The 59,565-nt window shown below is 45.1% G+C and overlaps 1 protein-coding gene across 3 annotated transcripts; it reads left to right on the forward strand.

Moving 5' to 3' along the window:
* Nucleotides 1-247: 247 nt before the first annotated feature.
* Nucleotides 248-57,530, forward strand: rxrgb (retinoid X receptor, gamma b). 3 transcript variants are annotated; one of them, XM_055943822.1, is made up of 10 exons: nucleotides 248-345; nucleotides 1,105-1,259; nucleotides 27,674-27,900; nucleotides 35,741-35,876; nucleotides 39,621-39,806; nucleotides 47,062-47,222; nucleotides 47,997-48,126; nucleotides 54,493-54,717; nucleotides 55,850-55,955; nucleotides 57,005-57,530. In XM_055943822.1, exons 1-10 carry the CDS (start codon nucleotides 263-265, stop codon nucleotides 57,150-57,152), a joined length of 1,557 nt encoding a protein of 518 aa, XP_055799797.1. In that variant the 5' UTR covers nucleotides 248-262; the 3' UTR covers nucleotides 57,153-57,530. The 3 variants fall into 3 exon arrangements, with proteins under 3 accessions (XP_055799797.1, XP_055799800.1, XP_055799801.1); XM_055943825.1 differs by having other exon boundaries at nucleotides 39,621-39,800; XM_055943826.1 differs by lacking the exons at nucleotides 248-345; nucleotides 1,105-1,259 and adding an exon at nucleotides 1,990-2,096.
* The last annotated feature ends 2,035 nt before the right edge of the window (nucleotides 57,531-59,565 follow it).

Genomic DNA, 59,565 nt, shown 5'->3' on the forward strand with positions numbered 1-59,565 from the left:
AAAGCCTATGTGAGTCAGCTTCTTCTGTCAGTGCTTTTAGGGAAACACACACACACACACACACACACACACACACACACACACACACACACACACACACACACACACACACACACACACACACACACACACACACACACACACACACACATCATTATTACCCTAAAAGCTTTGTTTTGAATGAAAGGTTTCATTTGGCCAATGAGGAAACACATTAGTGAGGTGTACCACACATTAACCTCTCATTGTGCAACATGTCTTTATGAATGCTAATTATGTCTTTCAGGGCGATGTGTTTTATGTGGGCCATCGCTTATTATTCCAACTCCACGTGAATTTGAAGAGGTGTGTATTATTCGAGCTGTTCCCTGAAGACTTGTTGGGTGTAATAGACTGGTATGAAAGCTGCTCCGGTCTCTACTCTATAGGGAGCAGAGCCTCCAGGCATGCTAGCTTAACTTCACTGTCAGTCAGGTGCTATGGGCTGCTGAAGGAATTCATTCATTGTAGTTGATTTTCAGTGTGTGTTCCTTTAAATGTCTTGGTCTTGTGTCTTGTTTTGAGGGCACACATTTCGCTCTAGGTCCGTACTGTTTTCTGCACCGAGACACATACATAGGAATAGACAGTTCCAGGAATGCAAGGCTTGTTAGACGACACGCACATACACACTCGTGCATGCGCACACACACACACCCCATGCTGGACTCTTTTGGCTCTAAGGCACGGAGTGACAGGGACATACACACAGGCGACGTGCAGCGTGCCAACACTGCGCTAACAGGCATGTATGCTGCCCTAATTACAAAAAAAGGCATCCTGGGAATTTACGGACGTGCCTAAAGAAGAGAGGAGAGAGAAATGAGAGATCCTCCTTTCAGATATAGATATAGATATAGATATAGAGGGGAGGAATTCTGGAGTTAAACGAGTTGATCCACTACTGCAAACGGTTCCTCTGGGATTGATCAGAGAATAATCTGGTTAATCCCATAAACGACGTGGGTGGACTTTGCCTCTCTCCCTCCTTTTCCCTTCGTCCCTCCCTCTCTTTCCTCTATCCCTCCCTCTCTGTCCTCTCGTCTCTCTCTCCTGTCGGAGCAGGAGTCAGAGTACGTCCTCTCCAGCTGCTAGGGAGGTTCTGTTCTCTGGCAAGGTGGTTCGGCTGGCACCCCTCTCCACCCCCTCTGGAGCCATGTGGCACCCTAAGGCATCAGCCTCATCTGGAAGCCCCATAAGGGACCTGGGTTATATGCACTGTGAGTACTGCAGGACTGGGACAGAAGGGAGCTGGGTTATATGCACTGTGAGTACTGCAGGACTGGGACAGAAGGGAGCTGGGTTATATGCACTGTGAGTACTGCAGGACTGGGACAGAAGGGAGCTGGGTTATATGCACTGTGAGTACTGCAGGACTGGGACAGGAGGGAGCTGGGTTATATGCACTGTGAGTACTGCAGGACTGGGACAGAAGGGTGCTGGGTTAAATGTACTGTGAGTACTGCAGGACTGGGACAGAAGGGAGCTGGGTTATATGCACTGTGAGTACTGCAGGACTGGGACAGAAGGGAGCTGGGTTATATGCACTGTGAGTACTGCAGGACTGGGACAGAAGGGAGCTGGGTTATATGCACTGTGAGTACTGCAGGACTGGGACAGAAGGGAGCTGGGTTATATGCACTGTGAGTACTGCAGGACTGGGACAGAAGGGAGCTGGGTTATATGCACTGTGAGTACTGCAGGACTGGGACAGAAGGGAGCTGGGTTATATGTACTGCAGGACTGGGACAGAAGGGAGCTGGGTTATATGCACTGTGAGTACTGCAGGACTGTGACAGAAGGGAGCTGGGTTATATGCACTGTGAGTACTGCAGGACTGGGACAGAAGGGTGCTGGGTTATATGCACTGTGAGTACTGCAGGACTGTGACAGAAGGGAGCTGGGTTATATGCACTGTGAGTACTGCAGGACTGGGACAGAAGGGATCTGGGTTATATGCACTGTGAGTACTGCAGGACTGTGACAGAAGGGAGCTGGGTTATATGCACTGTGAGTACTGCAGGACTGTGACAGAAGGGAGCTGGGTTATATGCACTGTGATTACTGCAGGACTGGGACACTGACGGACATACTCCTAAGAGTAAAGATCATGGATCATGGAGGTGAATGTTAAAGATCATAGATCAAGGAGGTGAATAGTACAAATCATGGACCAGGGAGGTGAATAGTAAATGTCATGGATCAGGGAGGTGAATAGTAAAGATCATGGATCAGGGAGGTGAATAGTAAAGATCATGGATCAGGGAGGTGAATAGTAAAGATCATGGATCAGGGAGGTGAATAGTAAAGATCATGGATCAGGGAGGTGAATAGTAAAGATCATGGATCAGGGAGGTGAATAGTGAAGATCATGGATCAGGGAGGTGAATAGTAAAGATCATGGATCAGGGAGGTGAATAGTAAAGATCATGGATCAGGGAGGTGAATAGTAAAGATCATGGATCAGGGAGGTGAATAGTGAAGATCATGGATCAGGGAGGTGAATAGTAAAGATCATGGATCAGGGAGGTGAATAGTAAAGATCATGGATCAGGGAGGTGAATAGTAAAGATCATGGATCAGGGAGGTGAATAGTAAAGATCATGGATCAGGGAGGTGAATAGTAAAGATCATGGATCAGGGAGGTGAATAGTAAAGATCATGGATCAGGGAGGTGAATAGTAAAGATCATGGATCAGGGAGGTGAATAGTAAAGATCATGGATCAGGGAGGTGAATAGTAAAGATCATGGATCAGGGAGGTGAATAGTAAAGATCATGGATCAGGGAGGTGAATAGTAAAGATCATGGATCAGGGAGGTGAATAGTAAAGATCATGGATCAGGGAGGTGAATAGTAAAGATCATGGATCAGGGAGGTGAATAGTAAAGATCATGGATCAGGGAGGTGAATAGTAAATATCATGGATCAGGGAGGTAAATAGTAAAGATCATGGATCAGGGAGGTGAATAGTAAAGATCATGGATCAGTGAGGTGAATAGTAAATGTCATGGATCAGGGAGGTGAATAGTAAGGATCAGGGAGGTGAATAGTAAAGATCATGGATCAGGGAGGTGAATAGTAAAGATCATGGATCAGGGAGGTGAATAGTAAAGATCATGGATCAGGGAGGTGAATAGTAAAGATCATGGATCAGGGAGGTGAATAGTAAAGATCATGGATCAGGGAGGTGAATAGTAAAGATCATGGATCAGGGAGGTGAATAGTAAAGATCATGGATCAGGGAGGTGAATAGTAAAGATCATGGATCAGGGAGGTGAATAGTAAAGATCATGGATCAGGGAGGTGAATTTATTCAGGCATTCAGTGGCAGTGCAGAGGGGATCTATAGGAGTGTGTGGTTTATAGTGTGTGTGTGTGTGTGTTTGTGTGTGTGTGTGTGTGTGTGTGTGTGTGTGTGTGTGTGTGTGTGTGTGTGTGTGTGTGTGTGTGTGTGTGTGTGTGTGTGTGTTTGGTAACACGAATGCAACACTACAAAGTCCTGAAAATGTTGTTTTCAAAAGGGGTTAAAGACACTGTCTTTAAACTGTCTTTTTGTATTCAGTGTCGTTTTATGGGCTGTTGTTTTTTGGTTTATACTATGATCTTTTGCTACTTACCCAGAGTCCGATGAAGTCATGGATATGTCTCTGTCTATCCCTTTAAGCATCTGGATAGATGCGTTCCTCTGTTCTGAGCTTTGTTTTCATTTGATGAGTTCCTTTACTGCAGTATGTTGGGTGGTTATTTTGTAATATGTGCTTTATGGTATGTGAGGGCTGTTTATAGACTTGTGGTTTATGATACTGTTTGAATTGGCTGATAGCTGTTACTGTAAGTCAGAATGTGGGCTGTAAGTGTTACAAAGTAGAGCGGGTTTGGGGTGGGGGGGGGGGGGGGGGGGGGGGGGGGGGGGGGGGGTCAGGGGGCTCCTATAAGGGGGAACAGAATGGGGCTTTTCTGTGTCTTGGTTTAGATTAATGAAGTGTGTGTCTTGGTTTAGATTAATGAAGTATGTGTCTTGGTTTAGATTAATAAAGTATGTGTCTTGGTTTAGATTAATGAAGTATGTGTCTTGGTTTAGATTAATGAAGTATGTGTCTTGGTTTAGATTAATGAAGTATGTGTCTTGGTTTAGATTAATAAAGTATGTGTCTTGGTTTAGATTAATGAAGTATGTGTCTTGGTTTAGATTAATGAAGTATGTGTCTTGGTTTAGATTAATGAAGTATGTGTCTTGGTTTAGATTAGTAAAGTATGTGTCTTGGTTTAGATTAATGAAGTATGTGTCTTGGTTTAGATTAGTAAAGTATGTGTCTTGGTTTAGATTAATAAAGTATGTGTCTTGGTTTAGATTAATAAAGTATGTGTCTTGGTTTAGATTAATGAAGTCTGGTTTAAATGTGTTCTGTTACCTGTCTCTTATTTGGTGTTCTTCTTAGTTATATTAACTCACATCCATAACATGGTGTCACGGATGATTGCGCATAGTATAAGAAGAGGTCCGAAAATGATTTAATGTGTGAAACAGGCACACAGAGAGAGAGAGAGAGAGAGAGAGAGAGAGAGAGAGAGAGAGAGAGAGAGAGAGAGAGAGAGAGAGAGAGAGAGAGAAATAATATGATCTGAGTATGGAAGCCTAGCCCTCTCAGTTCAGGGTTCAAAGGTGGTCGTTGAGGTGATGTCGCCACCAAGCTATCACCATAACAACTCTCGCTCATTCTCTGCATCTGCACTCTGCCTAGTATCACCTTCAGCATATCTATCTATCTCTCAACACCTCTCTCTCCCTGTCTCTCTGTCTCTGTTGCCTGTCACTCTGATCTCTCCATCACCCCTCTTCCTCTCTGTTTTCCCCCTCCTCTGGTTAGCGAGGTGTTGGAGGTGATGATGTGATCCTTTTACACACAGACAGAAGAGAGACACAGACAGGGTCCTGTCGCTAGCCATTATCAGCCGAGAGGACCGACACAGTGTGTGTGTGTGTGTGTGTGTGTGTGTGTGTGTGTGTGTGTGTGTGTGTGTGTGTGTGTGTGTGTGTGTGTGTGTGTGTGTGTGTGTGTGTGTGTGTGTGTGTGTGTGTGTGTGTGTGTGTGTGTGTGTGGTTGGTTATATTTTTGTATTGAGCATATGTCTCCATACACCTTTGTTAACTGGTTGTGTGCCATAATTTTACCTTCCTTGTTTACAATGTCATTCGTGAACATTGAACATAGCCATATTATTTGCTCTAATGTTTGTTCTACCTCTTCTGGAGGATGAAATTGTAATTTTAACCAACTCTGTGTGGCTTCATTTAAAAAGGAGGGTACTTTAAATAGGGATCAATTGTCAATTCACCGGAAATGGTTGGTTTTATTCTGTATAACGGCAAAAAAAGACCAGTTTTTGTTTTTCATAGTAGCCTGCTGGAAAACCAGTTTGGATTTAGATATAATTTCGTTATGCTTTAAGATATTTTTTTCACCTTTATTTAACCAGGTCGGCTAGTTGAGAACAAGTTCTCATTTACAACTGCGACCTGGCAGTTAATGCCTTTCACCCTCAAAACTCATGTTCATTATATAAATATGCCCGTTTTAAACTTTATCTGGTTTGCCAATCCAAATGAAATGTGTCACATGATTTGACAAAGGATTCTCCTGGAGTTAGTAGAGCCATGAATAAATATGTTAACTGTGACATCACTAGTGACATCACTAGAGAATTAATCAGGGTCATTTTCCCAAAGATGGACAGATGTTTCCACGGTTTCAAGATCCTATAGATTTTTCTATCACTCAACTTTTTCGGGATATGTACACCAATCACATCAACACCATTTAATCGGGAGACCACATGACAGTTAAAAATGTGGTATCTTTTTAGATACCCAATCTCTAATATCGTTCTCTTATCATAGTTGGGTTTTAGACCAGATAGACTGGAAAACTTATCCAGGTTCTCAATTAAGGCCCTTCAAGGTTATTGATTGAGGACTCAAGAGAAAACCTGAATCGTCAGCATACATTGATACTTTTGTCTCTAATCCATACATTTTTTAGCTCCTTAATGTTATCATTAGACTTACAGTCCATTCGGAAAGTATTCAGACCACTTGAATTTTTCCAAATTTTGTTACGTTACAGCCTTATTCTAAAATGGATTAAATATTTTTTTCCCCCGCATCAATCTACACACAATGCCCCATAATGACAAAATAAATAAATCATGGAAATATCACATTTACATAAGTATCCAGACCCTTTACTCAGTACTTTGTTAAAGCACCTTTGGTAATGATTACAGCCTCGTATCTTCTTGGGTATGAAGCTACAAGCTTGGCACACCTGTATTTAGGGAGTTTCTCTCATTCTTCCCTACAGATCCTCTCAATCTCTGTCAAGTTGGATGGGGAGCGTTGCTGCACAGCTATTTTTAGGTTTCTCTAGAGATGTTTGATCGGGTTCAATTCCAGACTCTGGCTGGGCCTCTCAAGGACATTCAGAGACTTATCCCGAAGCCACTCCTACATTGTCTTGACTGTGTGATTAGGGTCGTTGTCTTGTTCGAAGGTGAACCTTCGCCCCAGTCTGAGGTCCTGAGCGCTCTGGAGCAGGTTTTCATCAAGGATCTCTTTGTACTTTGCTCCATTCATCTTTCCCTCGATCCTGACTAGTCTTCCAGTCCCTGCCGCTGAAAAACATCCACACAACATGATACTGGCACCACCATGCTTCACCATAGGAATGCTGCCAGGTTTCCTCCAGACGAGACGCTTGGTATTCAGGCCAAAGAGGTCAATATTGGTTTCATCAGACCAGATAATCTTGTTGAGAGTCTTGAGGTGCCTTTTGGCAAACTCAAAGCGGGCTGTCATGTGCGTTTTACTGAGGAGTAGCTTCCGTCTGGCCACTCTACCAAAAAGACCTGATTGGTGGAGTGCTGCAGAGATGGTTGTCCTTCTGGAAGGTTCTCCCATCTCCACAGAGGAACTCTAGCGCTCTGTCAGAGTGACCATTGGGTTCTTGGCCACCTCCCTGACCAAGCCCCTTCTCCCCCAATTGCTCAGTTTGGCCGGGTGGCCAGCTCTAGGAAGAGTCTTGAGCGTTCCAAACTTCTTCCATTTAAGATTGATGGAGGCCACTGTGTTCTTGGGGACCTTCATGCTGCAGACATTCTTTGGTACCCTTCCAAAGATCTGTGCCTCAACACAATCCTGTTTCGGAGCTCTACGGACAATTCCTTCCACCTCATGGCTTGGTTTTTGCTCTGACATGCACTGTCAACTGTAAGACCTCATATAGACAGGTGTGTGCATGTCCAAATCCTGTCCAAGATGACTGATGACAGATGAATCCAACTTATCGTGAGAGAGGACGAGATGACTGTGGTGACAGATGAATCCTACTTATCCTGAGAGAGGACGAGATGACTGTGATGACAGATGAATCCTACTTATCCTGAGAGAAGACGAGATGACTGTGATGACAGATGAATCCTACTTATCCTGAGAGAGGACGAGATGACTGTGATGACAGATGAATCCTACTTATCCTGAGAGAGGACGAGATGACCCTAGCCAGCAGCATACCACCCTGCATACCACTGCTGGCTTGCTTCTGAAGCTAAGCAGGGTTGGTCCTGGTCAGTCCCTGGATGGGAGACCAGATGCTGCTGGAAGTGGTGTTGGAGGGCCAGTAGGAGGCACTCTTTCCTCTGGTCTAAAAAATATCCCAATGCCCCAGGGCAGTGATCGGGGACACTGTCCTGTATAGGGTGCCGTCTTTCGGATGGGACGTTAAACGGGTGTCCTGACTCTCTGAGGTCATTAAAGATCCCATGGCACTTATCGTAAGAGTAGGGGTGTTAACCCCGGTGTCCTGGCTAAATTCCCAATCTGGCCCTCAAACCATCATGGTCACCTAAGAATCCCCAGTTTACAATTGGCTCATTCATCCCCCTCCTCTCCCCTGTAACTATTCCCCAGGTCGTTGCTGCAAATGAGAACGTGTTCTCAGTCAACTTACCTGGTAAAATAACGGTAAAATAAAAAAATGACTGTGATGACAGATGAATCCTACTTATCCTGAGAGAGGACGAGATGACTGTGATGACAGATGAATCCTACTTATCCTGAGAGAAGACGAGATGACTGTGATGACAGATGAATCCTACTTATCCTGAGAGAGGACGAGATGACTGTGATGACAGATGAATCCTACTTATCCTGAGAGAGGACGAGATGACTGTGATGACAGATGAATCCTACTTATCCTGAGAGATGACTGTGCTGACAGATGAATCCTACTTATGCTGAGAGATGACTGTGATGACAGATGATTCCTACTTATGCTGAGAGATGACTGATGACACATGAATCCTACTTATCCTGAGAGATGACTGTGATGACAGATGAATGTTACTTATCCTGAGAGAGGACAAAATGACTGTGATGACAGATGAATCTTACTTATCCTGAGAGAGGACAAGATGACTGTGATGACAGATGAATCCTACTTATCTTGAGAGAGGACAAGATGACTGTGATGACAGATGAATCCTACTGACTGCCGTTTTTAAGCCCAATGCTCTTAGGTGAATATGTCTAGTCTATGAGAAACAGAGAGATCTGACTAGTAAACACAAACAGTCAGTATGTCTGGGTGTTCTTCTCTCTCCTTATCTGTCTGCAGTGAGCTGATTGGGCCATGATACATGATGATCTTTCAAATTGTCTCTGTGCAGTACGCTGAGGCTGGGGCGCTCTGTTAGTGTGTCACAGTCTGGTCAGGGCAACCTACCCAGGTCAAGGGTCACTGGATGTGAGTGGGTTAGATGGGAATGAGCAGCGTACCAGTGGAGTCAGAGAGAACAGGGATGTTCCCTTGCCAGCAGCAGCACCAGCCTTATTTAGTTTACCTCTACGGCTTTTTCTCTCTTTCTGTTTTCTCCTCCCCTCCTCTCCTACTCCTCTCCCCTCCTCCTCTCTACTTCTCTCCTCTCCTCCTCCCCTCCCCCTCGCCTACTCCTCTCCCCTCCTCCTCTCTACTTCTCCCCTCTCCTCCTCCCCTCCCCCTCGCCTACTCCTCTCCCCTCCTCCTCTCTACTTCTCCCCTCTCCTCCTCCCCTCCTCCTCTCTACTTCTCTCCTCTCCTCCTCCCCTCCCCCTCGCCTACTCCTCTCCCCTCCTCCTCTCTACTCCTCTCCCCTCCTCCTCCCCTCCCCCTCTCCTACTCCTCTCCCCTCCTCCTCTCTACTTCTCTCCTCTCCTCCTCCCCTCCCCCTCTCCTACTCCTCTCCCCTCCTCCTCTCTACTTCTCTCCTCTCCTCCTCCCCTCCCCCTCTCCTACTCCTCTCCCCTCCTCCTCTCTACTCCTCTCCCCTCCTCCTCCCCTCCCCCTCGCCTACTCCTCTCCCCTCCTCCTCTCTACTTCTCTCCTCTCCTCCTCCCCTCCCCCTCGCCTACTCCTCTCCCCTCCCCCTCTCTACTCCTCTCCCCTCCTCCTCCCCTCCCCCTCGCCTACTCCTCTCCCCTCCTCCTCTCTACTTCTCTCCTCTCCTCCTCCCCTCCCCCTCGCCTACTCCTCTCCCCTCCCCCTCTCTACTCCTCTCCCCTCCTCCTCCCCTCCCCCTCTCCTACTCCTCTCCCTTCCTCCTCTCTACTCCTCTCCCCACCTCCTCCCCTCCCCCTCTCCTACTCCTCTCCCCTCCTCCTCTCTACTCCTCTCCCCTCCTCCTCCTCTTCTTCTCCCCCTCCTCCTCTCCTACTCCTCCCCTCCTCTTCTCCTCCTCTCCTACTCCTCTCTCCTCCTCTCCCCTCCTCCCCTCCACTCCAGCTCCTCTCCCTTCCTCCCTCCTCTCCTACTCCTCTCCCCTCCTACCCTCCTCCTCTCCTCCTACTCCCCTCCTACCCTCCTCCTCTCCTCCTACTCCCCTCCCCTCCTCATCTCTCCTCCTCTTCCCATCCCCCTCCTCCCCTTCTCCCATCCCCCTCCTCCCCTTCTCCCATCCCCCTCCTCCCCTTCTCCCATCCCCCTCCTCCCCTTCTCCCATCCCCTGGACTCAGTACTTTAGTAACCACATGAGAATGTTAGTTTGGAACGGGGACTGGTCAGCTGGTTACTTCTCCTGCTGTTGTTTGTTTGTTGTGTGGCAAAATCTGGTCAGTCTGTCCCCTTCACGCCTGATCGGGAATCGGTGGGTTAGGTCTGGCTGGCTCTGTCCTGTTATTGTTTGAGTTGAGCTTCTTTATCTCTCAACCAAAAAATCTGTTATCTCTTTCTGCCTGACTGTCTGTCTCTTTCTGTCTGACTGTCTGTCTCTTTCTGTCTGACTGTCTGTCTCTTTCTGCCTGACTGTCTGTCTCTTTCTGTCTGACTGTCTGTCTCTTTCTGCCTGACTGTCTGTCTCTTTCTGTCTGACTGTCTGTCTCTTTCTGTCTGACTGTCTGTCTCTTTCTGTCTGACTGTCTGTCTCTTTCTGTCTGACTGTCTGTCTCTTTCTGCCTGACTGTCTGTCTCTTTCTGTCTGACTGTCTGTCTCTTTCTGTCTGACTGTCTGTCTCTTTCTGTCTGACTGTCTGTCTCTTTCTGCCTGACTGTCTGTCTCTTTCTGTCTGACTGTCTGTCTCTTTCTGCCTGACTGTCTGTCTCTTTCTGTCTGACTGTCTGTCTCTTTCTGCCTGACTGTCTGTCTCTTTCTGTCTGACTGTCTGTCTCTTTCTGTCTGACTGTCTGTCTCTTTCTGCCTGACTGTCTGTCTCTTTCTGTCTGACTGTCTGTCTCTTTCTGCCTGACTGTCTGTCTCTTTCTGTCTGACTGTCTGTCTCTTTCTGTCTGACTGTCTGTCTCTTTCTGCCTGACTGTCTGTCTCTTTCTGCCTGACTGTCTGTCTCTTTCTGTCTGACTGTCTGTCTCTTTCTGTCTGTCTCAGCACTGGCCAAACCATTGATCCTCTTCCTCTTTGGAAATGTTCTGTGCCAATGTGTCAATGTCTCTATTTGGAACATGATGAAATGTACCCATTTGTTTTGTCATGCTTTTGGAAACTTCCCACTGGGCACACCACCTCCTTTCAACAGGAAAATGTAGGTCATATTTGGTTGAGACGTTGATCGATGAGATTTCAACATTTATTCACCCAACTCAAAAAGACAGACAGAAGTTTCATTCCCAATGTATTATCACCATACCTTCAACCATCTAAAAGCACAACCAAATTTCAATGGAAAAATAATGTCAGATTTTTGGTTTAGTTGTCATCAAAATGTGTTATCACTATGATTTCAACCATATACAGTTCCTTCAGAAAGTATTCATACCCCTGGACTTAATCTACATTTTATTGTGTTACAGGCTGAATTCAAAATGTATTAAATATATATATGTTCTCACCCATCTACACACTACCCCATAATGACAAAGTGAAAGCATGTTTTTGGAAATTATTTTTTTAATGACTCTATACCCCACACATACAATTATCTGTAAGGTCCCTGAGTCGAGCAGTGAATTTCAAACACAGATTCAACCACAAAGTCCAGGAAGGTTTTCCAGTGCCTTGCAAAGAAGGGCACCTATGGATAGGTGGGTGAAAATGTAAAAAGCAGACATTGAAGGCTCTATTTTCTGCTGACGTTAAGTTGGCGCTGGTGTCAAATGCACGTTAGTTTGCAACTTCGTCATGTTAAAACTGCCACACTGGCATTTTCCAGCCCTAGTGCCAGGTTCAGCAATTTACCTGTCTTAAATCAGCTCGCTTGCTGGGTGGATGAGGGGTGGAAAGATTTGAGGTGTGTCCTTAAAAACATTATCCAAAGGGCTAATTTCAGGCAGCGCTGCAGAATACTTTTGTAAACTCTGCTTTCCACCAGACACTGGGAGACTAATTCACCTTTCAGCAGGACAATAACCTAAAACACAAGGCCAAATCTACACTGGAGTTGCTTACCAAGAAAACAGTGAATGTTCCTGAGAGGCAGAGTTACAGTTTTGACTAAAATCATCTTGAAAATCTATGGCAAGACCTGAAAATGTCTGTCTAGCAATGATCAAAAACCAATTTGACAGAGCTTGAAGAATTTTTAAAGGAATAACGGGCAAATGTTGTGCAATCCAGGTGTGGAAGAGACTTAGAGACTTACCCAGAAAGGTGCTTCTACAAAGTATTGACTTATGGGTGTGAATACTCATGTAAAAAAAAAACTTTTTTTCCCTTGTCATTATGGGGTATTGTGTGTAGATGGGTGAACAATAATCTATTTAATCCAATTTGATTTCAGGCTGTAACACATCAAAATGTGGAATAAGTCAAGGGGTATAAATACTTTCTGAAGGCACTGTACAATTAATTGTGTTTGATTGACAACGCAACCAAATATCAACATTTAAAAGATATCTAATGCTTGGATAGTTTCATCTGAGCCACTGGCTTAATGGAGATGTGAATCCAACATACAATTTGTTAACTTGTTATTGGGATATTTACAGTATTGCAAAATAATGTATTATGCAAAATGCTATTGGATTGTGTTTGGTTGTCAATACAACCAAATATCAACATTTAAAGGAGATGTATACTTTGTGCCACTGACTTAGTCTGGCTTTAATTCCAGTTTGTCTACAAAGGAATAATTGATATGTTGGATTCACGTCTCCATCTCAACCAAACATCAAAGTTAAAGAATATGACCAAATCAAATCAGACTTTATTTAAAATGCATTTAAAGTTTAATTTGTTTAGTCCTATTCTTTAAGTGTTATTTTTGGTTGAGGTGGACACTTGAATCTAACATATCAATTATTCATTTGTAGACAAAGTGGAATTAAAGGCAGACTAAGTCAGTGGCACAGATGGAACTATCCAAGCAGAAGGTACATCTCCTTTAAATGTTGATATTTGGTTGCATTGACAACCAAACACAATTCAATGTCTAGTTCGTCTACAAATTAATAATTGAGACAGAGACATGAATCCAACGTACTATCTCAACCAAAAATCACAGTTAAAGAATAGGACTAAATCAAATCAAACTTTAAATGCATTTAAATAAAGTTTGATTTGATTTAGGATTTTCTTTGACTTGTTTGGTTGAGATAGAGACGTGAATCCAACATATTAATTATTAACTTGATATCCACCAAAGCTTGAAATCCTAGACCTATATTTACATAATTTAGCAGACACTCTTATCCAGAGCGATTAGGGGGTTAAGTGCCTTGCTCTCTATTGACAGATTTTTCACCTAGTCAGCTCAGGGATTTGAACCAGCAACCTTTCAGTTACTATTCCAACGCTCTTAACTCCTAGGCTACCTGCCTGTCTATTTTAGTTCAACCTTGGGTTGAATTGAAACAATAGCTGTTGATGACTTTGCAAACGCTATATAGTCCTAAATAGTCTCATTGATGCTATATGACTTATAGAGAGTATGGTTATATTTCATTTGGTCTCTTAAACCTACCTTTTGGAATGACTTTGCAAATATATTTAGTTATTAAGATATCTTTCAATAATGATTATCATGAGAGCACATTGGTATTAGTCAGTGACAAATATCAAAGCTAATCAGGGCTGGGCTTTGTTAAAACCCTGGATGTGAGACCAAATTAATAATTGTAGAAAAATCAACTCTCCAGTAGGAGGTGCTGCCCAGCCTCGATAGGAGACCTAAGGGTAGCTGTAGATAGATAAACTCTCCAGTAGGAGGTGCTGCCCAGCCTCGATAGGAGACCTAAGGGTAGCTGTAGATAGATCATTTCTCCAGTAGGAGGTGCTGCCCAGCCTCGATAGGAGACCTAAGGGTAGCTGTAGATAGATCAACTCTCCAGTAGGAGGTGCTGCCCAGCCTCGATAGGAGACCTAAAGGTAGCTGTAGATAGATCAACTCTCCAGTAGGAGGTGCTGCCCAGCCTCGATAGGAGACCTAAAGGTAGCTGTAGATAGATCAACTCTCCAGTAGGAGGTGCTGCCCAGTCTCGATAGGAGACCTAAAGGTAGCTGTAGATAGATCAACTCTCCAGTAGGAGGTGCTGCCCAGTCTCGATAGGAGACCTAAAGGTAGCTGTAGATACATCAACTCTCCAGTAGGAGGTGCTGCCCAGCCTCGATAGGAGACCTAAGGGTAGCTGTAGATAGATAATTTCTCCAGTAGGAGGTGCTGCCCAGCCTCGATAGGAGACCTAAAGGTAGCTGTAGATAGATCATTTCTCCAGTAGGAGGTGCTGCCCAGCCTCGATAGGAGACCTAAGGGTAGCTGTAGATAGATCAACTCTCCAGTAGGAGGTGCTGCCCAGCCTCGATAGGAGACCTAAGGGTAGCTGTAGATAGATCAACTCTCCAGTAGGAGGTGCTGCCCAGCCTATTGGTTTTTTTCTGATAGTGGGTATACAGTAACGTTGATCACACGTTGTTTCAAAGGTACACATTTGACATATTTTATACAAGGTTTGTCTGTTGAACATTTTTTACAATGATACCATAATCCTGTGGATGAAATGTCACTCTCAAAACAACAGTTTAGGACTTTTTTTCAAATTGAATGTATGTATTTTCCACGTAGATAAGATTCCACGTCACAATATGTTGACAAATTACGTCAAAACAACATTGATTCAGCCAGTTTGTGTCCAGTGGGATTTTGTTGTCCATTGATTTATGAGGGGATTTGCGTACTTCCCCTTTTAGATTGAAAGTATCTGCGTTGGGGGAAATAAATCTCTGTTCATGACAGAGAAAGAGAGAACAACAGAAAGTGAGAGGGAGAAGAGTTAACTTTTCACAGTGTGAGTTAGTGAGAGTTTAATACAGGACAGAGTTTAGGGGTCAACAAGGTTCATTCTCTCCAGTTCTGGTCCATCTGTATTGTGTGTTCAGACTTGGCTGAAAGAAAGAAAGAAAGGCATAGTCCCAACAAGATCTCATGGTTTTGACCTCAGATTCAGACGTTTTGTCCACTTCCTGGGATTGAACACGTGACTCTTGGAGCCAGAGCTTGCGGCTTACACCCATCCGCCATCACCATCCACAACGCCCTAGCAAGACCCAAGCTTACTTGATTGTAATAACGGCTCATCGTTGCCTCTAGTGGCGGGTTTTATGAAGGCATCTCCCAACATCCTCGGGACGTCAAATTTCAAAGTGAATCTTTGCGACCTTGCTGATAAGGCTGTGTTTTTCTGTATTATTATGTTGTAAAAACCATTTGGTCTCTGAGCTCATACAGGAAATTCTGCTAAGATTTATTGAGAGAAACTGGGAACTTGGAATTTGGAACTCATCTAGAAACCCACCAGAAGCATGTGTATTGTTAGTAGAGGTCGACCAATTATGATTTTTCAACGCCAATACCGATACCGATTATTGGAGGACCAAAAAAAGCAGATACCGATTAATCGGGCGATTTTTAAAATGTATTTATAATAATGACAATTACAACAATACTGAATGAACAGTTATTTTAACTTAATATAATACATCAATCAAATCAATTTAGCCTCAAATAAATAATGAAACATGTTCAATTTGGTTTAAATAATGCAAAAACAAAGTGTTGGAGAAGAAAGTAAAAGTGCAATATGTGCCATGTAAGCAAGCTAACGTTTAAGTTCCTTGCTCGGAACATGAGAACATATGAAAGCTGGTGGTTCCTTTTAACATGAGTCTTCAATATTCCCAGGTAAGAAGTTTTAGGTTGTAGTTATTATAGGAATTATAGGACTATTTCTCTCTATACGATTTGTATTTCATATACCTTTGACTATTGGATGTTCTTATAGGCACTATAGTATTGCCAGTGTAACAGTATAGCTTCCTATACTGGGCTCCTACCTGGGCTCGAACCAGGGACACATCGACAACAGCCACCCTCGAAGCAGCGTTACCCATGCAGAGCAAGGGGAACAACCACTCCAAGTCTCAGAGCGAGTGACTTTGAAACGCTATTAGCGCTCACCCCGCTAACTAGCTAGCCATTTCACATCGGTTACACCAGCCTCATCTCAGGAGGGTATAGGCTTGAAGTCATAAACAGTTCAATGCTTGAAGCATTGCGAAGAACTGCTGGCAAAACGCACGAAAGTGCTGTTTGAATGAATGCTTACGAGCCTGCTGCTGGCTACCACCGCGCAGTCAGTCTGCTCTATCAAATCATAGACTTAATTATAACATAATAACACACAGAAATACGAGCCTTAGGTCATTAATATGGTCGAATCCGGAAACTATCATCTCGAAAACAAAACGTTTATTCTTTCAGTGAAATACGGAACCGTTCCGTATTTTATCTAACGGGTGGCATCCATAAGTCTAAATATTCCTGTTACATTGCACAACCTTCAATGTTATGTCATAATTACGTAAAATTCTGGCAAATTAGTTCGCAACGAGCCAGGCGGCCCAAACCGTTGCATTTACCCTGACTCTGCATGGAATGAACGCAAGAGAAGTGACACAATTTCACCTGGTTAATATTGCCTGCTAACCTGGATTTCTTTTAGCTAAATATGCAGGTTTAAACATATAGACTTCTGTGTATTGATTTTAAGAAAGGCATTGATGTTTATGGTTAGGTACAGTCGTGCAACGATTTAGCTTTTTTTCGCAAATGCGCTTTTGTTAAATCATCCCCCGTTTGGCGAAGTTGGCTGTCTTTGTTAGGAAGAAATAGTCTTCACACAGAACAGTTGAAACTGGAACAAACCATTCACAGAGACAAACTGATATCTTTCCGACAGATAAGATGTAAACCAGGCCAGAACTTGTCCGTGTAGACCAATTTGGGTTTCCAGTCTCTCCAAAAGAATGTGGTGATCGTTGGTGTCAAAGGCAGCACTAAGGTCTAGTAGCACGAGGACAGATGCAGAGCCTCGGTCTGACGATATTAAAAGGTCATTTACCACCTTCACAAGTGCAGTCTCAGTGCTATGATGGGGTCTAAAACCAGACTGAAGCATTTCGTATACATTGTTTGTCTTCAGAAAGGCAGTGAGTTGCTGCGCAACAGCTTTTTCAAAAAAAATTGAGAGGAATGGAAGATTCGATATAGGCCGATAGTTTTTTATATTTTCCGGGTCAAGGTTTGGCTTTTTCAAGAGAGGCTTTATTACTGCCACTTTTAGTGAGTTTGGTACACATCCGGTGGATAGAGAGCCATTTATTATGTTCAACATAGGAGGGCCAAGCACATTAAGCAGCTCTTTCAGTAGTTTAGTTGGAATAGGATCCAGTATGCAGCTTGAAGGTTTGGAGGCCATGATTATTTTCATCATTGTGTCAAGAGATATAGTACTAAAACACTTAAGTGTCTCTCCCGAGTGTAGGGAGGGAAGCTGTGCTGGAGACAATACCCCCTCCCCTCTGCCCTCCCCCTCGTCCGTTACCTCCCCCCTGTTCCCGTGGCCTCTTACCTTCTTGACAGCTGGCCTGTCGGGTCTCAGGTCGGTGAACCAGGTTCCAGTGAGTTGTTTGGCAGTAGAGTCTCAGGGCGGTAAACCAGGTTCCAGTGAGTTGTTTGGCAGTAGAGTATCAGGGCGGTGAACCAGGTTCCAGTGAGTTGTTTGGCAGTAGAGTCTCAGTCCGGTGAACCAGGTTCTAGTGAGTTGTTTGGCAGTCGAGTCTCAGGGCGTTGAACCAGGTTCCAGTGAGTTGTTTGGCAGTCGAGTCTCAGGGCGGTGAACGAGGTTCTAGTGAGTTGTTTGGCAGTAGAGTCTAGAGGTCGACCGATTAATCGTAATGGCCGATTAATTAGGGCCAATTTCCAGTTTTCATAACAATCGGTAATCAGCATTTTTGGACACCGATTGTGGCCGATTACATTTCACTCCGCGAGGAGACTGCGTGGCAGGCTGACTACCTGTTACGCGAGTGCAGCAAGAAGCCAAGGTAAGGTGCTAGCTAGCATTAAATTTATTTTGTAAAAAACAATAAATCTTAACATAATCACTAGTTAACTACACATGGTTGATGATATTACTAGTTTATCTAGCGTGTCCTGCGTTGCATATAATCAATGCGGTGCCTGTTCATTTCTCATTGAATCACAGCCTACTTCGCCAAACGGGTGATGATTTAACAAGCGCATTCGCGAAAAAAGCACTGTCTTTGCACCAAGGTGTACCTAAACATAAACATCAATACCTTTCTTTAAAATCAATACAAGTATATATTTTTAAACCTGCATATTTAGTTAATATTGCTGATAACATGAATTTCTTTTAACTAGGGAAGTTGTGTCACTTCTCTTGCGTTCCGTGCAAGCAGAGTCAGGGTATATGCAGCAGTTTGGGCCGCCTGGCTCGTTGCGAACTGTGTGAAGACCATTTCTTCCTAACAAAGACCGTAATTAATTTGCCAGAATTGTACAGAATTATGACATAACATTGAAGGTTGTGTACAATGTAACAGCAATATTTAGACTTAGGGATGCCACCCGTTAGATAAAATACGGAACGGTTCCGTATTTCACTGAAAGAATAAACGTTTTGTTTTCGAGATGATAGTTTCCGGATTTGACCATATTAATGACCTAAGGCTCGTATTTCTGTGTGTTATTATGTTATAATTAAGTCTATGATTTGATATTTGATAGAGCAGTCTGACTGAGCGGTGGTAGCCAGCAGCAGGCTCGTAAGCATTCATTCAAACAGCACTTTCGTGCATTTGCCAGCAGCTCTTCGCTGTGCTTCAAGCATTGAGCTGTTTATGACTTCAAGCCTATCAACTCCCGAGATTAGGCTGGTGTAACCGATGTGAAATGGCTAGCTAGTTAGCGGGGTGCGCGCTAATAGCGTTTCAATCGGTGACATCACTCGCTCTGAGACCTTGTAGTAGTTGTTCCCCTTGCTCTGCAAGAGCCGCGGCTTTTGTGAAGCGATGGGTAACGACGCTTTGAGAATGGCTGTTGTCGATGTGTCCCTGGTTCGAGCCCAGGTAGGGGCGAGGAGAGGGACGAAAGCTATACTATTACACTGGCAATACTATAGTGCCTATAAGAACATCCAATATCAAATCAAAGTTTAGTCAAAGCTATATGAAATACAAATGGTATAGAGAGAAATAGTCCTATAATTCCTATAATAACTACAACCTAAAACTTCTTACCTGGGAATATTGAAGACTCATGTTAAAAGGAACCACCAGCTTTCATATATACTCATGTTCTGAGCAAGGAACTTAAACGTGAGCTTTTTTACATGGCACATATTGCACTTTTACTTTCTTCTCCAACACTTTGTTTTTGCATTATTTAAACCAAATTTAACATGTTTCATTATTTATTTGAGGCTAAATTGATTTGATTGATGTATTATATTAAGTTAAAATAAAAGTTTTCTTTGAGTATTGTTGTAATTGTCATTATTACAAATAAATAAATAAATCGTCCGATTAATCGGCATCGGCTTTTTTTGGTCCTCCAATAATCGGTAGCGGTATCGGCGTTGAAAAATCATAATCGGTCGACCTCTAGTAGAGTCTCAGGCTGGTGAACCAGGTTCTAGTGAGTTGTTTGGCAGTAGAGTCTCAGGCTGGTGAACCAGGTTCTAGTGAGTTGTTTGGCAGTAGAGTCTCAGGGCGGTGAACCAGGTTCTAGTGAGTTGTTTGGCAGTAGAGTCTCAGGACGGTGAACCAGGTTCTAGTGAGTTGTTTGGCAGTAGAGTCTCAGGGCGGTGAACCAGGTTCTAGTGAGTTGTTTGGCAGTAGAGTCTCAGGGCGGTGAACCAGGTTCTAGTGAGTTGTTTGGCAGTAGAGTCTCAGGGCGGTGAACCAGGTTCTAGTGAGTTGTTTGGCAGTAGAGTCTCAGGGCGGTGAACCAGGTTCTAGTGAGTTGTTTGGCAGTAGAGTCTCAGGGCGGTGAACCAGGTTCTAGTGAGTTGTTTGGCAGTAGAGTCTCAGGGCGGTGAACCAGGTTCTAGTGAGTTGTTTGGCAGTAGAGTCTCAGGGCGGTGAACCAGGTTCTAGTGAGTTGTTTGGCAGTAGAGTCTCAGGGCGGTGAACCAGGTTCTAGTGAGTTGTTTGGCAGTAGAGTCTCAGGGCGGTGAACCAGGTTCTAGTGAGTTGTTTGGCAGTAGAGTCTCAGGGCGGTGAACCACTTCTTAATGACATGGCAGTATCTAATGACTCTCCCAGTCTTTTCTCTTGATTGCTTTAGTGGGCGTTAAGGTTTGGATCACTCTGTCACAATGCAACACACACGTAAAATCACACTGCAGATCGATGCGTTAGAGGACACACTTTTCTCTGGAGGGATAATCTGATAGATTTTGAAGTGTGTGTCATTCTGTTACAGATAGACCCCTTTCTCTCTCACACACACACACACACACACACACACACACACACACACACACACACACACACACACACACACACACACACACACACACACACACACACACACACACACACACACACACACACACACACGCCCCTATTCCCAGTAGCCTGATCTCCAGACCGTAGATATTATTAGTTAGTGGGCCACTGGTTTATTGAATTACCACACACTGGAGGGCTTAGTCTAAACTGAGGGAACAAAACATTAGGAACACCTGCTCTTTCCATGACATAGACTGACCAGGTGAATCCAGGTGAAAGCCATGATCCCTTATTGATGTCACTTGTTAAATCCACTTCAATCAGTGTAGATGAAGGGGAGGAGACGGGTTAAAGAAGGATTTTTAGGACTTGAGACAACTGAGACATGGATTGTGTCTGTGTGCCATTCAGAGGGTGAACGGGCGAAGACAACAGATTGAAGTGCCTGAACTTGGTTTGGTAGTGGGTGTCAGGCGCACCGGTTTGTGTCAAGATCTGCAACGCTGCTGGGCTTTTCATGCTCATCAGTTTCCCATGTATCAAGAATGGTCCACCACCCAAAGGACATCCAGCCAACGCTTTCGATACCTTGTAGAGTCCATTCCCCGACGAATTAAGGCTGTTCTGAGGCTAAAGTGGAGAAGGGGGGTGTTCTTAGGGTTTTGTACACTCAGTGTACAGTGTGTGTCCACTAGCCTGTAATTAACTACCACAGATTTAAATGGTTTGTGGTTTGGGTTTATCCGCTCTAAAAAATCAGTGGGATACTATGTTGACTTCCAGCGTGGTCTTTTGTGTGCTATGAGAGAGCAAAGATGGGGCTCTGTCTGTTCTTACTGTATCTGTCTCTGAATGTAGCCATCTCTGTCTGTTCTTACTGTAGCTGTCTGAATGTAGCCATCTCTGTCTGTTCTTACTGTATCTGTCTCTGAATGTAGCCATCTCTGTCTGTTCTTACTGTAGCTGTCTGAATGTAGCCATCTCTGTCTGTTCTTACTGTAGCTGTCTCTGAATGTAGCCATCTCTGTCTGTTCTTACTGTAGCTGTCTCTGAATGTAGCCATCTCTGTCTGTTCTTACTGTAGCTGTCTGAATGTAGCCATCTCTGTCTGTTCTTACTGTAGCTGTCTCTGAATGTAGCCATCTCTGTCTGTTCTTACTGTAGCTCTCTCTGAATGTAGCCATCTCTGTCTGTTCTTACTGTAGCTGTCTCTGAATGTAGCCATCTCTGTCTGTTCTTACTGTATCTGTCTCTGAATGTAGCCATCTCTGTCTGTTCTTACTGTAGCTGTCTGAATGTAGCCATCTCTGTCTGTTCTTACTGTAGCTGTCTGAATGTAGCCATCTCTGTCTGTTCTTACTGTAGCTGTCTGAATGTAGCCATCTCTGTCTGTTCTTACTGTATCTGTCTCTGAATGTAGCCATCTCTGTCTGTTCTTACTGTAGCTGTCTCTGAATGTAGCCATCTCTGTCTGTTCTTACTGTAGCTGTCTGAATGTAGCCATCTCTGTCTGTTCTTACTGTAGCTGTCTGAATGTAGCCATCTCTGTCTGTTCTTACTGTAGCTGTCTCTGAATGTAGCCATCTCTGTCTGTTCTTACTGTATCTGTCTCTGAATGTAGCCATCTCTGTCTGTTCTTACTGTATCTGTCTCTGAATGTAGCCATCTCTGTCTGTTCTTACTGTAGCTGTCTGAATGTAGCCATCTCTGTCTGTTCTTACTGTAGCTGTCTCTGAATGTAGCCATCTCTGTCTGTTCTTACTGTATCTGTCTGAATGTAGCCATCTCTGTCTGTTCTTACTGTATCTGTCTGAATGTAGCCATCTCTGTCTGTTCTTACTGTATCTGTCTGAATGTAGCCATCTCTGTCTGTTCTTACTGTAGCTGTCTGAATGTAGCCATCTCTGTCTGTTCTTACTGTATCTGTCTGAATGTAGCCATCTCTGTCTGTTCTTACTGTAGCTGTCTGAATGTAGCCATCTCTGTCTGTTCTTACTGTAGCTGTCTGAATGTAGCCATCTCTGTCTGTTCTTACTGTAGCTGTCTGAATGTAGCCATCTCTGTCTGTTCTTACTATAGCTGTCTGAATGTAGCCATCTCTGTCTGTTCTTACTATAGCTGTCTGAATGTAACCATCTCTTTTTCACCATCTATCGGGTCTCATCAAGTCAATGTAATAAATATGACCATTTGTATTTTCCTCTCAAGTGTATCCATTCAGTTTTGAGGTAATAGAATAATTTGAATATAAATGTGTAAATGACTTGATTATGGCTCGGCATGTGTTATACTTTATAATTATGTAGATCTGAACAGTACGGTCACCTCAGCATTATGGTTATTGTGATGTTATGTATTACAGACCGCCATACACTAGTGTAGGTTTTCCAGTCTGAGTTTCATGGGAAGCAGTAGCAGCCTGACTGTACCTGTCTGCTAGCGTTTTCTCCCAATAATCTATGTAACCTTGGGATACTGATATGATCTCTTTTGAACTTGGCCGGGAGGGATTTGGCAACAGGTGACCTTTGAGTCGCAACTGCATGAGGTCAAAGGTAAACAGAGCTCCTCTGTCTGTTTGATTTCACTGTGTATTGGAGTCCGTCTACAACATACGAACTGTCTGCAATGATCTTTCCCAAGTTCTGCTCTTCCTTTAAAGAATGTGAGTGTGAGAAGTACACAAACATACATTCTGGAGTGTCTGTGGAGTGATTTACATAGAATATCGTTTGCGTGGGACAGACGGTGGAGTTGGGTCAGGTCAGGCAAGGATAGCCCCGTTAACCACCACAGGCCTTTCCATTTACGCATCCTCTGGTGGCCATGCTGGCTTCTTGCCCCACACACACACACACACACACACACACACACACACACACACACACACACACACACACACACACACACACACACACACACACACACACACACACACACAAACAGCATTCTCCCCCTCAGAGCATGCTAACCTCGGCCACCCCTTTCTTTTAGGAATCTCACCAGCTGACTGTGTGTCAAATGAGAAGTGATAGTTTTGTACTGGGTCGGGGTAGACTGGCTATGCTTGTTGTATACTGCTCAGGAAGTCCCTGCTGCTCAAAGATAGACAGCTATTTTATCTTCCCAAGACTGGGGAGATAGTTGGCTAGTTTTGGGCCACAGGGGCCATTGAGAGCCGCTGAAGTTAACTGCATATATGACCGACTGCCTCATTTCGGTCTTATGTAGCATCATTTGAAATATATATATATATTTTTTTTACATTGGATAAAAGTAGACACTCAGAGCTAGAAAATGGTATATCAGTCACTACAGTTGAGGAACAATGGGAAAGTCATTCTGCTTTTAAAGTTGATAAACTTGTAACCCCACTTTTGAGAAAAGTGCCTTTGAATGTGTTGGTACACCTACTGGAGAACTCTTCTTTGTCTTCTTTGTCTGCACCTATTCAGCATCGTTAACACCCTCTTAAGCCTCAGCCTCACCCATCTCTTTAACCTGTCTAGGATGAGAGTGCCGCTAGCGGCACTCCCCCCCCACCCCCACTGAAAAACCAGTGCCGCGAAATTCAAAAAAAAAATTTTTTTTAAATATTTAACTTTCACACATTAAAGTCCAATACAGCTAATGAAAGACACAGATCTTGTGAATCCAGTCAACATGTCCGATTTTTAAAATGTTTTACAGGGAAGACACAATATGTAAAGATGTACATCTATTACCTAAAAACACATTAGCATAATCCACCATCTTTTATTTGTCCACCAACACCAGTAGCTATCACCAATTCGGCTAAACTAAGATATTTATAGCCCCTAACCAAGAAAAAAACTCATCAGATGACAGTCTGATAACATATTTATGGTATGGGATAGGTTTTTTTAGAAAAAAGTGCATATTTCAGGTAGATGGCATAGGTTACAATTGCACCCACCGTCACAAATGGAATAGAAAAACTACTTAGAGCAACGTGTTTACCTACTTACTAATCATCAAACATTTCGTAAAAATACACAGCATACACGAATCGAAAGACACAGATCCTGTGAATACAGACAATATTTCAGATTTTCTAAGTGTCTTACAGCGAAAACACAATAAATCGTTATATTAGCATAGCACATAGCACATAGCAGCCCAGCATTGATTCTAGCCAAAGTGAGCGATAAAAGTCAACATCGCCAAAATATATTAATTTTTTCACTAACCTTCTCAGAATTCTTCAGATGACACTCCTGTAACATCATATTACACAATCCATATAGAGTTTGATCGAAAATGTTTATATTTAGCCACCAAAATCATGGTTAGACAATGTGAAATGTAGCTCAGCTGGTCAGAAAATGTCCATGCGCCACTTAGACAGTGATCTACTCTTATACATAAATACTCATAAACGTGACTAAAAAATATAGGGTGGACAGGGATTGATAGACAATTTAATTCTTAATACAATCGCGGAATTACATTTTTTAAATTATCCTTACTTTTCAATACAGTTTGCGCCAAGCGAAGCTACGTCAAAAAACATGGCGTCCTAAGCCACTAACATTTTTCGACAGAAACACGATTTATCATAATAAAAATGTCCTACTTTGAGCTGTTCTTCCATCAGTATCTTGGGCAAAGGATCCTTTCTTGGGTCCAATCGTCTTTTGGTGGAAAGCTGTCCTCTTGCCATGTGGAAATGCCAACTGCGTTCGGGATGAACTGGAAGCGTGCCCAGCAATTTACAGCGTTTCAGAAATAAATGTCCCAAAATCGCACTAAACGGATATAAATTGCTATAAAACGCTTTAAATTAACTACCTTATGATGTTTTTAACTCCTATAACGAGTCTTAACATGACCGGAGAAAGATTACTCCCAACACTAACGCTTGGAACAGGAGCGGGTCGGTGTCCTCCACGCGCGTTACGCACCAAGAAAAGACTTGCTAGCTACAGGGTTTTTTAATTTATAGTGCCTGTGAACGCGCAATTGACCCCATTCAAATCGTCATCACGTAAAGGCATCCAGGGGAAGACGTAAGCGGTGTCCGTATAGTCATAGCAATAACAGTGCCCTTTTAACTGACTCCAGAACAGTGGCCAAAATTTCTGAAATCTGACTCCATGTCAGGGAAATTGCTGTAGAATGGGCTCTGTTCCACTTAGAGACAAAATTTCAACTCCTATAGAAACTATAGACTGTTTTCTATCCAATAATAATAATAATATGCATATTGTACGATCAAGAACTTTGTGGGAAGCCGTTTCAAAAATTACACGATTAGCATAAATAGTCACAACAGCGCCCCCATCCTCAACAGGTTAAGGAGTCACATGTGAGGCCATGTGCTAAACAGAGTGAGTAAGGTAGTGTAGTAAACAACCAAAGATTTCAAGACTAAAAAGTGGTGAAAGTAGTAGCCTACAATATGGAAAAAACTCCATGTAAAAATAGGCTTTATCTAGTCCTTGGCGTATATCCTAATCTGACTTTGAAAGTGTACAGATACAAATATTATATAAATATTTTATAATTATTAGATGATTCTTACCCAGACACACTTGTCTTAATTGATGGGTCATGTGAATGAAATGCTATGACCCCCAGCTACATCTAGCTCAGTGGATGAGTCTCTATTGTCTAGAGATGTTCATGAAATAGAGTAGATGGCCATAATCACCATCATAATCATTCCCTTGCGAAGTGGAGTATTTTGTTTAGACATGTAGCTAGCTAGCTAAACAATGAACCATAAACCCAAACCATAGCTACAGTACACACTGATTGTCATAGCAGGCCACCATGCATGAAATGCTAAAGTATGAATCTGCAGGTAGCTTAAGCTAACCAACTATGTTCAATGTTAGCTAGCTAGCTAACATTAGGCGATAACTAGCAATGCAAATAGTTTTCTGAGATACAAATAATATTACTACACAGATCATACACGTAACGTGAGCCAGCAAGCTAATTTTCGTTAGCTAGTAAACAGTACGCTTTAACTTGCAATGAAAATGACTTTCTGACCAAATTAGAAATGTATAATATCTAAAAATGTAGCTAGACTCTTACCTGTGTACATTGATGAACGCTTCACGGCAGCGTGTCTCTTCCATTTGGTTTTGTAGCTAGCTACCGCCTGTTTGGCCCGTTGTAATGTCAAGTCACTCCAGTCCAAACGGACCGTTTTCAGAAAGTAGTCCATCACAACTTTTTCTCACCGATCTTTATCGATAGCACCTGCTAAATGTTGTGCAGCAATGTTGTTGAGAGCAGTAGCAACACTTGTGCAGTTATCCATGGCCTAACGTTACACAGTATCTTTCAAAAAGCCGCGGTAGCAAAGATTATCTTACACATACTGTGCCGTTTATGTTATAGACAAAAGCATGCTACATGGCAGACCAATCAGAACTCATCTCTCGTCTAGCCCACCCATTATCTCAGCCAATCATGGCTAGCGGGAAGGTTCCTGATTTTTTCCGTGGGTGGCTAAACCAGCTAGGCTCATAATTTAAAGTTTTATTCGTATTTACAGATGGCATACAAGTTTGTTATTAAAGCACATGAAAGTTCACATGTTCCAGAAGGCATTTCTGCCCCCCAAAAAACGCATTTTGAGAGGGGTGGGGTCTGTAGTCCATTACAGAAGGAGAGGAGTGGGGGCTGTAGTCCATTACAGAAGGAGAGGGGTGGGGGCTGTAGTCCATTACAGAAGGAGAGTGGTGGGGGCTGTAGTCCATTACAGAAGGAGAGGGGTAGGGGCTGTAGTCCATTACAGGAGAGGGGTGGGGGCTGTAGTCCATTACAGAAGGAGAGGAGTGGGGGCTGTAGTCCATTACAGAAGGAGAGGAGTGGGGGCTGTAGTCCATTACAGAAGGAGAGGAGTGGGGGCTGTAGTCCATTAAAGAAGGAGAGGAGTGGGGGCTGTAGTCCAGTACAGAAGGAGAGGAGTGGGGGCTGTAGTCCATTACAGAAGGAGAGGAGTGGGGGCTGTAGTCCATTACAGGAGAGGGGTGGGGGCTGTAGTCCATTAAAGAAGAAGAGGAGTGGGGGCAGAAGGAGAGGAGTGTCCATTACAGAAGGAGAGGAGTGGGGGCTGTAGTCCATTACAGAAGGAGATGAGTGGGGGCTGTAGTCCATTACAGAAGGAGAGGGGTGGGGGCTGTAGTTTTCTGGCTAAAGAGGAAGTTGCACAACATCTCTTCTCTGGCATACAGAAGCAGGATTAGCAGCCAAACAGCTGTGGTTCTACAGCATGTGATGTGTCTGATATGGAGAACTGTTCCAGTCCAGACTCAGCTCTGTCTGTCTGTCTCTAATCCTGTCTCTTTGACTCCCCACAGATTCCCAAGGGCCGATGAGCATGCCCTCCCATGGCCCTCCAATGGGTGGCATGGTGGGGCACCCCTCCGTCATCAGCGCCTCCAGGACCCTTCCATCCCCAATGATCACCCTGGGCGCGCCCATGAATGGCCTGGCGTCGCCCTACTCCGTCATCACGTCCTCCCTGGGTTTGCCCTCCACGCCAGGCATCAACTTCGGATCGCTCCACAGTCCACAGATGAGAGAGGTGTGTGCCACTTAGCTTAACTCAACTTGTGAGATCTGAAAATATCTAATGTTACTGACTACGATCATCCAGAACAATAGATTTTTATCTCAATAGCTAGAATTCCATCCAATTGGCGAACAATTTACATGCGAATAAAAAAAATATATGCATAAAGAAAATATGCATATGCTTCCCACCACGTGGTGCCACAAACTGACTTGTTGCAGAAAAGAATCAGTGTGTGATGACGTCGTGCACACAAAATGTACTTTTCCTCTTAAGTTTTCATGTACTGAATAAAAATTTAATATTCAATGTGTTTCCATCACATTTTCAACTCTTACTGATAGTTTTGTCACAAAAAAACAAACATTTTTTATTAAATAGCAAATGTGCCTACTCTGGTCTTGGCATGAGCCCTCTAGCCAACGGCTCACAGATGCAGTGTGGGTAGGCTAGTCTACATGATGAGATTATTATAGATAAGAGCGAGAATGTTTTTATTTGTCAAACTACCGTCAAGCATCGATCATCATGTCACCAGAATAAGACCCTCGATATTTATTGGAAAGGACCATCAAGTTCCTCACCGTGCACTTTCACCACCCTGTGAAGTTCATCACCGTGCACTTTCACCACCCTGTGAAGTTCATCACCGTGCACTTTCACCACCCTGTGAAGTTCATCACCGTGCACTTTCACCACCCTGTGAAGTTCATCACCGTGCACTTTCACCTCCCTGTGAAGTTCATCACCGTGCACTTTCACCACCCTGTGAAGTTCATCACCGTGCACTTTCACCACCCTGTGAAATTCATCACCGTGCACTTTCACCACCCTGTGAAGTTCATCACCGTGCACTTTCACCACCCTGTGAAGTTCATCACCGTGCACTTTCACCACCCTGTGAAGTTCATCACCGTGCGCTTTCACCACCCTGTGAAGTTCATCACCGTGCACTTTCACCACCCTGTGAAGTTCATCACCGTGCACTTTCACCACCCTGTGAAATTCATCACCGTGCACTTTCACCACCCTGTGAAGTTCATCACCGTGCACTTTCACCACCCTGTGAAGTTCATCACCGTGCACTTTCACCACCCTGTGAAGTTCATCACCGTGCACTTTCACCACCCTGTGAAGTTCATCACCGTGCACTTTCACCACCCTGTGAAGTTCATCACCGTGCACTTTCACCTCCCTGTGAAGTTCATCATAAATGATCATCAGTAGCCTAATAAACTGCATGGTTTCCCGAGATAGTGGGAGGACCGCACGTCATGTCATCGCGTGACTCCCAATTTTACTTCAATATGGTGGGTATTACAGTAGATTCCTTCAGTTGGTGGCCAGATGTTCATTCAATGTGTACTGCATGTATGCACTATATTCCGCTCAAGGACTGAATCAAGGACAGTCATTTTGCTTTCTAAGTGAGTGGTTTTTACATGCCTTTTGGATACTCAGTGTGAAGGTTAGCCGTATCCAATCTCTGGCCAGGACACGACATTACTGTAATCCACCACCTCTCCTCTGCCCTCTGCTTGACCTTTCGCCTAAAGGTCAGCTCTTAGTGGCTTGTTGTAGGTCAAACAGGCTGGGCAGACTATCCAAGTGGGACGCAGTGTCTGTCTGTGTGTGTGTGTGTGTGTGTGTGTGTGTGTGCCTTCTCGGTGTTAGCATCAGCCCTTGAATGGATTATAGCAGTAATTGCCAAAGAAAGACCATCTCTCCCAGTTTTCTCCCTCTCCGCTGAGCTTTCATCCTCCCATCTAGGTTATTACAGGATCATTCACAACAATGGATAAGCTTCACTGACATCAACAATAAGCAACGATACCCACCATACGGTTGCTATCTTACCGTCTCACACAATGAACTACAAGATCCTATAGCAATTCTCTTTAAGTGCTCTGTTATATAAACTACACAGCAGATAAGGGTTTTGAAAGTCAGCCCGTCAGACAATGCTCGATCATACGTAAGTGCTTTTGTGTTTATGCTATGTTTCACTATCTAAAGCCAATGGCTGCCATTGTTCCACTAATTATCAAGCCTTGTCTTAGAGATTATTTGAAAGGGGAAGTTACAGTCCCGTCGAAAAGTATTTGCCCCCTTTTTTGATTTTCTATATATTTTTTGCTATTTTTCATACTGAATGTTAACAGATCTTCAACCAAAACCTAATATTAGATAAGGGGAACCTGAGTTTACAAAAAAAAATAGCACAAAAAAAATGCATTGTTTTTTGGGGAGGGTGGGGGACACAAAGCCAGAAGTGTATGCTAGAGGAGAGGACGATATCCTCTACTACAGTGATAGGATGGATCTGGGCCTGAGGGAGACTGACTGTGAGCTATGGATGGATGCATTTGTTTCTCCATTCAGGATGGTGCACCCAACTCAGTTGTCGTTTGACAGCGAAAGCTATTCATGAGTTGCATGTTTCCTCACAATAATGTTTTTTTTTTTTTTTAGGACTGATGCCCAACTGAGCATTTTACTCAATGCGGTCTCAATAGGTGCTGATGGAGATTATGTCTAAGCCTTGAGGGGGGGGGGGGGGGGGGGGGTTGTAGTGTCTGTCCTATATCTGACAAACTCTGCTAGCTCATGACAACATTGCCATTTATATCTAAAGTAACCTCGATGACATCAGAATGATGGCCAAGTTGTTTTCTACTAATAATTTGTCTACTTTAGCAATGTCATCGTATTTCAAGGCCAATATAGTGTCATGTTGATGAAACAGTCACTAGCCCCCTTTCAGAAAGACTTGGCATTGACCATCAGTCAGATGTCCAATATGCTGCGGCGTCTGTAGAACGCTGACAACAATGGCAGTTAGTTTATAGCTAGTAGTAATAGTTTATAGCTAGTAGTAATAGTTTATAGCTAATAGTAATAGTTTATAGCTAGTAGTAATAGTTTATAGCTTGTAGTAATAGTTTATAGCGAGTAATAGTTTATAGCTAGTAGTAATAGTTTATAGCTAGTAGTAATAGTTTATAGCTAGTAGTAATAGTTTATAGCGAGTAGTAATAGTTTATAGCGAGTAGTAATAGTTTATAGCTAGTAGTAATAGTTTATAGCTAGTAGTAATAGTTTATAGCTAGTAGTAATAGTTTATAGCTAGTAGTAATAGTTTATAGCTAATAGTAATAGTTTATAGCTAGTAGTAATAGTTTACAGCTTGTAGTAATAGTTTATAGCTAGTAGTAATAGTTTATAGCTAGTAGTAATAGTTTATAGCGAGTAGTAATAGTTTATAGCGAGTAGTAATAGTTTATAGCTAGTAGTAATAGTTTATAGCTAGTAGTAATAGTTTATAGCTAGTAGTAATAGTTTATAGCTAGTAGTAATAGTTTATAGCTAGTAGTAATAGTTTATAGCTAATAGTAATAGTTTATAGCTAATAGTAATAGTTTATAGCTTGTAGTAATAGTTTATAGCTTGTAGTAATAGTTTATAGCTAGTAGTAATAGTTTATAGCTAGTAGTAATAGTTTATAGCTTGTAGTAATAGTTTATAGCTAGTAGTAATAGTTTATAGCTAGTAGTAATAGTTTATAGCTTGTAGTAATAGTTTATAGCGAGTAGTAATAGTTTATAGCTTGTAGTAATAGTTTATAGCTTGTAGTAATAGTTTATAGCTAGTAGTAATAGTTTATAGCTTGTAGTAATAGTTTATAGCTAGTAGTAATAGTTTATAGCGAGTAGTAATAGTTTATAGCGAGTAGTAATAGTTTATAGCTTGTAGTAATAGTTTATAGCTAGTAGTAATAGTTTATAGCTAGTAGTAATAGTTTATAGCTTGTAGTAATAGTTTATAGCGAGTAGTAATAGTTTATAGCTTGTAGTAATAGTTTATAGCTAGTAGTAATAGTTTATAGCTTGTAGTAATAGTTTATAGCTAGTAGTAATAGTTTATAGCGAGTAGTAATAGTTTATAGCTAGTAGTAATAGTTTATAGCGAGTAGTAATAGTTTATAGCTAGTAGTAATAGTTTATAGCTAGTAGTAATAGTTTATAGCTTGTAGTAAAAGTTTATAGCTAATAGTAATAGTAATAGTTTATAGCTTGTAGTAATAGTTTATAGCTTGTAGTAATAGTTTATAGCTTGTAGTTATAGTTTATAGCTTGTAGTAATAGTTTATAGCTTGTAGTTATAGTTTATAGCTTGTAGTAATAGTTTATAGCTTGTAGTTATAGTTTATAGCTTGTAGTAATAGTTTATAGCTAATAGTAATAGTAATAGTTTATAGCTAGTAGTAATAGTTTATAGCTTGTAGTAATAGTTTATAGCTTGTAGTAATAGTTTATAGCTAATAGTAATAGTAATAGTTTATAGCTAGTAGTAATAGTTTATAGCTTGTAGTAATAGTTTATAGCTAATAGTAATAGTAATAGTTTATAGCTAGTAGTAATAGTTTATAGCTTGTAGTTATAGTTTATAGCTTGTAGTAATAGTTTATAGCTTGTAGTAATAGTTTATAGCTTGTAGTAATAGTTTATAGCTTGTAGTAATAGTTTATAGCTTGTAGTAATAGTTTATAGCTAGTAGTAATAGTTAATAGCTTGTAGTAATAGTGTCACGTTCTGACCAGTTCTTGTGTGTTGTGCTTGTTTTAGTGTTGGCATAGAAACAGACAAACTAGACACACAACATAGAATGCCCACCCAGCTCACGTCCTGAGCTGGGTGGGCATTCTATGTTGTGTGTCTAGTTTGTCTGTTTCTATGTTTGGCCTAATATGGTTCTCAATCAGAGGCAGATGTTTTGTGTTGTCTCTGATTGGGAATCATATATAGGTGGCTTGTTTTGTGTTGGGATTTTGTGGGTGGTTGTTTCCTGTCTCTGGGTTTTCTCTGCACCAGATAGGGCTGTTTCGGTTTGCCACGTTTGTTAATTTGTAAGTGTTCACAGTTTCGTCTTGTTTATTAAAAACATGTTGAACACGAGCTACTCTGCGTCTTGGTCCGATCCCTGCTACACCTCCTCTTCAGACGAAGAGGAGGAAGGCTGCCGTTACAAATAGTTTATAACTTGAAGTAATAGTTTATAGCTAGTAGTAATAGTTTATAGCTTGTAGTAATAGTTTATAGCTTGTAGTAATAGTTTATAGCTAGTAGTCATAGTTGTAAAGCATGTCTGAACCCTATATATATATATACCCAAATGTTATACTGTAGTAAAAGTAAAGATACTTAAATAGAAAAGTTAAAGTGAAAGACACCCAGGAAAATACTAGTTGAGTATAAGTCTAAAAGTATTTGGTTTTAAATATACTTAAGTATCAAAAGTAAATGAATACATTATTTCAAATACCTTATATTAAGTAAACCAGACAGCACCATTTTCTTGTTTTTTAAATTTACGGATAGCCAGGCATAATTTACAAATGAAGCATTTGTGTTTAGTGAGTCTGCCAGATCAGAGGCAGTAGGGATGACCAGGGATGTTATCTTGATAAGTGTGGGAATTTGACCATTTTCCTGTCCTGCTAAGCATTCAAAATGTAACGAGTACTTTTGTGTGTCAGGGAAAATGTAAAAAGTACAATATTTTCTTTAGGAATGTAGTGAAGCAAAAGTAAAAGTTGTCAAAAATAAAATAAATAGTAAATATAAATAGTAAAATAAAGTACAGATACCCCAAAAAAACGACTTAAGTACTACTTTCAAGTATTTTTACTGAAGTACTTTACACCAACTGACTCTAGGCCAACTGAAAAAAGATAGAGAGATGGAGATAGAGGGAGAGAGAGAGAGAGAGAGAGAAGGGGGGAGGGAGAGAGAGAGGGGGGAGAGAGGGGGAGCGAGAGAGAGAGAGAGGGGGGGAGAGAGAGGGGGGGGGGAGAGAGAGAGGGAGGGAGAGGGAGAGAGAGAGAGAGGGGGAGGGAGAGAGAGGGGGAGAGAGAGAGAGAAAGAGAGGGGGATGGAGAGAGAGAGGGGGAGGGAGAGTGAGAGGGGGAGGGAGAGAGAGAGAGAGGGGGAGGGAGAAAGAGAGAGAGGGGGAGGGAGAGAGATGGAGAGAGAGAGGGGGGAGAGAGAGATAAAGAGAAAGAGAGAGATAAAGAGAGGGGGACGGAGAGAGGGAGAGAGAGGGGGAGGGAGAGAGAGAAAGAGAGGGGGACAGAGAGAGAGAGAGAGGGAGGGAGAGAGGGGGGGAGGGAGAGAGGGGGAGGGAGAAAGAGAGAGAGGGGGAGGGAGAGAGAGATGGAGAGAGAGAGAGAGGGGGGGAGAGAGTGGGAGTGAGAAAGAGAGAGAGAGATAAAGAGAAAGAGAGAGAGAAAGGCCTCTCCTGCAGTTGTCTCCTGTAAAGTCAAAGCCTTAGTTCAGACGGCCATTATGAAACAGACAGCAGAGTGCTGTCATAAATCAACTATAGGAAATGTCTGCAGTCCCTGTAAAGGATGTCCTATATGCAAGCCATCAAATACTCACAATATGTAGGTCACGAGTGTTGACTGCCTTTGTCTGTGACTGTCGGGGACACACACAGACACGCGCATGCACACACCAGCCCAAGCACATGCTCACTCACATACATGCACACATTTCCATACCACATGTTATCGTATCTGGGCCAACTCAGTGGTCGACAGGAGGCAAGAGGTGCAAAGTGCAGAAAGACGATAAGGAGCCCCATAAAAATATCATTTTGACAACGTTTGTTCAGAAAACTCTCTGGGAAAAGATTTATAACACAAGTTGCTATAACCAGAATATATTTCCTTCTAATCAGCATTTACACTGAACTGTTTTGACAAACTAATACACTGCTCAATAAAATAAAGGGAACACTTAAACAACACAATGTGTTGTGGCCTGCTGGGGGTCATTTTGCAGGCCTCTGGCAGTGCACCTCCTTGCACTAAGGCGGAGGTACCGGTCCTGCTGCTGGGTTGTTGCCCTCCTACGGCCTCCTCCACGTCTCCTGATGTACTGGCCTGTCTCCTGGTAGCGCCTGCATGCTCTGGACACTACGCTGACAGACACAGCAAACCTTTTTGCCACAGTTCGCATTGATGTGCCATCCTGGATGAACTGCACTACCTGAGCCACTTGTGTGGGTTGTAGACTCCGTCTCATGCTACCACTAGAGTGAGAGCACCGCCAGCATTCAAAAGTGACCAAAACATCAGCCAGGAAGCATAGGAACTGAGAAGTGGTCTGTGGTCACCACCTGCAGAATCACTCCTGTTTTGGGGGGTGTCTTGCTAATTGCCTATAATTTCCACCTTTTGTCTATTCCATTTGCACAACAGCATGTGAAATTTATTGTCAATCAGTGTTGCTTCCTAAGTGGACAGTTTGATTTCACAGAAGTGTGATTGACTTGGAGTTACATTGTGTTGTTTAAGTGTTCCCTTTATTTTTTTGAGCAGTGTATATTGAACCCATAAAATCCCGTGCCTGGCCTAAAGCTGACGTGACCCTACGCTTCTCTCTGCTGGTGAAAAGGGAGAAGTGCAGCTTGGTGAACGTGACAAGCTCAGCTCTCCTCCCACACAGCTCACACAGTCAACCACCCCTGTCAACAAACATTAGAAGCTTGCATGACTAAACTCACAGAGGAAACACAGACACTCTCTTTGATCAGTCATGTGATCGCTGCCTCAGCCACTTTCATACCACACATGTGGGTGGAGAACGGAGGAAGAGAGAAAGAGGGGGAGAGAGGAAGAGAGGGAGAGAGGGAGAGGGGGACGATTTTAGAGACATAAAAGAGAGACAGGACCGACTCACTCACTCACGTTTTCCTAACTTCTCCTCCACTCTACTCTCTATACCCCCCCTCTCCCATCCATCTCTTACTCCCACTGCTCCTCCTCCTCTTTCCTCCCTCGCTCCAGATGAACAGTGTCAGTAGTCCGGAGGACATCAAGCCTCCTCCGGGTCTCCAGAATCTCGGGGACATCAACTACAACTGCACCAGTCCTGGAGGCATGTCCAAACACGTATGTGCCATCTGTGGAGACAGATCATCAGGTAAGAAATAGGGCCACACCTCCCCACTGGACCCTAACCCAGCCCCCTATAGCATCAATAGGGCCCTTGCCCAGCCCCATGTAGCATCAATAGGACCCTAGCCCAGCCCCCTGTAGCAGCAATAGGACCCTTGCCCAACCCCCTGTTGCAGCAATAGGACCCTTGCCCAGCCCCTGTAGCATCAATAGGACCCTTGCCCAGCCCCTGTAGCATCAATAGGACCCTAGCCCAGCCCCTGTAACAGCAATAGGACCCTTGCACAGCCCCCTGTTGCAGCAATAGGACCCTTGCCCAGCCCCTGTTGCAGCAATAGGACCCTTGCCCAGCCCCCTGTTGCAGCAATAGGACCCTTGCCCAGCCCCTATAGCAGCAATAGGACCCTTTCCCAGCCCCTGTAGCAGCAATAGGACCCTTGCCCAGCCCCCTGTTGCAGCAATAGGACCCTTGCCCAGCCCCCTGTAGCATCAATAGGACCCTTGCCCCGCCCCTGTAGCAGCAATAGGACCCTTGCCCAGCCCCTGTAGCATCAATAGGACCCTAGCCCAGCCCCTATAGCATCAATAGGACCCTTGCCCAGCCCCCTGTAGCATCAATAGGACCCTTGCCCAGCCCCTGTAGCAGCAATAGGACCCTTGCCCAGCCCCTGTAGCATCAATAGGACCCTAGCCCAGCCCCCTGTAGCAGCAATAGGACCCTAGCCCAGCCCCTGTAGCATCAATAGGACCCTTGCCCAGCCCCTGTTGCAGCAATAGGGCCCTAGCCCAGCCCCTGTAGCAGCAATAGGACCCTAGCCCAGCCCCCTGTAGCAGCAATAGGACCCTAGTCCAGCCCCCTATAGCATCAATAGGACCCTTGCCCAGCCCCTGTAGCAGCAATAGGACCCTAGCCCAGCCCCCTGTAGCATCAATAGGACCCTTGCCCAGCCCCTGTAGCAGCAATAGGACCCTTTCCCAGCCCCTGTAGCATCAATAGGACCCTAGCCCAGCCCCTGTAGCAGCAATAGGACCCTAGCCCAGCCCCTGTAGCATCAATAGGACCCTAGCCCAGCCCCTGTAGCAGCAATAGGACCCTAGCCCAGCCCCTGTAGCATCAATAGGACCCTAGCCCAGCCCCTGTAGCATCAATAGGACCCTAGCCCAGCCCCTATAGCATCAATAGGACCCTTGCCCAGCCCCCTGTAGCAGCAATAGGACCCTAGCCCAGCCCCCTGTAGCAGCAATAGGACCCTTGCCCAGCCCCTGTAGCATCAATAGGACCCTTGCCCAGCCTCTGTAGCATCAATAGGACCCTTGCCCAGCCCCTGTAGCATCAATAGGACCCTAGCCCAGCCCCTGTAGCATCAATAGGACCCTTGCCCAGCCCCTGTAGCATCAATAGGACCTTTGCCCAGCCCCTGTAGCATCAATAGGACCCTTGCCCAGACCCTGTAGCATCAATAGGACCTTTGCCCAGCCCCTGTAGCATCAATAGGACCCTTGCCCAGCCCCTGTAGCATCAATAGGACCCTTGCCCAGCCCCTGTAGCATCAATAGGACCCTTGCCCAGCCCCTGTAGCATCAATAGGACCCTTGCCCAGCCCCTGTAGCAGCAATAGGACCCTTGCCCAGCCCCTGTAGCATCAATAGGACCCTAGCCCAGCCCCTGTAGCATCAATAGGACCCTAGCCCAGCCCCTATAGCATCAATAGGACCCTAGCCCAGCCCCTGTAGCAGCAATAGGACCTTAGCCCAGCCCCTGTAGCATCAATAGGACCCTAGCCCAGCCCCTATAGCATCAATAGGACCCTAGCCCAGCCCCTGTAGCATCAATAGGACCCTAGCCCAGCCCCTATAGCATCAATAGGACCCTTGCCCAGCCCCCTGTAGCAGCAATAGGACCCTAGCCCAGCCCCCTGTAGCAGCAATAGGACCCTAGCCCAGCCCCTATAGCATCAATAGGACCCTTGCCCAGCCCCCTGTAGCAGCAATAGGACCCTAGCCCAGCCCCTATAGCATCAATAGGACCCTAGCCCAGCCCCCTGTAGCAGCAATAGGACCCTAGCCCAGCCCCCTATAGCATCAATAGGACCCTAGCCCAGCCCCCTATAGCATCAATAGGACCCTAGCCCAGCCCCCTATAGCATCAATAGGACCCTTGCCCAGCCCCCTGTAGCAGCAATAGGACCCTAGCCCAGCCCCTATAGCATCAATAGGACCCTTGCCCAGCCCCCTGTAGCAGCAATAGGACCCTAGCCCAGCCCCTATAGCATCAATAGGACCCTAGCCCAGCCCCTATAGCATCAATAGGACCCTTGCCCAGCCCCCTGTAGCAGCAATAGGACCCTAGCCCAGCCCCCTGTAGCATCAATAGGACCCTAGCCCAGCCCCTATAGCATCAATAGGACCCTTGCCCAGCCCCCTGTAGCAGCAATAGGACCCTAGCCCAGCCCCCTGTAGCAGCAATAGGACCCTTGCCCAGCCCCTGTAGCATCAATAGGACCCTTGCCCAGCCTCTGTAGCATCAATAGGACCCTTGCCCAGCCCCTGTAGCATCAATAGGACCCTAGCCCAGCCCCTGTAGCATCAATAGGACCCTTGCCCAGCCCCTGTAGCATCAATAGGACCTTTGCCCAGCCCCTGTAGCATCAATAGGACCCTTGCCCAGACCCTGTAGCATCAATAGGACCTTTGCCCAGCCCCTGTAGCATCAATAGGACCCTTGCCCAGCCCCTGTAGCATCAATAGGACCCTTGCCCAGCCCCTGTAGCATCAATAGGACCCTTGCCCAGCCCCTGTAGCATCAATAGGACCCTTGCCCAGCCCCTGTAGCAGCAATAGGACCCTTGCCCAGCCCCTGTAGCATCAATAGGACCCTAGCCCAGCCCCTCTAGCATCAATAGGACCCTAGCCCAGCCCCTATAGCATCAATAGGACCCTAGCCCAGCCCCTGTAGCAGCAATAGGACCTTAGCCCAGCCCCTGTAGCATCAATAGGACCCTAGCCCAGCCCCTGTAGCATCAATAGGACCCTAGCCCAGCCCCTGTAGCATCAATAGGACCCTTACCCAGCCCCTATAGCATCAATAGGACCCTTGCCCAGCCCCCTGTAGCAGCAATAGGACCCTAGCCCAGCCCCCTGTAGCAGCAATAGGACCCTAGCCCAGCCCCTATAGCATCAATAGGACCCTAGCCCAGCCCCCTATAGCATCAATAGGACCCTTGCCCAGCCCCCTGTAGCAGCAATAGGACCCTAGCCCAGCCCCTATAGCATCAATAGGACCCTTGCCCAGCCCCCTGTAGCAGCAATAGGACCCTAGCCCAGCCCCTATAGCATCAATAGGACCCTAGCCCAGCCCCCTATAGCATCAATAGGACCCTTGCCCAGCCCCTATAGCATCAATAGGACCCTTGCCCAGCCCCCTGTAGCATCAATAGGACCCTTGCCCAGCCCCCTATAACATCAATAGGACCCTTGCCCAGCCCCCTGTAGCAGCAATAGGACCCTTGCCCAGCCCCTGTAGCAGCAATAGGACCCTTGCCCAGCCCCCTGTATACAGGAGGCAGCAACTCCACTGTTGTTGTTGCTATTGCGGAGGTTTATTCCAATATATTTTAGATTTTGTGAATTACCTCATTGCTGATTTTTCTTCTCCCAGTCCTCATCCAATAACCATGGACTATGACTTTGATTAACAGTATTACGATTACATGGAGCAGTTTCTCAGGTAAAGCAGTGAAGTTGATGTTTTTGGATGTTGTTCACCCAGGGAAGCACTATGGCGTGTACAGTTGTGAAGGCTGCAAAGGCTTCTTCAAGAGAACCATCCGGAAAGACCTCACCTATACGTGTCGAGACAGCAAGGAGTGCCTGATAGACAAACGACAGCGCAACCGCTGTCAATACTGTCGCTACCAGAAGTGCCTAGCCATGGGCATGAAGAGAGAAGGTGTGTGTAAGTGGTGTAGAGAGGCGGAGAGAGAGGAGGAGGGAGGTTGTGTCTGCATGTAGAGAGGAGGAGGAGGTTGTGACTGCATGTAGAGAGGAGGAGGGAGGTTGTGTCTGCATGTAGAGAGGAGGAGGAGGGAGGTTGTGTCTGCATGTAGAGAGGAGGAGGAGGAAGGTTGTGTCTGCATGTAGAGAGGAGGAGGGAGATTGTGTCTGCATGTAGAGAGGAGGAGGAGGGAGGTTGTGTCTGCATGTAGAGAGGAGGAGGAGGGAGGTTGTGTCTGCATGTAGAGAGGAGGAGGAAGGTTGTGTCTGCATGTAGAGAGGAGGAGGAGGGAGGTTGTGTCTGCATGTAGAGAGGAGGAGGAGGGAGGTTGTGTCTGCATGTAGAGAGGAGGAGGAGGGAGGTTGTGTCTGCATGTAGAGCGGAGGAGGGAGGTTGTGTCTGCATGTAGAGAGGAGGAGGAGGGAGGTTGTGTCTGCATGTAGAGAGGAGGAGGAGGGAGGTTGTGTCTGCATGTAGAGAGGAGGAGGAGGGAGGTTGTGTCTGCATGTAGAGAGGAGGAGGAGGAAGGTTGTGTCTGCATGTAGAGAGGAGGAGGGAGGTTGTGTCTGCATGTAGAGAGGAGGAGGGAGGTTGTGTCTGCATGTAGAGAGGAGGAGGGAGGTTGTGTCTGCATGTAGAGAGGAGGAGGAGGGAGATTGTGTCTGCATGTAGAGAGGAGGAGGGAGGTTGTGTCTGCATGTAGAGAGGAGGAGGGAGGTTGTGTCTGCATGTAGAGAGGAGGAGGAGGTTGTGTCTGCATGTAGAGAGGAGGAGGGAGGTTGTGTCTGCATGTAGAGAGGAGGAGGGAGGTTGTGTCTGCATGTAGAGAGGAGGAGGTTGTGTCTGCATGTAGAGAGGAGGAGGAGGGAGGTTGTGTCTGCATGTAGAGAGGAGGAGGAGGGAGGTTGTGACTGCATGTAGAGAGGAGGAGGAGGGAGGTTGTGTCTGCATGTAGAGAGGAGGAGGTTGTGTCTGCATGTAGAGAGGGGGAGGTTGTGACTGCATGTAGAGAGGAGGTGGTTGTGTCTGCATGTAGAGAGGAGGAGGAGGGAGGTTGTGTCTGCATGTAGAGAGGAGGAGGTTGTGTCTGCATGTAGAGAGGAGGAGGAGGGAGGTTGTGTCTGCATGTAGAGAGGGGGAGGGAGGTTGTGTCTGCATGTAGAGAGGAGGAGGAGGGAGGTTGTGTCTGCATGTAGAGAGGGGGAGGGAGGTTGTGTCTGCATGTAGAGAGGAGGAGGTTGTGTCTGCATGTAGAGAGGAGGAGGAGGGAGGTTGTGTCTGCATGTAGAGAGGAGGAGGAGGGAGGTTGTGTCTGCATGTAGAGAGGAGGAGGGAGATTGTGTCTGCATGTAGAGAGGAGGAAGAGGGAGGTTGTGTCTGCATGTAGAGAGGAGGAGGGAGATTGTGTCTGCATGTAGAGAGGAGGAGGAGGGAGGTTGTGTCTGCATGTAGAGAGGAGGAGGAGGGAGGTTGTGTCTGCATGTAGAGAGGAGGAGGAGGAGGTTGTGACTGCATGTAGAGAGGAGGAGGGAGGTTGTGTCTGCATGTAGAGAGGAGGAGGAGGGAGGTTGTGTCTGCATGTAGAGAGGAGGAGGAGGAAGGTTGTGTCTGCATGTAGAGAGGAGGAGGGAGATTGTGTCTGCATGTAGAGAGGAGGAGGAGGGAGGTTGTGTCTGCATGTAGAGAGGAGGAGGAGGGAGGTTGTGTCTGCATGTAGAGAGGAGGAGGAAGGTTGTGTCTGCATGTAGAGAGGAGGAGGAGGGAGGTTGTGTCTGCATGTAGAGAGGAGGAGGAGGGAGGTTGTGTCTGCATGTAGAGAGGAGGAGGAGGGAGGTTGTGTCTGCATGTAGAGCGGAGGAGGGAGGTTGTGTCTGCATGTAGAGAGGAGGAGGAGGGAGGTTGTGTCTGCATGTAGAGAGGAGGAGGAGGGAGGTTGTGTCTGCATGTAGAGAGGAGGAGGAGGGAGGTTGTGTCTGCATGTAGAGAGGAGGAGGAGGAAGGTTGTGTCTGCATGTAGAGAGGAGGAGGGAGGTTGTGTCTGCATGTAGAGAGGAGGAGGGAGGTTGTGTCTGCATGTAGAGAGGAGGAGGGAGGTTGTGTCTGCATGTAGAGAGGAGGAGGAGGGAGATTGTGTCTGCATGTAGAGAGGAGGAGGGAGGTTGTGTCTGCATGTAGAGAGGAGGAGGGAGGTTGTGTCTGCATGTAGAGAGGAGGAGGAGGTTGTGTCTGCATGTAGAGAGGAGGAGGGAGGTTGTGTCTGCATGTAGAGAGGAGGAGGGAGGTTGTGTCTGCATGTAGAGAGGAGGAGGTTGTGTCTGCATGTAGAGAGGAGGAGGAGGGAGGTTGTGTCTGCATGTAGAGAGGAGGAGGAGGGAGGTTGTGACTGCATGTAGAGAGGAGGAGGAGGGAGGTTGTGTCTGCATGTAGAGAGGAGGAGGTTGTGTCTGCATGTAGAGAGGGGGAGGTTGTGACTGCATGTAGAGAGGAGGTGGTTGTGTCTGCATGTAGAGAGGAGGAGGAGGGAGGTTGTGTCTGCATGTAGAGAGGAGGAGGTTGTGTCTGCATGTAGAGAGGAGGAGGAGGGAGGTTGTGTCTGCATGTAGAGAGGGGGAGGGAGGTTGTGTCTGCATGTAGAGAGGAGGAGGAGGGAGGTTGTGTCTGCATGTAGAGAGGGGGAGGGAGGTTGTGTCTGCATGTAGAGAGGAGGAGGTTGTGTCTGCATGTAGAGAGGAGGAGGAGGGAGGTTGTGTCTGCATGTAGAGAGGAGGAGGAGGGAGGTTGTGTCTGCATGTAGAGAGGAGGAGGGAGATTGTGTCTGCATGTAGAGAGGAGGAAGAGGGAGGTTGTGTCTGCATGTAGAGAGGAGGAGGGAGATTGTGTCTGCATGTAGAGAGGAGGAGGAGGGAGGTTGTGTCTGCATGTAGAGAGGAGGAGGAGGGAGGTTGTGTCTGCATGTAGAGAGGAGGAGGAGGGAGGTTGTGTCTGCATGTAGAGAGGAGGAGGGAGGTTGTGTCTGCATGTAGAGAGGAGGAGGGAGGTTGTGTCTGCATGTAGAGAGGAGGAGGAGGGAGGTTGTGTCTGCATGTAGAGAGGAGGAGGAGGTTGTGTCTGCATGTAGAGAGGAGGAGGGAGGTTGTGTCTGCATGTAGAGAGGAGGAGGGAGGTTGTGTCTGAATGTAGAGAGGAGGAGGGAGGTTGTGTCTGAATGTAGAGAGGAGGAGGGAGGAGGTTGTGTCTGCATGTAGAGAGGAGGAGGAGGTTGTGTCTGCATGTAGAGAGGAGGAGGAGGTTGTGTCTGCATGTAGAGAGGAGGAGGAGGGAGGTTGTGTCTGCATGTAGAGAGGAGGAGGAGGTTGTGTCTGCATGTAGAGAGGAGGAGGGAGGTTGTGTCTGCATGTAGAGAGGAGGAGGGAGGCTGTGTCTGCATGTAGAGAGGGGGAGGGAGGTTGTGTCTGCATGTAGAGAGGAGGCGGAGGTTGTGTCTGCATGTAGAGAGGAGGAGGGAGGTTGTGTCTGCATGTAGAGAGGAGGCGGAGGTTGTGTCTGCATGTAGAGAGGAGGAGGAGGTTGTGTCTGCATGTAGAGAGGAGGAGCGAGGTTGTGACTCTATGTAGAGAGGAGGAGGAGGTTGTGTCTGCATGTAGAGAGGAGGAGGAGGGAGGTTGTGTCTGCATGTAGAGAGGAGGAGGAGGGAGGTTGTGTCTGCATGTAGAGAGGAGGAGGGAGGTTGTGTCTGCATGTAGAGAGGAGGAGGAAGGTTGTGTCTGCATGCAGAGAGGAGGAGGGAGGTTGTGTCTGCATGTAGAGAGGAGGAGGGAGGTTGTGTCTGCATGTAGAGAGGAGGAGGAGGGAGGTTGTGTCTGCATGTAGAGAGGAGGAGGAGGGAGGTTGTGTCTGCATGTAGAGAGGAAGAGGAGGGAGGTTGTGTCTGCATGTAGAGAGGAGGAGGGAGGTTGTGTCTGCATGTAGAGAGGGAAGGAAGGCTGTTCTGTGCTCTTGTGAGTGTGTTGGGGGTGGATCTGTAATGTATGGGTATTCATTGGTATGTGTGGTATGTCTACATTTGACATTTTAGTCATTTCGCAGAGGCTCTTATCCAGAGCGACTTACAGTCAGTACATTCATCTTCAGATAGCTAGGTGGGACAACCACATATCAGGCATAGAAAGAACATTTTCCCTCAGTAGAGTAGTAGAGCCAGAGGTAGAAAGCAGGGGGTCAAGTGCTGGTTCAGGTGGGGTGGGGGTGGGGGGGGTTGAGGTGAGGAAGAGGATTATTTAAGATACTGTTTGACGAGTTTCAGATATTTTCGGAAGAGGGGCATGGACTCTGCTGTCCTAACTTCAGGGGGAAGCTGGTTCCAACATTGGGGTGCCAGGACAGAGGAGAGTGTCAAGAGTCAGTGTGCAGCGGGTAGGAACGGAGTCAGGCGCAGGACACAGAACTGAGTAAAAACGTACTTTACTCTGGAAAATCACAAACAAATTCCATACAGGGAAAAATATTCCAGCTCGACACAACAGAGCGACTACTTAACAAAGAACAAACACGCACAAAACCATGTGGGATCCAGAGGGTTAAATAGGGAACAAATTATAACGTAATGGAAACCAGGTGTGTACAATCAAGACAAAACAAATGGAAAAAGAAACGTAGATCGGTGGCAGCTAGAAAGCCGGTGACGTCGACCGCCGAACGCCGCCCGAACAAGGAGAGGCACCAACTTCGACGGAAGTCGTGACAAAGAGCTTGGACTGGGCTGAGCGGGAGTTGCCCTCCCGTAGGGGTGGGAGGACCAAGAGACCTGAGGTGGAGTGCTCAGGTTGGGGTGTAGGGTTTGAGCAGAGCCTGAAGGTATGGAGGGGCAGTTCCTGTTGCTGTTCCGTAGGTAAGAACCATGGTCTTGTAGTGGATGTGAGCTCCGACTGGAAGCCAGTAGAGTGTGTGGAGGAGCTGGGTGACTTGAGAAGATTGAAAACCAGGCGGGCTGCAGCGTTCTGGATAAGTGCAGGGGTTTGATGTCACAAGTTGGGAGCCCAGCCAACAGCGAGTTGCAGTAGTCAAGACCTGCGCCGAGTAAATGTCAGTTGGCTTTTCATAGCCGAGCATTCAGAGGTCGAGACAGCAGGTGCGGTAGAGAGAGAGAGACAAAACCAGCAGGTCCAGGAGAATTACACCAGATATAACAGACTGATCCTAGCCCCCTGCAACATGCTCTTCTCTGTGACGGTGCCACAGTGTGCCCCGACCCACCCCTGTCTCAGCCTCCAGTATCTATGCTGCAATAGTCTATGTTGTGGGAGGCTAGGGTCAGTCTGTTATATCTGGTGTAATTCTCCTGTCTTATCGACGATACCCCGGACAGGGCCAACCGGGCAGGATATAACCCCACCCAATTTGCCAGAGCACAGCCCCCACACCACTAGAGGGATATCAACAGACCACCAACTTACCATCCTGAGACAAGCCTGAGTATAGCCCACAAAGATCTATACCACTAGAGGGATATCAACAGACCTTACCATCCTGAGACAAGCCTGAGTATAGCCCACAAAGATCTATACCACTAGAGGGATATCAACAGACCTTACCATCCTGAGACAAGACTGAGTATAACCCACGAAGATCTCCTCCACCGCAAGCGAGCTCGAGGGGGAGAAAACACGGATGAGAACAGAGGAAACAGGGTCAGCTTTGGCGGTGCGGAGAGCCTCCGTGACACAGAGAAGAGCAGTCTTGACACAGAGAAGAGCATCTGTGACACAGAGAAGAGCAGTCTTGACACAGAGAAGAGCAGTCTTGACACAGAGAAGAGCAGTCTTGACACAGAGAAGAGCAGTCTCGGTTGAGTGACCCATCTTGTAGCCTGGCTGGTTCGGGTCTGGAAGATCGTTCTGAGAGAGATAGCGAGAGAGTTGATCAGAAACAGAACGCTCAAGTGTTTTGGAAAGAAAGAAGGGATACAGGTCTGTAGTTTTTGACGTCAGATGAGTCTAGTGCTAGTTTCTTGAGGAGGGGAGCGACTCGGGCCATTTTGAAGTCAGAGGGGACACAGCCAGTGGTCAGGGATGAGTTGATGAGGATGGAACACAGCCAGTGGTCAGGGATGAGTTGATGAGGATGGAACACAGCCAGTGGTCAGGGATGAGTTGATGAGGATGGAACACAGCCAGTGGTCAGGGATGAGTTGATGAGGATGGAACACAGCCAGTGGTCAGGGATGAGTTGATGAGGATGGAACACAGCCAGTGGTCAGGGATGAGTTGATGAGGATGGAACACAGCCAGTGGTCAGGGATGAGTTGATGAGGATGGAACACAGCCAGTGGTCAGGGATGAGTTGATGAGGATGGAACACAGCCAGTGGTCAGGGATGAGTTGATGAGGATGGAACACAGCCAGTGGTCAGGGATGAGTTGATGAGGATGGAACACAGCCAGCGGTCAGGGATGAGTTGATGAGGATGGAACACAGCCAGCGGTCAGGGATGAGTTGATGAGGATGGAACACAGCCAGTGGTCAGGGATGAGTTGATGAGGATGGAACACAGCCAGTGGTCAGGGATGAGTTGATGAGGATGGAACACAGCCAGCGGTCAGGGATGAGTTGATGAGGATGGAACACAGCCAGCGGTCAGGGATGAGTTGATGAGGATGGAACGCAGCCAGCGGTCAGGGATGAGTTGATGAGGATGGAACACAGCCAGCGGTCAGGGATGAGTTGATGAGGATGGAACACAGCCAGTGGTCAGGGATGAGTTGACGAAGGAAGTGAGGAATGGGAGAAGGTCTCCAGAGATGGTCTGGAGAAGGGAGGAGGGGATGGGGGTCGAGTGGGCAGGTTGTCGGGAGGTCAGACCTCACTAAATCTCAGGATTTCATCTGGAGAGAGATGTGAATGTGTAGGGTAGTTCTGTGTGAGTGGGACCATGTGGACCATGGGGACCATGGGGACCATGTGGACCATGTGGACCATGTGGACCATGGGGACTCAACAGGATGTGTTGTGCTCTTGTGTGGTAAATGTGTCCAATATATTTCTTTGTTCTGTGTCCATTTGGAATGGTTGTGGAATGTCTGATAGATTGGCATAAATCTTTCATTGTTGTGGATTGTCTGGTGTGTTTGTTGCACCACGAGTGTCACGCTTGTGGATGTGTGTGATCTGTTAAGTTTATATACAGAAACCTCTAACATTGGCCCTCTGACTCCATGCAGCGGTGCAGGAGGAGAGGCAGCGGGGGAGGGAGCGGGGGGAGAACGAGGTGGAGTCCACCAGTAGTTTTAATGAGGAGATGCCCGTCGATAAGATTCTGGACGCAGAGCTTGCCGTGGAACCCAAGACAGAGACATCAGCAGACGAAGGCCCTGGCAACTCGGTAAGGATGACATAAAGAGGTGTTTCTTAAAGGTCCAATGCAGCTGTTTTTATCTCATTATCAAATCCTTTCTGGGTAACAATTAAGTACCTTACTGTGACTGCTGCAAATAGCTTTTTCTCAAGCAAGAATGTTGCTAAGACTGTCTGGGAGTGTTCTGAGTGATGAGAGGGAAAACTGAAAACTAGCTGTTATTGGCAGAGAGGTTTGGAACTCTCTTTCTTATTGGTCTATTAACTAATTTACCGCCCACAAATGCTGCCCACAAACGCTGATGCTCCAGATACTCAACTAGTCTAAAGGCCAGTTTTATTGCTTCTTTAATCAGGACAACAGTTTTCAGCTGTGCTAACATAATTGCAAAAGGGTTTTCTAATGATCAATTAGCCTTTTAAAATTATAAACTTGGAATAGCTAACATAACGTGCCATTGGAACACAGGAGTGATGGTTGTTGATAATGGGCCTCTGTACACCTACGTAGATATTCCATTAAAAATCAGCCGTTTCCAGCTACAATAGTCATTTACAACATAAAAAATGTCTACACTGTTTTTCTGATCAATTTGATGTTATTTTAACGGACTGTAAATGAGAGAGCATCTCCCTCCTGTAAATGAGAGAGCATCTCCCTCCTGTAAATGAGAGAGCATCTCCCTCCTGTAAATGAGAGAGCACCACCCTCCTGTAAATGAGATCCATTTAATGTTAATACATAAGGTATATGATTTAGATAGGTTGTATCTTACATTCTCTGTCTGTATCTTCTGTCCAGACAAATGACCCAGTCACCAACATCTGCCAGGCAGCAGACAAACAGCTGTTCACCCTGGTGGAGTGGGCTAAGAGGATCCCTCACTTCTCAGAGCTGCCCTTAGACGACCAGGTTATTCTACTACGAGCAGGTACAGAACACCTACTTATCATCATTTGTTTTTATATTTCTGTTAGTTGGAATTAGCATTGTGCGGCGGCAGGTATCCTAGTGGTTAGAGCGTTGGACCAGTAACCGAAAGGTTGCTAGATCGAATCCCCGAGCTGACAAGTTAAAAAATGATGTTGTTCTGCTCCTGAACAAGGCAGGTAACCCAATGTTCCTAGACCAACATTGTAAATACGAATTTGTTCTAAACTGACTTGCCTAGTTGAATAAAGGTGTAAAAACAAATCCTCATGAAGCTGGTTGAGAGAATGCCAAGGGTTTGCATAGATGTCATCAAGGCAATAGGGTGGCTACTTTGAAGAATCTCAAATATATTTTGATTTAATTAACACTTTTTTGGTTACTACATGATTCCATATGTGTTATTTCATAGTTTTGATGTCTTCACTATTATTCTACAATGTAGAAAATAGTAAAAAGTAAAGAAATGAGTAGGTGTGTCCAAACTTTTGACTGGTACTGTAGGTAGGGGTAAAGTGACTAGGCAACAGGATAGATAATCAACAGTAGCAGCAGCAGCGTATGTGATGAGTCAAGAGTTAGTGCAAAAAGGGTCAATGCAGATAGTCCAGGGAGCTAATTGGTTAACTACACTGAACAAAAATATAAATGCAACATGTAAAGTGTTGGTCCCATGTTTCATGAGCTGAAATAAAAAGATCCCAGAAATGTTCCATATGCACAGACAGCTTATTTCTCTTAATGTTTGCGCAATTTTGTTTACATCCCTGTTAGTGAGACATTTCTCCTTTGCCAAGATAATCCATCCACCTGACAGGTGTGGCATATCAAGAAGCTGATTAAACAGTATGATCATTACACAGGTGCACCTTGTGCTGGGAACAATAAAAGGTCACGTTAAAATGTGCAGTTTTTTCATATAACACAATGCCACAGATGTCTCATATTTTGAGGGAGAGTGCAATTGGCATGCTGACTGCAGGAATGTCCACTGGAGATGTTGCCAGAGAACTGAATGTTTCTCTACCACAAGCCACCTCAAATGTTGTTTAAGAGAATTTTGCAGTATGTCCAACCAGCCTCACGACCACAGACCACTTGTAACCACGCCAGCCAAGGACCTCCTCATCTGGCTTCTTCACCTTCGGGATCATCTGAAACCAGCCACCCGGGCAGCTGATGAAACTGTGGGTTTGCACAACCAAAGAATTTCTGCACAAACTGTCAGATACCATCTCAGGGAAGCTCATCTGCGTGCTCGTCGTCCTCACCAGGGTCTTGACCTGACTGCAGTTGGCCGTCGTAATCGACTTCAGTGGGCAAATGCTCAACTTCGATGGCCACTGGCACACTATAGAAGTGTGCTCTTCACGGATGCATTTTCAACAGTTTCAACTGTACCAGGCAGATGGCAGACAACGTGTATGGCGTCGTGTGGGCGAGCAGTTTGCTAATGTCAACGTTGTGAACAGAGTACCCCATGGTGGCGGTGGGGGTGGGGGTATGGGCAGGCATAAGCTACGGACAACGAACACAATTGCATTTCATGAATGGGATGGATAAGAGCGTCTGCTAAATGACTTAAATGTAAATGTAAATGTAATTTGAATGCACAGAGATACGGTGACAGGATCCTGAGGCCCATTGTCGTGCCATTCATCCGCCGCCATCACCTCATGTTTTAGCATGATAATGCACTGCCCCATGTCGCAAGGATCTGTACACAATTCCTGGAAGCTGAAAATGTCCCAGTTCTTTCATGGTCTGCATACTCACCAGACATGTCACCCATTGAGCATGTTTGGGATGCTCTGGATCGACAACATGTTCCAGTTGCCACCAATATCCAGCAACTTCACACAGCCATTGAAGAGGAGTGGGACAACATTCCACAGGCCACAGTCAACAACCTGACCAACTCTGTGGGAGATGTCACGCTGCATGGAGGCAAATGGTTGTCACACCAGATACTGACTGGTTTTCTGATCCACACCCCTACCTTTTTTTCCCCGGCGACCAACATATGTATATCGGTATTCCCAGCCATGTGAAATCCATAGACTAGGGGCCTAATTTATTTAAATTGACTGATTTCCTGATATGAACTGTAACTCTGTAAAATGTTTGAAGTTGTTGCATGTTGCGTTTATATTTCTGTTCAGTGTATTTAGCAGTGTTATGGCCTGGGGGGGTAGAAGCTGTTCACGGTCCTATTGGTTCCAGACTTGGTGCATCGGTACTGCTTGCCATGCGGTAGCAGAGAGAACACTCTATGACTTGGGCGGCTGGAGTCTTTGGCAATCTTTAGGTCCTTCCTCTTACACCGCCTAGTATAAAGGTCCTGGATGGCAGGAAGCTCAGCCCCAGTGATGTACTGGGCTGTAGGCACTACCCTCTGTAGCGCCTTGCGGTCAGATGCCAAGCAGTTGCCATAGCAAGCGGTGAAGCAGCCAATCAAGATGCTCACAATGGTGCAGCTGTAGAACTTCTTGAGGATCTGAGGGCCCAATGCTGAGCTGTAGTCGATGAGCAGCATTCTCAGGTGTTCCTCTTGTTCAGGTGGGAGAGGGCAGTGTGCAGTGCAATATAGATTGCGTCATCTGGGGATCTGTTGGGGCGGTATGCGAATTGGAGTGGGTCCAGAGTGTCTGGGATGATGTTGTTGATGTGGGCCATGAACAGCTTTTCAAAGCATTTCATGGCTACAGATGTGAGTGCTACTGGGCAATACTCATTTGTGACTCACCACCTGGATTCGGTCTTATGTAGCAAAATTTGAATTTCTGTTTTTTACATTGGATACATGTTGAGACTCAGAGCTACAAAATGGTATATCATACACTGCATTTGAGGAAACAATGGGAAAGTAATTATGCTTTGAAAGTTGATCAACTTGTAAACTAATTTTTTATAAAACCGTCTTTCAATGTTTTGGTACTACTATTGGAGAGCCCTTCTTTGTCTACACCCATTCAGCATTGTTCACACCCTCTTAAGCCTTAGCCCCACCCATCTCTTTAAGGGTTGATCCGAGCGTTCTGTACTAACTTGCCAGCTACGTCCAGACATCTAAGAGAGAGAACAGCTCACTGAACATTACTCGCCCTAGCAGAGCTGTTATGTTATCCAAAGAGTTGGTTACTGCAACTGTGCTGTCAGATTGTCAGTTCGTAAATTCAGAGCGTTTTGCCTTCAGAGCGCACACTGAGCGCTCTGGCCAATAAGTAGAGTTGATCCAAAAGCTCTGACCTCACAACGACAGTCAAGCACCCAAGCTAACTGGCTAACATTGGCTAGCTACTTCCAGATTGATAATGAGAGAACACCCCACTCTAACCATTTTACTCACCCTAGCAGAGCTGGTTAGGCTGTTTTCGTGGTATCTAGAGCGTTGGTGACTTTAACTGTTGCTGCTGGCAACAACTGAATTACACTTTACTGACACCGGACATATTCAACAGGTGTTATGCAACATATGCAACAGGTGTTGAATTCAAAAATTCTGCGGTCTGGCACACTGAGTCTTTTGTTAAGAAATGTAGCTAGGTAGCTAGCTAGGTAAACAATGAATCCCAAATCATGACGTATTGTTAGTTTTCGAGGCAGCCAGCTAATGTTAGCTAGCTAACAGTACACTTTAACTCGAAATTAAAATAATTTATGTCAAAATTAGAAACACGTAATATCTGAAAATGTAGCTAGCTAGACTATCTTACCCGTGGTCTGAAATCGGAGTAGATAGCCAGAGCGAATTTACAAGCTAGTACGTCTATCAACAGTTGCAGTGACATTCTATTGAAATGGATACTTGCATAGTGGAGTCTTTTGTTAAGACATGTAGCTACCTAGCTAAACAATGGACCATAATCACAACTCATGACGTTACTACCCTGCATGAATCTACAGGTAGCTAGCCAACCAGGTTCAATGGCTATAACTAGTCAAGCAAATGTGTCTGAGGTACGAAGAATAAGATCATACACCATAATGTTAGCTAGCAACCCAGCCAGCTAACGCTAGCTAGATAACAGGAGCGCGTCAAAATTGACACGTAACACAAAACAATTTCACACAAAGACGTGATGGGGAACAGAGGAATAAATACATGTAGTGTGATTGGGGAATGAAAACCAGGTGTGCAGGGAACAAGACAAAACAAATGGATAAATGAAAAATGGAGCGGCGATGGCTAGAAAGCCGGTGACGTCGACCGCCGAACGCCGCCCGAACAAGGAGAGGAGCCGACTTCGGCGGAAGTCGTGACACATAGCAATATTTCCTTTTCTATAGTGTATATTGATGACGTAGTCCATTATAACTTTTAGTTAGATTTTAGAGTAAAGTTTGAGCTTTGGTTAACACCATTATATTACTGTTTCTTTTTTATTGCGTTTTATTCCATCAAACAGAGGACTCTTGCTTTGTGTAACTACCACATGTATTAACAGAGAACAAGAGAACAAGTTTAGTTTCAAAACAGAAAACAACTGCTTAATTGAGCTCCCAAGTGGCGCAGCGGTCTAAGGCACTGCATGTTAGTGCTAGAGGCGTCACTACAGACCCTGGTTCGATTCAAGGCTGTATCACAACCGGCTGTGATTGGGAGTCCCATAGGGCGGCGCACAATTGGCCCAGCATCATCCGGGTTAGGGTTTGGCCAGGGTAGGCCGTCATTGTAAATAAGAATTTGTTCTTAACTGGCTTGCCTAGTTAAATAAATGTTAAATAAAATTAAAATTAAAAAATATAACACCAGCTGTTGTTAACAAAGCGACACACCCCTCATCTTACCCGAGCCTGCCGAACGGCCTTGACGATGAAATGGAAAAGCCAGCAAGATGAACTGTATATTATCCATGTCCTTGTTCCGCCACGACTCCATGAAACATAGAATATTACAGTTCTTCAGGTCCCGTTGATAGGATAGTCTCGAACAGAGCTCCTCCAGTTTGTTCTCCGGTGACCGTATGTTCGCTAACAGAATGGAGGGTAGAGGCGGTTTATTTGCTCGCCAACATCGTCAGGATTCTGGCTCGTCTGCCTCTTTTGCGTTCTCATCTCCAGAAGCTTGTTTCGGTCATAGGAAACAATGGCAGAGATATTATGTTAAAAAAAAAAAAAATTAAGATCAGCGTAAAAAACACACAAAATATCAGAATTGGTCAGGAGTCCGTAAAACGCCTGATTTCCACTGCAGCACCTCCTTTTTCTCTCATATTGATGTTGCGTCCTATAACGAAATTCAACCTGACCTAGTCATTGCATAAACCAGTCCCCCATCAGAGCCATATCTGCAATGAACAAATTGGCAACAATGACTCTTTCAAAAACACCCCAACGCTGACCTCTGCTGGTGGGATATTTCAAACACTAACCCTAAATGCAGGAGAGGAAATATCACACCGCATCACTAATGAGCTGAAGACGTTTTAATAGCCAGATAGGAAACCGAAAGAGAGAGAGAGAGAGAAAGAGAGAGAGAGAGAAAGATACATGAAGAAAATAGGAGATATTTGAAGATAGAGTGGGAGGGATAGAAAAAGAGAGCGAGAGAGAGAAAGATACATGAAGAGAATAGGAGATATTTGAAGATAGAGTGGGAGGGATAGAAAAAGAGAGCGAGAGAGTGAAAGATACATGAAGAGAATAGGAGATATTTGAAGATTGAGTGGGAGGGATAGAAAAAGAGACAGAGAGAGTGAAAGATACATGAAGAGAATAGGAGATATTTGAAGATAGAGTGGGAGGGATAGAAAAAGAGACAGAGAGAGTGAAAGATACATGAAGAGAATAGGAAATATTTGAAGATAGAGTGGGAGGGATAGAAAAAGAGAGAGAGAGAGTGAAAGATACATGAAGAGAATAGGAGATATTTGAAGATAGAGTGGGAGGGATAGAAAAAGAGAGCGAGAGAGAGAAAGATACATGAAGAAAATAGGAGATATTTGAAGATAGAGTGGGAGGGATAGAAAAAGAGAGCGAGAGAGTGAAAGATACATGAAGAGAATAGGAAATATTTGAAGATAGAGAAGTGGGAGGGATAGAAAAAGAGAGAGATGAGATACATGAAGAGAATAGGAGATATTTGAAGATTGAGTGGGAGGGATAGAAAAAGAGAGCGAGAGAGTGAAAGATACATGAAGAGAATAGGAAATATTTGAAGATAGAGAAGTGGGAGGGATAGAAAAAGAGAGAGATGAGATACATGAAGAGAATAGGAGATATTTGAAGATTGAGTGGGAGGGATAGAAAAAGAGAGAGATGAGACAGAGAAATTAAGAGCGAACAGTAGATAAACCGTAGCATTCATGCAGTGACGTTGGTTGCCAAGTAAAAATCCCTGTGTGTTTATCTGTTTTATGTTCAGGCTGGAACGAGCTCCTCATCGCGTCCTTCTCACACCGCTCTGTCACGGTAAAAGACGGAATCCTATTGGCCACGGGTCTCCACGTCCAGAGAAGTAGTGCTCACAGTGCCGGAGTGGGCTCCATCTTTGACAGAGTCCTGACAGAGTTGGTGTCTAAGATGAAAGACATGCAGATGGACAAGACAGAGCTGGGCTGCCTACGAGCCATCGTCCTCTTCAACCCAGGTCAGTGGGTCATACCTGCTTGCAGGGGCGTCAAGCACCCCAAAAACTCTGAGGGGGCACAAAGTACATGAGGGTGGCTAAGTTGGAGAATTTAGATTTTTTTCACACACCTGATACAGCTTTTTCCTGCAATCTAGAGCCATCATTATGTCCATATCTAAGCAGACCTCTTGAGCTGTCTGTATCCTCCTGACTGATGGTTATTTTTCCTTAAGAAACTAAATGTGCGTCTTATTCAGTACATTTAGTTATTGCTTGCTTTTCTACCAACCTTGCCAGCAGGCATGTCAGCTAAGATAGTTAGACAAGCTGGCTACTCTAACTTGATTGATAGATCTGAAAATATATTTTTGGTATCTAGTTATGAGGTTGGGAGATTGGGAACTTATCTGAGCTAGCTTAAGCCGACGTCATAACATTTATAAGTGGCTAGTAGTATTACAGAGAAAAAAACAAAATCAAAGATATATTTGTTTTAATGTGAGGGGGCACATGCCCCCTATGGGCATTACACCTCCTGTCTACTTAGTTACACCAACAGTTATGATAGTGGTTTGTTAAATGACTTTTCTGTGTTCTCTGTGTGGCGTATGAGGTAAGGAATGAGGTTGTTGATGTATTATTGGATGTGACCTTGTGGTCTGGGCTGGATGGTCTTTATGTTAACGGACATGACCCATGACAAGGTAACCACAATATATTACTATGAGTCATTGTAATGTTGGTGTCGGTGTGATGGCTCACTGGGCAGCGTGCCTGTATCTTAATGTTCCGGTGTGAGTGACTAGGACTAGTATCCAGTTTGACTGAAGTGGAGAAGGAGAGGGTTTGTCTAACAGGAGAAGGTAGGGGCAGACTGGGATCAGAAATCAGCCCAGGCAGTTCTAACACACCAGTCCATTGTTTTTCTAAAGGTCCCCCACACCGGCCATTTTTGTTCACTAGAGGCCTTCATTATTAGCCAAATAATGATAATTCTATGCAAAAATCTAGATTTAGACAGGCTCTCACCGGCCTAAAGATGGACCAGACCATCTGGCATTTGCCTGAACTGACCTATGGCCAGTCCGTTTCTGAGAGAAGGTGAATTTATAAAGGCATCAGACTGACTGTAAATGCTCTGCTGTTCCAGATGCAAAAGGCCTGTCAAATCCACCAGAGGTGGAAGGGCTGAGAGAGAAGGTCTACGCCTCGCTGGAGTCCTACACCAAAGCCAAGTACCCAGACCAGCCCGGCAGGTACAGTATTCACAGCTCATACAGACAGGGTTGGGGTCAAATCGAATTGAGGTCAGTCAATTCAAGAAGTAAACTGACATTCCAATTCAATAATTGACTTCTCAATAAGATTCTCAATAAGCTTCTCAATAAGCTGTAAAAGGAGAAGCTATTTATGTCAAACTTTTTCATATTCAATCACTTCCTAAATTGACTGACTTCAATTAGAATTGACCCCAACCTTGCTACAGACCGGACACATCCCAATACAATCTGATTGTAATTGACCCCAACCTTGCTACAGACGGGACACATCCCAATACAATCTGATTGTAATTGACCCCAACCTTGCTACAGACCGAACACATCCCAATACAATCTGATTGTAATTGACCCCAACCTTGCTACAGACCTGACACATCCCAATACAATCTGATTGTAATTGACCCCAACCTTGCTACAGACGGGACACATCCCAATACAATCTGATTGTAATTGACCCCAACCTTGCTACAGACCGAACACATCCCAATACAATCTGATTGTAATTGACCCCAACCTTGCTACAGACCGAACACATCCCAATACAATCTGATTGTAATTGACCCCAACCTTGCTACAGACCGAACACATCCCAATACAATCTGATTGTAATTGACCCCAACCTTGCTACAGACCGGACACATCCCAATACAATCTGATTGTAATTGACCCCAACCTTGCTACAGACCGGACACATCCCAATACAATCTGATTGTAATTGACCACAACACTGCGACAGAGCGAACACATACCAATACAGTCTGATCACTGCCCTTGTCTCATTGGAATTGACCACTTATTTTAAAGAAATGGTTTTCCTTTAATATTGTGGACACCTATCGGGCACTCTTACTTATTTGTGGTCATGAGGAAAAAGTTACAGGAAAGTGAGCCATTCCTTGAAAAGAGGACAATGAGCAAAGAAAGAATACTATGACATAATAATGATATTATGACATAATAATGATATTATGACATGGTCATAGCCAGGTTTAATCTTTGTTTCTTGTGACTCTCCCTCCTCCTAGGTTTGCTAAACTGCTGCTGCGTCTCCCCGCCCTGCGCTCCATAGGCCTCAAGTGTTTGGAGCACCTGTTCTTCTTCAAGCTGATAGGAGACACGCCCATAGACACCTTTCTCATGGAGATGCTCGAAGCGCCACACCAAATCACATGACACGAGTCCCACTTCCCTCTGTATATACTCCCACAATGTAATTGATATGAAGATGAAACTTGATTCAAGTTGTAAAACAGACGTATTTTGTACAAAGAACAAATTATTATTAATGTCAACAATTTGTGTTTTTTGGGGGGGTACGAGGAACGTCCGGTTTAAGGGAGTGGAGTGTAAAACAAAATACACTGTTAAAACACAATTCTAATACAATTTTGTAAATAGATAATTTCAGGTATCCATTTTAAAAGCAACCCAAAGCAATATTGAAAATAATATTTTATTAAAAGATGAATTGTATAAAACTGAAAACCGTCCCTAAGTTTCTAAAAAATGAATTTTAGAATTCTTCCAGAATAAAATAATATACAATTTGGATTTTTGGAATAATTTTGTTTGTGATGTTTCTCATGCCTTTTCACAATGATTAAACAGACTAGCTGGTGCTATACATCACACATTCATATAGAGTCAGGTCCAAAATTATTGGCACCCTTTATAAATACTGAGCTATATTGTATGCGCCAAAAAATATATAACAATTATATTATTTTATACTAATACATTCCTCAGCTAAATAGATTTTGTTTAACAAGTAACACACAAAAAATCTCTAAAAGACAGGGGTCAAAATGATTGGTACCCTTGGTTTTTAAAACTCCAGCACCCTCCCCTTATGAGGATAATGACACTGAGCCTTTTTCTAAAATGTTTAATGAGACTGGAGAACACATTGGGATCTTAGACCATTCCTCCATACAGAATCTTTCCAGATCTTTGATATCCTTCGGTCTGCCCTTATGGACTGGCCCTCTTCAATTCAAACCACAGGTTTTTAATAGGGTTCAAGTCCTCGCTTAGTGTCGTTATCCTTGCAAGGGGAGGATGCTGGAATATTTAAATCTCTTTGAGAGATTTATTTAACAAAATCTATTTCTCTGAGCAATTCTATTAGTGTAAAAGTATATATATTTAGCATATAATAATATAGCTTAGTATTTATTTTATTCCGAATTTTTTTTTGCTCATCTTTATCAAGGGTACAAATTATTTTGGAACTGAATGTGGTTTTACATCAATCAATGTAGGTTTACCCAGGTACGGCCATCTGAGGTACACTACTGCGTCTGTTTCCTTCAAAGAGCCACTAGAGGTCGTCAGTAGATCTACTGTATGTAGACCTACCGGTAGTTCTCAGCGCTAGTGGGGCATTTAAGCCCTGAACAGCGCCTGACAGGCAGCCCTGTCTTCCAGGATGCATTCAACCCCCAAGACCAGAACCTATCTCATGCAAGGAACAACAAGCTGTCGAGCCACATTCAAACCGAGCCAGAAAGCTGAAGCCTAGATGGAAACAGGTAATATGACTAGCTTCTTTCAAAATTAAGGCAACTTTATAATGATATATCACTGATATTATATCAAGACTGATTTGTTGTAGATTAGAGATCTTTTTGTGTGCGTTAGCTAGCTTGCTAGCCAAGGCTGCAAACAAGCTCACTTGGCTAGCTAGTCTTGTGAGCTACCTAGCTAGTTAGCTAGGCAGTCTTGTTAGCTACTGTAGCTAGCTAGTTATCTACGCTAGTTGTTATCTTGCAAAACTGATATGCTTATAATTATAAGGGACACTTCATGTTTTGTGGATAATATTTACATTTACAGAGCTCTCCATGTTTTCTAGGTGGTAAACATTCTGCCAGAGGGGGAGGGGCCTGAGGTGGAGCAGAGGGGTGAGAGGTAAACGTTCTGCCTGGGGGGAGGAGTCCAGAATAAGAACAGAGGGGCAAGTGACTCCTTCAGACTAGAGCTGTGGACCCCTTTTGCTCCCCAATTTTGTGGTATCCAATTGGTAGTTACAGTCTTGTCCCGTTGCTGCAACTTCCGTATGGACTCGGGAGAGGCAAAGGTCAAGAGCTGTGAGTCCACCGAAACACAACCCAGCCAAGCCGCACTGCTTCTTGACACAACGGCCACTTAATCCTGAAGCCAGCCACACCAATGTGTCGGAGGAAACACCGTACACCTGGTGACCGTGTCAACGTACATTGCGCCCGGCCTGCCACAGGAGTCGCTAGTGCGCGATAGGTCAAGGACATCCCTGCCGGCCAAACCCTCCCCTACCCTAACAACGCTGGACCAAACCCTCCCCTAAACCCGGACCACGCTGGGCCAATTGTGCACCTCCCGACGGGTCTCCCGGTCGCAGCCAGCTGCGACAGAGCCTGGACTCACACCAGGATCTCTAGTGGCACAGCTAGCATTGCGATGAAGTGCCTTAGACCACTGCGTCACTCGGTAGGCTGAGCTACAGAACTTGACCTTTGGCAGGACCCATAAATGGATAAACAATTTGGCATTTTATTTGTGTTAAAGTTGATGTGTTTCTATCCTTGTTTATATTTGACATTTCATC

The sequence above is a fragment of the Salvelinus fontinalis genome, chromosome 14 (genome assembly GCF_029448725.1).
Source record: "Salvelinus fontinalis isolate EN_2023a chromosome 14, ASM2944872v1, whole genome shotgun sequence".
NCBI classification, from domain to species: Eukaryota; Metazoa; Chordata; class Actinopteri; order Salmoniformes; family Salmonidae; genus Salvelinus; species Salvelinus fontinalis.

Coding starts and splice junctions, on each gene's coding strand:
- rxrgb (XM_055943822.1), top strand. CDS start 263: ATGAATGCTAATTATGTCTTTCAGGGCGATGTGTTTTATGTGGGCCAT. Junction 1,260..27,673: donor GGACCTGGGTTATATGCACT/GTGAGTACTGCA, acceptor GACTCCCCACAG/ATTCCCAAGGGCCGATGAGC. Junction 27,901..35,740: donor ACAGTCCACAGATGAGAGAG/GTGTGTGCCACT, acceptor CCCTCGCTCCAG/ATGAACAGTGTCAGTAGTCC.